The following is a 61,602-nucleotide window of genomic DNA, read 5'->3' on the forward strand; positions in this document are numbered from 1 at the left end:
AAGGCGAATGGTGTGACCCCCGATTACATCTATTTGAGCATGTTAAAGTTTTCTCTCACGGGGAAAGCGAGTGATTGGCTTGATGTTGCCTCCGAAATCTTTGGCAACTTGGAATGAGGTAACTTTGGAATTCCTTGGAAGGTTTATAATTCTTGAAAAGACGACGAAATTGAGATCCAAGATTTCAAAATTCTAACAAGATCCCAATGAGTCTCTCTATGATGCTTGGGAGAGATTTAAGAGCTATAAAAAACAATGCCCACATCATGGCATGAAAGATTGGCTCTTGCTACATGGGTTCTATAGGGGTCTCTCTAAGGCGGATCACATACTATTAGATTGAGTATCGGGTGGGCCACCCATGAACAAGCCACCATTGAAAACACTTAAAATCATTGAAGACGTAGTGCAAAACTACACCTATTGGAGTGTCGATGAGAGGAGAACCACTAAGAAAGGAGGGAGGTATGAGTTTAGTGCTATCAATATGCTTAGCTCAAAATTAGATGTCTTGTCCTCTAAATTTTATCAAATGCAATCTTCTCCCTCTCCTATCTCCCCTCTCCATAACTCAAACGCATCTAATTCTTCAAATGATAATGTGTCTATGCAATTGATGTCTTGTGATGTGTGTGGTAGTGAAGACCATATGTTTTCGCAATGTCCCTTATTAATTGAGTAAAGTTCCTTTCCCTTTCTATGGAACAAGTCAATATATGTGCATGCCAACACTAGGTATGACCCCTACTCCAACACTTACAATGAGGATTTTGGTTGGAAAATTGGCCAAAACAAAGAACAAAGTAGTGGTCGAGTCGGTCTCCATTGATAATTTTTATAAACGAATGTTGTTAATATCATGGCACGTGACTTTGAAATCTGTAAAGTAATAATAAAATATTGGATCAGTGATGTGGACTCCGTTCTCCTATTTTTAATAATAAATTCTATAACGGTAGCAAACTAACTTTAAAGTTAATGCCATCTTCTAAATTTTCTGAAATCGTGGTAGGAGGAGAGAGAAACCTTAATCGAATGAATACTTGTAGAGAGAGATAGAGAAAGAATTAACGAAGAGAGAGAATCCACAAACTTGACGGAACCAAACCTAAAGATGATCGGTGACAAAGATGGAGTTGTGTAATCCGGCACCACTCGTCACCATCTCAACCATTTGAAAACAAAAGACTTTTGATACTGGGTTGTATACAATAAGACGTGGATCTATAGCTTTGGAATGGGCGAATTCATGTAATATTATCGAATTCCAAGCTGTAAACTTGACATTTGAGGTATTGTTTCCAATACATTGATCAAGTTGTTTGTATGCAGTTGTCTGTTTGTTTTTATCTTTCAAATTGTCGAAACTAAGTGAATTAGGGGTTTTTCTGTTTATTGAAATCGTTTTATGTAATTGATGAATCTTGGTTTGAGTCGTTTGTATAATTGATTTAGCTTATTTAATTTATAAATTGTTAAGAAGTTGTAGATCAATCTGTGTTTTCTATTAACCCGAGTTTTATTTCAAATTATTTACCCTTTCCCTTTTTTAATTTCATTATCCATTTTATATATGAATGTACATTGTTGTAAACTCGATATTTATGAATTGTGTTTAACTATTGACATTCTAAGTAATTTTTAAGTAGTTCCATGTGAGATGCGTTAATTTTTTGTGAAATTGACTATGTTTGAGCTCAAGTCTCTGAGGTAGCAGTATGTGTTTTATAGATAAATGAGGCAGTTGAAGTTTAATCTTTGTATCCACTTACTTGTTTTGATTGTTTTTTTGGTTTCCTTTTTTTACCTAGTGGTGTTATATGAATAAGTGGGTGTGCTATGGACGAAGATTTTGGACTTGTTAGTGAGGGGACTATGTTCGATGAATTTGTGCCTGATACTCCACCTGAAACAGAATTCCCATCTTTAGATAGTTTGACTCCTTATGTTCAGCCCTCCCAATGTAGTGAAAATGGACTTCAATTGACATCTCATGTTAAAACACTAGAGACTGTGGAAACAATTGTGACCACAAACAAGGTGAGTGTGTACTCTACAGTTGAACCACTTAGAGTTGGTATGGTTTTTAAAAGGTGGCAAGATATAGAAAGTTATTATAAAGAGTATGTGGAACAACACTGATTTGGTGTCACTCGACAATCTGGTTCATATACCAAGGAAAAGGAGAGGAGGGTGATTAATTGGCGGTGTGAGTGCTTCCCCCCCTGATATGAGGGCAAGGAGGGAAGCTAGGAAGAAGGAAAAAAATATGGAAGTTTGTGGCACCGGTGGCGTAGTTAACTTCACATTCACACTTCTTGGAGGTCCTGTTCCCACAAACCAACTCATTTTCTCCTATCTCACCATAGCTAGAATTTATGCAAGTGTGAATCCTGTTGGTGATTGGGTTTTGAGGACATTGTACTTGATCATGTTCACAAATTGGATCTCGGCGGTGCCAAATTGGTAAAGGAATACCGAGTGAAAAAATATACTTCTTTTGTCAAGAAAAAGCTGATGGCCTATTATGAAGAAGGTGTCCTAGTAAAACAAATACATGGTTGCATGGCTACAGAGTTGGGTGGTGAGGAAAACTTGCCAATTGTTAAGGATCTTCAACATGAGGTTTACAAGGAGTGGCAATTGAAAATGGAAGGCGGTGACGTGGCAACTATGATGGCGTATTTTGATCGTATGCAAGCAGATAATCAAAACTTTTATCACGCTCATCGATTGGATGAAGAGGGCTGATTGAAGGATGTATTTTGGGTTGATGCTAGGATTCGAGTGGCATACGAGGAGTTTGGTGACGTCATATGCTTTGATGCTACCTATCTTACCAATGAGTATGAGCTCCCCTTTGCTAACTTTGTCGGGTTAAATCATCACGCCCAATCTTTACTTTTGGGATGTGCCTTTGTTTCACACGAAAATTGCGACACCTTTTTTTGGATATTTCAGCAGTGGGTTGCCTGCATGGGAAATAAACCTCTTGGCACAATCTTGACGAATCAAGCTTCCGCCATGAGGAGGCCGCTGTCAGTCGTAACGCCATCAACTCGTTACCGTTGGTGTATTTGGCATATCCTTAGGAAGATTCCAGAGAAGTTGGGTAAAGTGTGAAAAGTAAGTGTTTTCTCTTTGTTCATCTGTTTCAGCTATGAATGAATTAAAATCTGGTAAATTGGCAATCACATTTGTGTGTATGTTTCTTCTGTTTCTAATTTGCAAGTCCTGCAATGTTGGCCATTTATGCACTTATGCACTGAGGCTTTGGAAGTTTAACATTACATGTAATATGCCTGGATTTTGAACTATGTACAGATTAGGACACCTGCTCTGTATTGGTGTAGTTGGTTGTGTGAATTGGTATTGAATTTTGTGTGTTTGTTTCAAATTTGCAAGTCATGCAATTTTGACCATTCATGCTGTAATACCCCTAATATTTCAATACTCTATCTATATATTTTATTAAGAAAAGTTCGGTTTAGTTTTTACTCTCTTTCAAATTTACAAATTATTTATCTACTTTAAGTTTCGAGGACGAAACTTGTTTTAAGGAGGGTATATTGTAATACTCGAATATTTTATGATTTTATATAATATATTTTATAAAAATAAATAGTTTATTTTTATTTATTAAATAAATTTCTTAATCTCATCTTTTTAATTTAGAGTTTGGAAAGTCTTAAACCCTATTATAATTATCTCATAATAGCATTATTAACCTTAATCCTTTTTGCCGTTTGTTTCTCTATGTTGAAATAGCAGACCTTACTCTTTATTATCAAATAAGCCAAGTTATTATCTTAATAAACCTTGAGCCTTTTGATTATTCTCATGATTCTTCCACCAAACTTTATCATGTATTTCCCCTATAAGTATCCAAGCCTCACGTACTATGTCGGCGTGAATCGCAAGTCAGGAGTCCAACGTTAGTGCAATACTTTGCTATATGTTTAATTGTTTCCGGGAAGGTAATCACACGAAACTTTTGACATGTTTGGTATTTTGTATTATTATGTGTGATATGATTTATCAATGGTACTCCTTGTATATATGATTAATTATTATGATATTGTATGATTTGATTTGATTTGAATATCATATTATTTTTGTTGTATATATTGATTGTACAATTATTTCTAGGGTTTTAATGTTGTTTCTATAGGGAGTATTGTTTTATCGAGGTTTTAGAGTTATTAATGCAGAATATTATATTTGGTTGTGAGTTGATTATATTTGGGTATTAGTTTTATTGCCCTAAGAGTTGAGATATTTATGAATCGAATTGTCATGTTATTTGGGAACCGTGCCATTGTTGAGATATTATAAATTAATTTGTGAATTATTATTTGATCAATGTATGAGATCAAAAGGTTGAGAATTATTATTTTGTTCTTGGTTTGAGGCTCAGCGTTATAAACCTTAGTCCTTGGCATGTTGGTAAGGAGATGATAATCATGAGTTAAGAATGAGGTACAATCTTTATTTATATTTTTTTTTTCTATGGTCCCCTACATTGGGAATTGGCCTGTATGTGGTCTGGTTCAAGGTGTTTTCTGGTTATTGGGAGTATTCAAGTTTTTATACTTGTTGGTTTTATTTGAATTACCCATGTCCAAGGCTAGGTATAGAACAACGAGCATGGCACACTTATGGGTTATATGAGTTAATTGAGTAAAGGTTTGTATAATTATTCGAGGTTGAGTTGTTAAAGGTTATTTTCAGAGTACAATGTGTAATGTAATTCTAAACTACATTGTTTAAGTGAGATATTAATGTTGATTATCCTATTATACTCTGTATTATGATATGTGGTGATTACTCAGCTTTTGCTGACGTGTGTGTTGTTTTATTGTGCTATTTGTGTTTGCGGCCATGTCTTTTTCTTATGGTGGCCCTGCAACGATCTATTTTGGAATTTGTCCTTAATGGTGAGCAGTCAAGTTGTTTAAGCAGGTTGATCAAGTGATCGTAGCTAAAGGAGCTCAAGTGATCAATTAGTTTTCTATAACAAGTTTGTAAAGTTGTATAAATAACTCACCTAGATTTATTGAGTTATATAGTTGGGATTTTGTAAGCCTTAACACTTGACAGGTTGTTGAGTATGGCGGTGATACCTCCGATTTAGGTGTATGCTTCCGCAATTTTATTAAAGGTTGTCTAATTTTCCTTTATTTATTGTTTATTATTAGCTAGTAAATCGGGGGTGTTACACATGCACCTATGCACTTAGGTTAAACATTATATGAAATCTGCCTGTTTTGAATTTGTACAAAACAGGACACCTGCTTTGTAGTGGCGTTGTTGCCTATGGTTTCTGTTTTTTTTTTTTTTACTTGAAGTGTCATATTGTAATTGTAGATGTGTTTAATTGAACTGTCATATTTTATTTGTAGATGGTGTTCCTTTTCCTAACCTTGTTTGTAGAACAGTCCTGATTTAGGATAATAGTGCCCACTCATACAAAATGGTGCAAATTTGTGATATGATTTTGTGTTTTGATTGGTATGTGATGCTTGTGCTTGGTGATGGAATTTATGAAGATTTTAAGAGCTCTTTGAAGACTCTTATTTATGAGAGTTTTACAGTTGAAGAATTTGAGAGCCGTTAGCATGCATTCATGGCTCAATGGAAGCTTGGGGATAATGACTGGTTGTGTGACCTATTTGAATAAAGACATATGTGGGTTCCCGCATTTATGAAGGATTACTTTTGGGCCAGAATGAAAACAACCAACGTGTAGATAGTATAAATAGCTTCTTTTACGGTTTTGTAAACAAACATAAAAAAGCTACATGAATTCCCAAAGAAATATATAAGGGTGATGGTAAGGCGGGTTAAGTCTGAGTTAGAATGATGCTAATGCAAGATGTGGCAAGTATGTTTGGAGGCTTGTTAGCAGTTTTAAAGTGGAGAAATTATTCTAGAAAATCTACACCGATGCAATGTTCCAAGAACTCCAGGAGCGTGGGAGGATGGGGTATTGTGTTCCGAATGAGAGGCGCGATCTTGTAAACAACAAGACAGAATATGTCCTAGAGAAACGTTTGTAAATAATTCCTGAAGATAAGAGCGAGGATGTTATAACCGACTTCTATCGTTTAGTACGCGTGATTTTTTTTATCACTGGACGAAAGATGTCTCTTGTGAATGCCGCAAGTTTGAGACTTTTGTTGGGATATTGTGCAAGCATGTTATTCGTGTGTTCGAGTTGAACCATATTTTTGATATCCCATCCAAGTACATACTAGATAGGTGGAGGAAAGATGTTCCATGTAAACATACTCGTGTCAAAGTTACTTACCATGACCCCGAAGACATGCCTTAAGTTCAGTATCATCGCAAAATGATGAGGGGGTTCGAGGGAATTTGTGATGAGGCTGCAGCATTTGATGATATGGTCACGGTTGAATTGGTACTGACCAGTTTGAAGCAGCTTCATTTGGATGTAAAAGAGAGCCGTACTACATTCCTTAAAAAACAAGCAGAACTACCTGTTATACCCAGCTCTCAAATAGGATCAAACACATTGGCAACCAAGACACCTACTTCAACTGCCAAAAATCTGTGAAGGATCCTATCGCATGCAAAAAACCACGTGGTCGACTAAAAACCACCAGGTATAAGACTTTAGCGGAGAATGGGTATAAGACTTAGAAAACGAACTCGAACACTGTCCAGAAATCTGCCCAAACAACCAAAACTAGCACCCAAACTAGGCAGGTAAGAGTGTTATAAATATTGGTATTGATTTCTTGTTTATGGCCATGCTTTACTGTGTTTATGCATTCCACCTACTAAATGCTTTGGTATCTCGAATGTTTTTTTTTGCAGGGAAAAAGGAAAAGAGCAACACGTCCACTTTCTGCCTTGTATGAGGACTGTGTTGATCCTGACCTAATGGAGCATGTAACAGATACGGAGGACTCACACTCCTATGAGTCTTAATCCTTGTTCAGGTGCAAAGAATTTTGACATTCAATTGTCCTAATTTATGTAACAACTACTTATCCCTGTTGGTACTTTGAAGACTCTGTTTCTTTCTTTAACAGTGGTTAATTGTGTTGGTGTGTAACTGTCTTATTTATGGGGTTTCATTTTGATCAACCCTGTTACAACGATGTAGCTAAACTGGTTATTTTTGCAATTACAATACCAACACCATTTTGATCAACTGGGTTGCAATTTTAATATGAGGATTTTGTACATGAATCACCGTTAGTTTTGAAGTCATTGTCAAGATGACTACAATTTGATCACGGGCCAGGCTTACACATAAACTTTTTTTATTTTGCACTTGTTAAACCAGGATGTTCAAATCTTTGTTAGTGTTTATTTCCAGTGCTGTAAATTAAATAAACTGTCATTGGTTCCTATACAAATTAAATAAACTTTCATTGGTTTATATGCAAGTATCAACAAAATTGAATCACAAATAGATTATTTATCATATTAGAGTTACCCTTTTTTTAGATGGGAACTTTGGTAGCTTTGAAGTTGTAGTATTTTACTTTTGTTTCTTTAAATTGTACTTTTAATAATAATTAGTAAATTAGAAAATAAATTTTTCCGAACTTCTCGAATATGCTACCCATTTAAAAATCAATCTTAACTAATACTTTTTTTTTATTTATAAATATTAATTTTGATATGAACTAAGGCTATAGATTTCTTCATATTTTTTTTTTTAAAAAATGGACATATACTATTTTTTTTTTATTTTTAAAAATTGACATATGCTAAGGAAAATTTCAAATATAAAAAAAAACTTCTTAACAGTCTGACTAAAGTGCAGCAGTTGTTGAAAAAGTACATTAAACATTGGAAAAAAAGGGCGAGAAAGTTGAAAAATTTAGTAGGGAATTGCCGGTAATTTTTTACATCTTCCCGCTGTCATCTAGCCTCTGCATTGTTCTACATACCCACTACAAATACAGAAACTCCCCAAAGTACTTCATACTATAACCTTACCAAAACTTTAAACCCCTTAATTGCAAACATGGTGAAGGGAAAATTCGACATACCAGTCTCACTTGTGAGACCCTTTCAAAACAAACTTTGTTGCTCCATAACAAAGATAACACAAGCCCCATATCCCTCAATAATTGTCTAATCTAAGAATCTCAATCTAATGAAAACCAATATTCCATTCGTGTACACCAAAAAACCTATGAAGAAGGGGGTTCTAGAAGTTATAAAGGACCCTCGGTTAACGGCGGACGGGTTAGTGACGCTGAACGCAGTGAGCTCAGTGCAGGCCGCTAAGTCGATCTCAACAGGAGAAGGCATTGTGAGCGATATGGTTAAAACAACATATGGTAATACAGTAAGGCCGACTCATTTACCAGATCTGTCTGACCTTGCTTTACATCCAAAGGTGTTCAAGGTATTTGTGTAGTGGGTAATTTCAACTAGTGGAGGTGTAAAGGGTCCTGGTTATGAGAATGTGTTATCTTTCTGTATAAGGGATGTAGTGGATCCATGTTCAGAGATACCAGTTATTAAGGATTTATGTTGGTTGCCAATAGGAGAACATTCAATGGACATACAAAGTTATAGAAACGACTTTAAGTTGTTCAATGTGACAGCCCCTATAGCAATGACTGGGTTAGTTTTAACCGGCACTACCAATACGAGCCACATATTGGATGGTAGAAAGGCAACACTAAACGTCATTGTTACCAATAACACCGAGAAGAAAGATATGGAGATGGGCACCAACACAAGGTTTATGTTATGGAAATGTAGGGATTTGAGCAGAGAGAGTTTCCTCCTTTCACTGAAAGAGGTAATAGATTTACATATGCCAGGTGTGATTGTCTTAACCGAGACAAGGGTTTCGGTCAACTTGGGACGCTTACTACTACAAAGCGTAATGCCTTACCGTGTTTGCGGGATCTCGAAATCAACCAAAATGGATGGTTATGCGATAATTACTTTCACAAAAGACCCTCCCTACAAATTATGTAGCACCACAAGTCAGCCATACACCTGGGGCCTTGTTAATTAAGTGTATCAGTAGCTTCACTTAGAAAATGTATTAGCAATTTCATGCTGAATATGTGTTAAATTACATGTTCTAAAACAATCCAATGTACTAGTATTTGGAGTTCATATCATCATGTTCTGTCGTTTGTTTTCATTTCCAGATTGTTATGCTTGGCCCAATTAAAAATCAAAGCCCAATATAACATTGGAGCCCATGTTCTTTCGTGTTTTTTCATTTCTAGATTGGGTAAAATGTTATGCTTGGCCCAAAAAAAATCAAAGCCCAATACAAAATTGGAGCCCCCAATATAAAATTCAAAAGACCATTTCGTTATAGGGATACTAACTACATATATATAGTCCAAGTGATTGGTTATAGTTTACATTGGGCTTAAACTAGAACACCGGCCCAACTTTTATTAAGAAAACTCAAGTATGACTAAGTAAGCGTAAATCCACTAAATGACTGTCAAACACCCACCTCTCCAAAGTACAATTTATGCTAATACAAACCAACCATGCACAACATGAAAAACAATACTAATGATACAAACAAATGAGCCAGGTAAACTAATATGTAAACGACAAATTACCAACTGCATTTATAATTGGAAATAATATCCCATTACCGCACACATCCCATGTCTGTAACCATCATCACAACTCTATTCAATTGTGATGTGTTCTTCAATCGAAGCACCAATTCATCAGATATATTCTCCCTATAAAGCACAAAATTATGTTCAGTACACATTGAAAATATAGGTGGATCAAATGGTTGTTAGGAGCTCACTTGTGATGTAGTCATAGAAACTGATCCAGAACCCATATTATCAAACACCACAAACACATGGCTTGGGGAACAATGTTTCAAAACCAACACCCAATCAACCATTGTTGGACTGTTATATCCTACAACCTAGGAAAACAAATAAAATGTTTGTTCAACATATCAATCCAACAACCAAATACTACAGTCACAACTCGTACATAAATAGAGGCTCACAGGCAACACAATGGACAAAATACGACAACAACCATCCCGAAGAAATCCTGTCATCAACTCCATGACCGGGGATATGCTGTTACTGAGGAAAACTGCTCCTCCCCGAAATTGCAAAAAATGGGCTATAAACAACATATGGACATGATCACCATTTATTAAATATATTATAAACAACAACCACTGTCCTGAAAATTACAACATCAAACTCACTAAAGAGAATGGGTACTTAGCAAGGCACCATCAATAGTTGGAACCGAACCTTGCCACGAAAGCACTCACCTATAAAGAATTCCAAAGCAACATGAAAATGAAAACTTTTCAACAATAATCTTATCACATAATGCAATTCAATGCCACAATTGTGTTATATGTAAAATACCAATTTATCAGCAACAACATCATCTAAGTAGAGCCACCTTCTAGTAATGAATGTCAGTTAAGAGAATGACAACAATATGCAATTAATTCAAACCTTATTAACACACAAGAACTATATATACCTCCTTATTTGTTCCATTTTAAAGGCTACCAACTTAACAACAACAAAAAAAAACTTGCATCGTTACCAGTCAACTTCATTAACTTGGCATCTGATTTACATTCTCAACTATACATCCCTACTTGATCGGCTTCCCGTGGCTGGTATTGTCTTAGTGTTTGACATGCGTCTCGGTGCACAGTTCTTCCTTTTTAAAGCCATACAGACACTCATACCCTGGTTAAGAACACATATTCTAAATACTTCATATTCCATTACCCAATTCAATAGTACACAAACATTATATATGGCTACATTACCTCAGCCTGTTCTTGAGGACCATTTGTGTCCCTTGCTAGTCTTGGATGTTTTTCACCTTATGCCATATCCAAGGTCTATAATATATATATATAGAACTATAATAAGACACATTGGGTCCAAGATCATCAATGAATTTAGTTAAAAGATATAACACCATGCCTTTCTACAATGTTAGAAGCTTACCCCAAATACTCCAAAAGCATCATTTGGCAAGCGATCAGCCTTAACAATCCTTTTTATATGGTCCATAGTCCAAAATTATAGCCTTGGACACACCCCCTAGTGGACTGGTTGTCTATCAAGCCTATCCAAATACATGACCTACAGAAAAATTAGTTAAAGATAAATACAACTAAAAGGAAATCACTTAACATAAAGATGCAAGATTTGTAAATAACCATACCACAACAAAGATGAGGCATCCACCACAACCACTATCATAGCCATGACAGTAGAATCTACGTGTAAATGTAGCTACGCTATCCATAAGCTTGTTGAGCACAAGGCTGCACCAATCATACTCGACTGCTTTTCTAGCACAAGTCAATGCAAGAACAAGGTCTGAAGCCAACCTTGATGACTGTGTGGGGCATAAAAACATCTCCAATGACAGTAGTAAAAACAACTTGAACTCATCACCTTCATGCCCCTGCTACTCCCCTTCCATCCTCTCCATTAACTTCCTAGTGACAGGGATTCCACAAGACTTATACTGCCGACCAATTTTGCTTGATTTCGAAAGCCAATATTTCCCATACCTAGCCATTATCTCATCAATATTCTCCGTTATATTAATTGACAATTACTTGTAAGTAGGAACATCAGTACCCCGATTAGGAATACCTAGCACCCAATGTACTTGGTTCTTTGACATATTAAATAATTTCCTGTTTACACTTTTAAGTGTGCATTTGAATGGATCTATACGAGTTAACAACCAATAGGACAATTGCCTTGTCAAGTGCATCTCTCCTACAAACTTCAACAACCCCCCAAATCCCATTTCTACAACCCAACAAATTTCCCTATCATCAAAACTTTGACACATTCTCGCAAATGTCTTAATACAACAACTAGTGTTCGGTGGCTGCATTCAATCGTACAGAAAACAAATTCAAGTACACTTTGAAAAGACTAAACTTTAATTTTCATCATAACTCACCTTATACTGTATCTTTCTCGTTGCATTAACACCTCGCCTCTAGATTTAACAAGTCAACCAACAGTTACCGAATCATCCTAAAACACTAACATAACTACCTTATTACACTAGAAGTATAAAGATTATATTGGATATTAAACCTGTGCAAACAATCTGCATACCTCAAGCATATATGGAGATAAAGACTTTAATTCAGCTACAAAATATGGTCTGAGTTCCTAGCATAAAACAATATCCAGTACTGTAAAATTAGAGAAACAAAAACCCTCAGTAATCTAACATTAAAAATTTCAAATACCTTTGTCAAATCATGACCATGGCCTACATTCAACTTCCTCTTCATACCTATCCTTCCCTCCATAGGTTCGTCCTAGAAACACAGATAAAAGGACCACAACTTAACTACCTAAAACCAAATAATTTAATAAATGATTGATGCATTCCATAACTCACACTATAATCAAGATAAGGCATATCTGTCATTAATATTGAAGCCACTACTTATTAAATTGCAATTTAAAGATGCGTCCACGTACCAAGTATCAATTCAAAACCAACAACAATTAACGAACATTTAGTAGGATTATTACATTAATACAGTACATTCCTAGGGGGAATTATGACCCTTGCTGCATTCTGGGAAAAGGGTTGAGCCGAATATGAACCTTATTCTAATTCTGCGAAAGGGTTGAGCCGAATATGAGCCTTGATCCGACTCTGGGATAAGGTTGAGCCGGATATGAACCTCGCTTCGATTAAGGGAAAGGGTGTAGCCGAATATGCACCTTAGGGAAAGGATGTACCCGAACATAGGTTTTAGCTACAAACAATCAACGAATTTTGGGAAGTATTTCGCCGATTCTCCTATTTCCTTCGGCTTCTGTTAAGTACTGACTAGGGTTATGGTTGAAGGTGATTGATGCGAGTGTGAAGGTGGAACAAATAAATGGCAAGTTATCCTTGTTCTATCCGTCAACTACGACACAATTCAACTCTCTTAAAACGGTGTTGATATAGCGGGAACCTACTTGGTTTATTTGCATGGACCTACGTGCCCCTCATTTAACTGCCTACAAGAAAGTATTGCCCCTGATATCAACAAAACAAGTTGATATAAGTTATAACTTGTATTTACTCATAGTGGTCAAGGTCAAGCTAGTGGTAGTGGTAACTATGTATTTAATAATCAACGGAATTATAGAAATGACAATAGGTACCAACAAATGACAATAACTCCTATTCCTAGACCACCACTTCAAATTTAAGCTCACCCCCTCCTAAGTCTAATTTAGAAAGCATGATGGAGTAATTCATCAATACCCAAACTAAAGAGACAAATGACTCGGAGGAAAGATTAAAATAAAAGCAAACCCACAACAAAATGTTAAAAAACCAAATGGCCCAAATAGCTGGTACCCTGAAAGGCCAGTCTAATACCTCATTTCCTAGTCAAGGTCTAGATCCTAGAGAGAAAGGCAATTCAATTGTAAATAGAAGTGGGAAAAACTTAGGGAAAGAAAGAGTGATTCCCATGAAGAGTTGAGAGTTGAAAAAGAAAAAGAGAGATAAGAAGAGAAAAACAAAGAAAAAGAAGTTGAAAAAGAAAAAAAAGAGTGAAATCCCACTACATGTGGCAAAGCTTCCTTTTCCGGGAAGGTTTGCCGGGTCTAGACTTGATGAACAATTTGCTAAAATTTTGGAAGTTTTGAGAAGTTTATGTTAACATTCCATTCACTGATGTTATAAAACAAATGCTAACTTATGCTAAATTTTTTAAGGACATCTTGAGTAATAAAAGAGAAGTTGACTTGGTGGAAACTATTAATATGCTGAAAAATTGTAGTGCAATTATTCAAAATAAGTTTTCCACAAAGCTTAAAGATCCCGGTAGTTTTTCTATTATTCCATGTGCTATTGGTGAAATGGTGATTGATCGTGCTTTGAGTGATCTGGGTACTAGCATTAGCTTGATGCCCTCTCTATGTGCAAAAGACTTCGCATAGGAGCGTTAAAACCCACTAATATTTCCCTTTAATTAGCCGATCGTTCGGTTAAGATGCCTTTGGGAAAAATATAGGAGCCCCCTTAGGGTGGGAAAACTTTACATTCCGGTGGATTTTATTGTGCTTGAAATGGATGAGGACTTGAATGTCCCCATATTTCTAGGTAGGACTTTCTTAGCCACAACAGGGGCTATAACTGATGTAAAACATGGAAAATTGTCTTTGGTTGTTGGAAAAGAGAAAGTGGATTTAAATTGAACCAAGTTATGAAATTTCCTTCCCACATATATGATTGTATGAGGATTGATATTGTTCAAAATGTTATTCATGAATCCATACAATGGCATTTACATAATACTAATGATTCTGTTGAGTGTGAACTTGAAATCAAAGATAGGTTTTGCAATGAAGACATGGAAATAAAGGCAATTGAGTAGATTCTTGACTCCACTACTATGGAAAAGGAAATAGCAAACCTTGTGATTAGAGAAGAAGAAGTGAAAAAAGAGCTCATGAATGACAATGGTAATGAATGTCTAAGTGTAGAGCTAAAACCTCTACCACCCAATTTGAGTTATGAGTTTCTTAGTCCATCTTCTACTTTTCCGGTCATTGTTAATGCATCATTGGATGAGGCTCAAACCTCAAAATTGTTAAATGTCTTCAGGATGCATCGCAAAGCTTTGGGATATAAAATTGATGATTTAAAAGGTATAATCCCAACGCTTTGCATGCATCGAATATCATTGGAGGATCGATGATGCTAAGCCATCAATCGAAAGACAAAGAAAGCTTAATCCTCCAATGCTTGAAGTGGTCAAGTAGGAGGTTCTTAAACTATTTGCTGCTGGTATCATTTATCCTATTAATAGTATGTAGGTGGCACCGGTGCTAGTCTTTAAAAAGGGAGGATGACAGTGATTAAAAACAAAAAATGTGAGCTAATCCATACTAGAACCATAACCGGTTGAAGGATGTGTATAGACTATTGTGGGATAAACACATCGACCAAGAAGGACCACTTCCCATTGCCTTTCATTGATCAAATGTTGGAAAGGCTACCGGGTCACAAGTATGTTTGAATTCACCCAGATGATCAAGAGAAAACAACATTCACTTGTCTATATGGCACCTATGCTTATCATAGGATGCCATTTGGTTTATGCAATGCCCCCTCTACTTTCCAACGGTGTATGATGGCTATTTTTGCGGATATGATTGAAAAAGAAATGGAAGTATTCATGGATGAATTCTCGGTGGGGGGAAGTTCTTTTGATGATTGTTTAACTAATCTCACACGATGTTTGAAAAAGTGTGAAGAGGTCAACCTTGTCCTTAATTGGGAGAAGTGTCATTTTATGGTTCAAGAAGGAACTATTCTTGGCCATAAAATCTCTCAAGAGGGGATTGAGGTTGATAGGGCTAAGTGTATGTAATAAAGAAGCTCCTACCCCCTACAAATGTGAAAGGGGTGAGATTTTCTTGGGTCATGCCGATTTATATTGGCGTTTCATCAAGGACTTCTCTAAAATAGCCAAACCTCTTACTACACTTCTTCAAAAGGAGTGTGATTTTGTATTTGATGATGCTTTTTTAGATGCATTTTGTAGGTTGAAGAATGAATTGGTCTTGGCGACAATAGTGCAAGCTCCGGATTGGAGACTCCCCTCCGAGCTAATGTGTGATGCAAGTGACACGGTGGTTAGTGCCGTGTTGGAGCAAAAGAGAGATAAGAGGTTGCACGTGATCCACTATGCAAGCAATGATAGGAATGGTGTCCTTCGAACAAGTGTATTATTCCGCTAGTGGGTTCGAAAATATTAGAAAAGCTAACTATTCAGTGAGGTCAAGTGATCAGAATGCCTAATTAGAGGCCGCTTTTGATAAGTAATATTAATCTAGCCTCCTCTTGTTGGAATTTTTTATTTGCAATGCTATTAGGACCTGCTGATGCCCCAGGAGTAGTCTGTATACAAAAAAAAGGTGGAAAAAATTAAAAACAAAACCAAAGTCATTACTTACATCTGAACATGGAATAAAATTGAGTACTCACCTTGTTTAAAGCTCTTGCTTCTTTTATTCTCCTTTGTTCTACCACCCATGGAGTGTTTAGAACAGCCTTACCCTTTGTGATAGGATGGGAAGTAGGTTATGTCACTTCTGCAGCCACATTAGAGCATGTCTTGGAATAGTGACCAAACTGAGCACATTTTTGGCCTCTTTTTTGCTTCTTCTATTTACTACCCTTTTCTACCTCTGGTACACCCTAACCCCTTTCCTTATTTCTTTTTTTGGGCTTAGGCCTACCAGGCATCACTCTCATTGGTGGAGGTAGTGGCTCCCTTAGCTGAACCTTTTCCCAGTGCTTGGGACTTGACATAGGTTGTACAGGCAGATCATATGCCTGTATATATCACTCCCTTGTGTAATAGTGGTCTACATATTGTTTTGGATCACTTTTCTTATCTAGTATGCAAGAAAATCCATGCACACAAAGGAAGGCCAGTTAATTGCTAGTAATAGCATGTGCAAGTTCTGTTTTGTAGGTCAGCTGTCACTTGGTCTGCATTTAGGTTAATGTAGACACCCAAATGTGTCTCCCCAAAACCAAACCCAGTGATGAATACCTTTCATGTCATTTGATTATCAAACAAAGTAAAAGTGTGAAAGGTCTAGTGATGTGGATGTTTTTATTAAAATATCTCTCTTTCTATTTTCAAAAATGTTTCTTCTTTCACTCTATTTATGAAAATGTCCAATCTAGTTGGTTTTGGTCCATGATAAGGGTCCAATAATGGTGTAGCTGGATGAGGCTCGAAAAGACCTTTCCAATAATATATTATAAGCCCAATTTTGATGAATAATGAGGAAGCTAAGTTATGGCCAAAATACTAAACTAAACCCAAACCGGATTTTACCTACGACCCAATGATCATGTGGAGGGTCCAAGATTTAATCTCATTTCTAAAATATTTAGGATTTATTAGAATCTTCTATGAGTTTATTAAAGATCTCAATTATTCTTTTTGAAAAGATAAAATCATAGAATTTGAAATTGAATAAAACTTTCCTTTTTAAGTCCTAATTCTATTCGAATTTAAAGATGTTCAAAGACAGTAAGATATTATTTTCGTGCCTCATAATTTTTATCCAAATCTTATATGGTTGGATATATCTTGAAATTATCTTTCCAATGATATATTATAATATTAATTCCAAGCTATAACGAAAAAGATATGAAAGGAATACAAAACTCTATCCAAAACTGACACCCTTCCACTATTTCAGCCATATCTTTTTATATACATAAGATTTTAACCTGATTTTAATTGGGTTGGAAATAAGACTTCAAGAGCTTTCCAACGACATATTATATGATTTATTTGGACTTCTGGATCAAAAGATATGATAAAAACAAAATCCGCAAAAAAACTTTCCCTGCTCCAAACGACAGGTCTGTCGCTTGGCGCTAATCCCTGTCGCCTAGCGCTGCTCCTGTCGTCTGGCGCTAACTCTTGTCGTTGACGATAGGAGTCTTTTATTCCGAATAGGACTCGAACTCTTTTCTATCGTATCCCGAGCTATTTTTTCTATAAATAGGGGTCGTATCTCCCCGTTTTTCATGATTCTCAATCATCTATCATCTCTCTCTCTCTTTCTCTCTAAAAGCTAGAAGCTTTCTCTCTCTCTATTCTTTTTCTAAACCTTCCCTCTCTCAATTCCTCACTCATTAGATCTAGACACACCTAGCAAAGTTCGAAGTTGCCTTTGTCCTAGACGTGAACAGTTTGATATTTCCGAGGGTTTGGTCCCAAATACCTATTTCAATTATTTAATTTAATTGTTTTGATTATTTATTTTCCTTGAAGTTAGTAACGTGTGTATTTTTTTTATATTAGAAATAGGTACGAGGCATCGAAGTAAGTAATTTAATTGCTTTATTGCTTTATTATTATAGAAATCATGCTTAGATTATTTTGTTGATTCCTAGTATCATGTTAGGATGTTTTTATTGCTTCCTATTATCATGTTTAGGGATAACTAAAATTTCTAATATCATGTATATTATTATGATGTTTCCTATTTCTTTCCTAATATCATGTTAGTGTCATGTTAGGGCTAATTGATCTTTAATTTTAAGTGACATGCTAGGGTTTGTTATTAATCTTGTTAGTATCATGCCTAGGATCTTGCTATTAATATTATGCTTTATTATTAATATGATTATGATGATGATTGTTTTTATGTTGCTTGATGTTTATTATTTTTATTGCTTCATCTGCCTTTTATGCATGTTTAAAGGGAATTTGTACTTGTAATCATGCTTAATAAGATAACTAATAATTTTGAAAGAGGTGGAGGGAGATGAGCAGCCTGAGAAAGTCTCCTTATACCACTCGCCTTTTTGGGTTTGAATAAAAAATATTCCGTTTAATTGTCGCTCTGATGATGATGTGAAGGAGATAGTTGCAAATTGGGGGGAGGTGCTAAAGGTAGAAGATGATCTGCTTGGGTTAGACCGTTTTCGCCGTGTTGAAGTGATGATTAATGTAACTAAACCTGTGCAAAGTTTTCAACGTATCCTTGACAAAGGAGGAAAAACTGTTTGTGTGGAGTTTGCTTACGAGAGATTGCCATTTTTGTGTTTCGCTTGTGGTGTAATTGGGCACTCTGAGAAAGATTGTGATATGGTGTCGGAGGAGAGTAAGCAAACTAGAATGGGATGGGGAAGATGGTTAAGAGCATCTCCTAGGAGAGGGAAATTAAGCGATGAGGAGGAGCTTGAAACGGTGATCTCTACCCATAAACAATTGTTTGTCACAAAGGAAACCGAGGTTGTGGAGGTGGATGATACGATCAAAAGGGAGCAGCAGACTATTGTGATGGGTGGGGAAGCTATACAGCTGAGTAACCCGGTTGTTGTGCCTAGTGTGTTGAAGCAGATAGTGGAGGGGGTTATTGGGTGTGAGGGGACAGAAGGGGTTAATAAAAGGGAAAAGAGTGCAGAGGGGAATTTAAGGGGAGATAAGGAGGTGCTGCACGTGGGGAGGAATGTAAAGGGGAATAAAAAATGGAAGAAACACACTAGGGAGGGGGACTATTTTGATACTCATATGAGTAGTGCTGATCATGTTGTCTTGGGGAAAAGGGTGGGGGAGGTGGATAAGGGGAGTGTGTGGCAGGAGATTGAGAATGATGAATTGGTGAATGGTGATGATTTATCTGGATGTTGAATGGCGGAGGCTGCTCTTAACAGCCCTGCCTAGCCCAATGAGTATTTTGAGTATTAATTTTGGAGGGTTGGGAAACACCTCTGCATTTGATTACCTCCGGAGCTTAGTACGGAGGGAGGCACCATCTCTAATCTTTTCTATGGAGACAAAACTGAGTAGTGGGGAGATGGTGAAAATTTGTGCAAAATTCCCTAGGTACGAGGGAGTGGCGGTGGATAATTGTGGTAGGTCTGGGGGGGTTGCTTTATTTTGGTTGAAAGAGATTGAGGTGCATTTGCAGTTGATGTCTGTCCACCATATTGGTGTGATTGGGAGATTAACAGGGTTCTACGGGTGGCCTGAAGTGCAAAATCGTCATTTATCTTGAAAAGTTTTAGGGATGCTTGTGGCTCAAAGGGATGAGGCTTGGGTTTGCATTGGGGATTTCAATGAAATTTTTTATGATTATGAGAAAAAGGGAGGACGAGATAGAGCATTGTGGCAAATGGAGAGTTTTTGAGATGCAATTGAGGCTTGTCAATTGCGTGATGTTGAGGTGAAGGGTTACTTGTTCACATATGAAAATGGCCAAAGCGATGATGATTATGTACAGTGTCGTTTGGATAGAGCTTTAATCACTCAAAATTTGAATGATTTATTCCCGAAGGCAAAGCTTTATAATTTGGAGCGTGATTGGTCGGATCATTCGCCTTTGAGACTAGTGCTTGAGGAGGGTGTGAATGATAAGAAGAATAAGGAGAGGTTGTTTTGCTTTAAACAAGTATGGACGGAGAGTGAGAAGTGTGAAGGTGTTATCGAGGATGTGTGGCTGCTTGGAGGGGATGTAGTGGGGGGAAAATTGGCTGCCTATGCCGAGTTCCTAAAGTCTTGGAGTAATAAGGAGTTTGGGAGGGTTTTTAGAGAAATTCAAAAGAAAAGAAAGAGACTTAGCAAGCTCAACAAGGGAGGCAGGGCTGCTGCCCAGGTTGTCGATAGGCGCAAGGTAGTTAAAGAAACTTCATGTTGAAGAAGTATATTGGCGCCAAAGATCCCGAGCTCTATGGCTTGCTGCGGGTGATCGCAATTCAAGCTTTTTTCACTAGAAAGCTAGTCAAAGGCGGCAAAAAAATTCAATCACTGCTCTTTTTACAGACGATGGGCCAGGGTGCGGCATGATGGTGAAGAAGGGGTGACTGCCGTTGCGGTGGATTATTTTTGCAATTTGTTTTGGCTGCACCTGTAGTCGATTATAGTGATGCTTTGGCAGGTATTGATGTCGAGTGACGGATGACATGAATGAGCTGCTTTGCGCAGAGTACAAGGCGGATGAGGTTCTTTCGGCTCTTAAACAAATGCATCCCCTTAAGGCTCCGGGTCCGAATGGTATGTGCCCTTTATTTTGTCAAACTTATTGGCATATTGTTGGACATGCTGTTACTTCTCTTATGTTGGGTGTACTTAAAGGTGATGTTATTCCTAGAGAAATTAATAAAACCTTCATTGTGTTAATTCCAAAGAAAGAAGCTCCGGATAAAATGTTTGAATTTCAGCCTATTAGTTTGGGTAATGTGGTGTATATGCTTATTACTAAGGTGTTAACAAATTGTCTGAAATTATCTCTCTGATATTATATCTCTGAATCAAAGTGCTTTTACTCCGGGGAGATTAATTACAGACAACATTCTTGTAGATTTTGAAGTATTTCAGCACATGAAAAATTTGGTGATCTCTGGGGGATCTCTTGCTTTAAAGCTAGATATGGCCAAAGCTTATGATAGAGTTGAGTGGGATTTTTTGAGAGCAGTTATGTTAAAACTGGGGTTTGCAGAGGTGGATCGGGTGATGCATTGTATTTCCTCGGTTTCTTTCTCTGTGCTTATAAATGGGGCACCTTCAGGGGATTTTACTCCATATAGGGGTATGCGGCAAGGTAATCCTATATCACCTTATTTGTTTATTTTGTGTGCTGAGGCGTTAACTGGATTGTTGAATAAAGCTGTGGAGGATGGTTGTTTGCATGGTGTTCGTGTGCGCCGACTGCCCCGATTATTTCACATTTATTCTTTGCGGATGATAGTATAATTTTTTCAAAGGCTAATGTGAGTGAGGTGAAAAAGATCCGTGAGATCCTTCATTGTTATGAGATGGCATCAGGTCAAATGGTTAATTTGAGCAAGACGACGATGTCTTTCAGTAAGGGTGTTTCGACAGCTAAGCGGGGTGAGTTAGCTAATTTATTGGGTGTGCAAACGGTGAACATTCATGATAAATATTTGGGGCTTCCTACGGTGGTAGGGAGGTCCAAGAGGGTAACTACGAAGGGTGTTCGAGAGAAGTTGTGGAAAAGGCTACAAGGGTGGAAGAGTGGAATGCTATCTAAGGCGGGTCGGGAGGTCCTGATTAAGGTTGTTGCCCAATCTATCCCAACCTACACGATGAGTGTGTTTAAATTTCCTTCTTCCTTTTGTGATGAATTACGGTCATTGGTGTCTAATTTTTGGTGGGGGCAGAAGAAAGGTGAAAGAAAAATTCATTGGGTTGCGTGGCGGAAGTTATGTGAACCTAAAGCAACAGGAGGTTTGGGGTTTCGTGATTTCAAAAGTTTTAATCCAGATAGTTTACTTGCTCGTTTATTGAAGGCTCATTATTTTGAGGATGGAAATTATTTGAGTTCCGAGCTTGGTACTAATCCTAGTTATACTTGGCGTGGGATATGAGGAGTAAAGTGGATGGTTCAAAGAGGTATGAGGTGGAGAGTTGGAGATGGGATTAGTATTAAAATTTGGGATAGTCCGTGGATCCCAAAGTATCAAACTAGGAAAATCATTTCTCCTTGTGATGAGTCGAGAAGAGGGATGCGGGTGTGTGATATCATCAACCTCACTACGGCCTCATGGAACGTTCCTCTAATTAAGGAATTGTTCCTTCCTTTCGAATGTGATCGAGTATTAAGCATTCCGTTGAGCTTTAGGCTGCCTGAAGATGCCATCTGATGGGATTTAGAGAAGAATGGGGAGTACTCAGTCCGTTCAGCGTATATAGCAATTTTTGGAGATAGTTGGGATGAAAATGAAGCTGCTCTGTTGAGGTCCTTGTTTATTTGGAATAAAATTTGGAACGCACACACTATAATTCGAATTAAAATATTTTTTTGGGGAGCTTGCTGGGGTGCACTTCCTACTTCGAAGGAACTTGGGAAGCGCATTCCGATTTGTGATGGTATGTGCAGTTTATGTGGTGTAGAAGAGGAAATGGAGATTCATTGCCTTCGTGACTGTGTAACTGCGAGATTGATTTGGGATAAGTGCGAGTTGAACGTGGATAGTGGTGCAAAGTGCAGAAATTTTGCTGACTGGGCATCGGTGTTGCTCGAGGAGCTGCAGAGTTATTCTCATGGTCTGCTTATAACCACTTGTTGGGCAATTTGGAAGGCTAGAAACAGGTGGATATTTGATAGGGATGCGTGCAATCCAAATCAATCAATGGAGTATGTCTTGAAGTTAATGAAGGAGCTTCAAAAGGAGGAACATGGGCATGTGAGAGGTGGTGGTTCATCTCGATGTATTATGGCAGCCTCCTAGGGGTGACCTCTGCAAATTGAATGTTGATGGTGGGACTCTAGCTAATGGAGGGGCTTCTGTTGGTGTTATTGTGCGTGATTCGAAGGGTGCAGTGAAATTTGCTGTTGCGTGGAGGGTGCAGGACTGCTGGGAACCTGCTGTTGCCGAGGCTAAGGCTATTCTGATGGGACTCCAAGCTGCTGTGGAGTTCGGGCTTAGAAGCCTTATGGTGGAGAGTGATAGTCTTAGCTTGATTACCGCAATTAAATCACAGGATAGAGGGGGAAGTAGCTTACATATAGTGCTAGATGATATATATGATGTTAGTGGTTTGCTTAATTTTGTTTCTTGGTCTTTTACTCGTAGGGAGGGAAATAAAGTTGCCCATGAGCTTGCACATTGCTTGCCAAGGGACACTAGTAGTCGTATTTGGTTTTCAAATTTTCCAAGTTGTATTATTCCGATTTTGGAGTTGGATCTCCCTATGAATGAAAGCTAAGTGCCTTTCGGATTTGTTTAAAAAAATAAATCTTGTTTAGGCTAATATGATTATAATTCAAGTGATCGTCAATAATAGTTTTATTTGTGCATTAATATTCAACCAACATAGATTTAACAGGTTTAGGGTTAACCTATTGATTACATGTTAGTAAGAAAGCGCACATGAATACGAGAAGAATAAAGTAGAGGCCTATTTTTAGGACAAGTTCAATCTCTTTTAGGTTGGATTTGTACCTTCATCCCCGAACTTCCAGTCATGGTTCCAAACCTATTGGAATTAACGATCTCCTAGATCGTTAAGGGGTGTAACCTTCACCCTATGAATGGTTTACAAGTTCCTAAAACTTGTTGGCGACTCTTTTACACTAGCTTCCTTCCCTTTAGACGTCACCATGCTTAAGTGTATGATTACAGTGGGGCTCAAGTGTGGGATGCTTGAAATATTCCCTACAGTTAACCTCATAAGTATCATCCCTTGATACTTGCACTATCCAGTGCCTAGCCACCCTCTCCATTTTCTCAAACAGTTTAGTCACATAAGGCATCACTTTTCCTTCCACCTTTTTCACAGCCTCCCACTTGTCATTGTGCCTTTTCATTAAATATATCCTTAACCACTTTGGTTTATCCCTAGCTTCTCTAATACATGCATTGAAGGTTTTACACATATTGTTAAGAAGCATGTTAGATTTGCAAGAATTGGAAAAGGCATGCCTAGACCATTGTTGGGCAGAGATGTTTTCTAGATACTCATATGCATCCTCACTTAGGAACCTAATGGATTCCGTTGTAATTTCAAAATCAGCCTACAATATTCCAACAGAAATACAAATAAGAACAACTTCCAAACATGCTCATAAACATTCTAGATCAATTCTACAATAACCACAAATAAGAACAAGGACAGAACCACAGTTAGAAACAACATCCAAACCAATACATTAACAATCCACAACAATTTGCAATAAAATCATGAAATTTTAGACTGTATAACAAGGGTAGTTCATTCATACCTAAATAGTGGCTCTGGCAGCATTCCAGAACAACTCTTTGAATGTGGACCCTGTAAATTGTAGCTTGAAATTAGCCCATATACGCCTCACACAAAACCTCTTCTCAGCAAAGGGCACCATCTCCTCAAAGTCTTCAAGCAAACCTTAACACATAGGACTAAAACATAATGATCAGTCATAGAAAAGTCAGAACAAACTTCTACATACTTGCACAAAATCATCAACAAGGCTTTGCTTCTCTGACATATAAGTAAAGCCACCTCCCATAGCTAAATCATCAAGGCTTTGCTTCAAGCACCCCAAGAGCCAACACCATGTTTCTCTATTTACCTCAACAGTAGCCCAGACAAAGGGATATATACTGTTGTTCCCATCCTTCCCCATAGCCTCTAAAATCTTACCAGGGTAAGAGCCTTTCAAATGGCATCCATATACCCCTATCAGTGGCATGCATCCTTTCAAGAAACCCCTAACCAATGGGGACAGACACACATACATCCTTAAGAACAAAGGTGGCTCTGACCTGTCTAACTGATCAACCACCACATTCACTACAGTCCCTGGGTTATATTTCTTCACTGCCTTCCCATAATCCCACAATCTGGCATACTGTTCAAAAGTAGACCCATAAATCATTAATTTTGCCCTTTCTCTGGCTAGTCATGCCTTGTAGTACCCAATCTTAATTCCCAAGTCACTTAAAACTCTGTCCCTAAAGCTTTTTATATTCCAACTGGGGTTTCTTCTCCACTCTTCAACATATTTCTCATCTAGGTACTTTGCAGTCACAATTGCATTCATATTTCTCCTTACACATTTATGCTCCAACCTAAGATCTTGAATTTTCCAAGCACAACTCTTGAACATAGGCCTAGCAATCACCTTGTGTTTACACCTCCTAACTTCCTCACCGCATTTACACATAGGCAGCTTGCTCCTCTTTGAATCCCATTCACAACTATTGGGGTTTGGTAAGTCCAACTTACCGCGGAAACGACCCCAACCCAAAGAACCACTCTCAATTAATAAAACCATAAAGCATAACAAATAAACATAAAAGGATAAAATCGGAATTTACCTTTGACGCGTGCTTCGCCCTACCTAATGGGCTCTTATTTGAAAGCTTTAGCTCCGAAAATACCGAGCCTCCAACGACATCCACCCACAAAGGACGAACACCGACTTTTTAGGTCTGCTACCTTGGAGTTAGCAAGGCCCGACCAAAACCCGAGTGATTAAATGAGTTTAAAGGTTTTCACAATGGTGATGCCTTTTTCAACTCTCACTCAAGTGATTTTCCCAATACCCCAACTTGGGTATTTATAGGGAAAACAAGAGAGTGAAAAGGCTCTCCCATCAATGTGGGAGAATTTGATTTTTCCATTTTATTTTAAAGCTAAAATAAAATTAATAAACAAACTAGTAATAAATCAACAAGTGGCAAGCTCATGAGAGAGGTTAGGTGCGGACCATTTGGAGGAGGGGGGACCAAACTTGATCCCCACTCCCTCTCCAAAAACCGGCCAACACACCCTTCAAACCTCCTCTTAAATTGCGCCACATGGCACCACACTTGGGCACCAAGGCACCTAAGGTGGGCTGCCATGCGCGGCTGCCAGCAGGCCCAGCACAAGCATGCGAGCTACTTGCGCTGCTGGCCAGCAAGCCCAACACGGCTTGTGCGGGCTGCTCGTGCTCTCAGCCAGCGGCCTGCTGCTGAGAGCTGATGCTCCTTGTGTGCCTTGGCCCAGCGCTGCTAGCCTTGCGATGCTAGCATTAGTGCACTAGCACGCACCAGCCAACCTAGGCTCGGCTTGGTGCGCATTGTAGCCACCATGCTATATCGAATGCCCTTAGCACTTGGTTTTCTCGGGGCATTCCGATTCTAGGGGTATTTTGGTCTTGTTTATTTATTATTATTTTCATGTCTCGTATTTTACTATTTTTTGACTCGACTTCCGACGCTCTAAGCTCGAATTTCCGACGTCTAAATATTTAACACTCGGGCGACGAATTAATTTCTTCCGAATGAATTCGTCGAGTTAGTTTGTATATTTTCTAGGGTTTGACCCGAAGGGTTCAGTCAAGATTAAGCTGTAATATTAATTATACATTAATATTACTGATCGGAAGCGGCCTCCACCTAGGCATACAGATCACTTGGCCTTAATGAATATATTAGCTTTCTAATAATTCTGAACACGCTAACGGAATAATACACTTGTTCAAAGGACACCATTCCTTTCAATCTCCCACTTGTCCTTCCGGACAAGTGCGCATTTAGTGTACAACCTTTTTCCTATGTCTCTTCATGTCTCTTCATGAACTATAAGGTAAGATTATTTCGTTATCCTTATTATGTCCAGAAGTGTTTCTTGATTCCGAGTCCTGATGTCAATAAACAGATGATTTCTAAAATCCATCCGAGCACGACCATGCATTTTTACAGTCACACTCTACGAGAGGCCTTGTATACAACAAAGACATCTTCCCTATTTTAGTAGGGGGACATTCCCAGTCTTGTAATGTAGCTCCTCTTACTATGAGGACCTTGCAGCCTGAGTGTTGCCGTTATAATCCCCTATTACGGCAGACGTTTGACAACATCAAAGCGGACTAGTACTCAAACAAGAGAACTCACAATACGTACTCATGGTGAAGGAAATAGGTTCCGATAGCCATAATGAGAAGTATAATTATGACGATTTTCTCTTAGGTCGATCCAGTATGGTTCTAAACCAATACCTGTGCAAATGATTTATGACAATCATGTCCTCGTAGCACAAGAAACAGTGCTATAAATCAGACTACACACTAATCTCAATTGGTCATTAATCGTCCATCGTTTAAATGACCTCGATTAGGGAAAATTTTCGATTATAATATTCAATGTTCACTTAATAGGTGTTTCCTTATCAAGACTGGTCTTGATACCCTATTTTGAATACTTCAAGAATCGAATGGACTCATTATTTAATCCTAAACCACAATTAAATAGCTAACGGAGTAATAAAATATTGCATGAAATTTATATTACTCCAAAATTTGAATGATTTTTCTTAGTGTCTTACATTAAATGTTCAAGATTTAACTAAAACACTAAACAAGGAAATCAAAGGCAGTCTCCTACATTCCCGATTCCCATTGCCTCAACGTGCTTGTTGTGCTTCACTTGAGGTAAAGGTTTAGTAAGTGGATCGGCTACATTGTCATCCATTCCAACTTTGCAAATTCTGATTTCACCTTCTGATTTCCATTCTCGAATCATGTGAAACCGCCGTTTGACATGTTTGACTTTTTAATGTTCCCTTGGCTCTCTGGCCTAAGCAATAGCTCCATTGGTTTCTTTTGGGTAGCCCACAAAGTAAACCTTGTCAGATTTGGGATGAAGTTTGTCAGAAATCAATTTCTTGACATATGCTTCGCATCCCCATATCTTTAGAAAAGAAAACCTAGGAGGTTTCTTTGTCCATAATTCATATGGAGTCTTTTCTACAGCTTTTGATGGTGCACGGTTCAGTGTTAGTGCCGCAGTTAGAAGTGCGAGTGACCAGAAAGAGATAGGAAGATAACTAAGACCCATTGTTGATCGTACCATGTCTAACAAGGTCCGATTTCTCCTTTCGGATACTCCGTTCCATTGTGGAGTTCCCGGAGGTGTCAATTCTAAAAGTATACCCTTTTCTTTCAGATGTCATCGAATTCTTGGCTCAAGTATTCACCACCTCGATCCGATTGAAGGGCTTTGATTTTCTTGCCAAGCTGATTTTCAACTTCACTTTGAAATTCATTGAACTTTTCAAACGATTCAGATTTATGTGACATTAGGTAGACATAACCATATCTACTATAGTCATCTTTGAAGGTGATAAAATATCGGTGTCCATTTATTGTGGTTGAGCTCATTGGTCCACATACATCAGTGAGTATTAGACTTAATAAGTCTCCTGCCCTTTCTCCCAGCTTGGAGAATGGCTGCTTAATCATCTTGCCTAATAAACATCCCTCACAATTCTCAAACGATTCTAAATCGAAAGAGTCAAGAACACCTTCTTGTAGAAGTCTGTTGATGCGTTTGATGTTAATGTGGCCAAGACCACAATGCCACAAGTAAGTTTGGTTTGACTCCATTGTCTTAGCTCTTTTAGTAGTATTATTCACATTAAAAACTTGTTTGTCCAGATTAAGCACATAAAGACCATTTTCATAATGTGCAATACCATATAAAACATTATCGAGATAAAACGAACATTCATTGTCTTTTACTCGAAATTCAAAACCCTTGGCGTCCAACGCCGAAATTGAAATGATATTTTTGATAATGTTGGGAACATAATAAACGTTATCTATTTCCAAAACAATCCCAGTGGGCAAAGACAAATTGAGAGTTCCTATGGATACGACACTAATTTTGGCTCCATTGCCGACCCGGAGTTCAACCTCTCCCTTCTCTAGCCTTCTAGCGTTCCTTAGTCCCTGAGACTTGGAACAAAGGTGTGAGCCATATTCGGCATCTAATACCCATGATGCTAAGCTTGTGAAGTTAAAGTCTCTGACGAATATACCTGATTCAGAAGCAACTGTTCCGTTCTTCTAATCTTCCTTGAACTTAAGGCAATCTCTCTTCCAATGTCCCTTCTTCTTACAGTAGAAGCATTCAGAATCAGATTTAGAAGATGCTACCTTTTTCTCTTTGTTATCCTTGGTAGCTTTAGACTTAGGCGGAAAGGTTTTCCTCTTTCCCTTCCCCTTAAAGCCTTTCTTCTTTTTGCCTGAGAATTTGAACGACTTGCCCTTTTTAATCATGAGCATATCATGCTTCCCCTCATCCTTGAGCGTTTGCTCTGCTTGCTTCAACATACCATGAAGCTCGGTGAGGGTTTTCTCCATGCTGTGCATGTTATAGTTCATCTTGAACTGATCATAGCCTTTGTGCAGCGAGTGGAGAATAATGTCAATTGCCATCTCGGTTGAATACCCCGCATCAAGCCTTCCCATGTTCTCAAACAATCCTATCATTTTGAGTACATGTGGGCTGACTGGCTCTCCTTTCCTGAGCTTGTTCTCAAGGATCTACCTGAGGGTTTCAAACCTTTCAGTTCAGGCCTGCTCTTGAAACATATTTTTCAATTCAAAAATGATCTCAAAAGCTGTCTCCTTCTCAAAGAAAGTATTTTGAAGTTCCGGAGACATTGTGGCCAACATGATGCATTTGACATCTCGATTGGAACTTTGCCATTGATTTAGGGCAGCCTGAGTCACCTCCTCATTGGGAGCCTCGGGCATTTCCTCATCAAGGACATATTCCTTTTTCTCTTGCATGAGAACAATTCGCAGGTTCCTTTGCCAATCAATAAAATTTGGCCCACTCAACTTCTCCTTGTCGAGAATTGAGCGTAACGAGAATTGGTTGTTTGAGTTATTTGAAGACATGATTCTAGAATTGAAAGAATTTGTAATGAAAAACCATTCATAAAATTTAAATAAGATTGAATTCATGCATTTTAATCAAACTTATTTAAAACGTCTTATTCACACATTTAAAGTTGTCCCCAATTTGGTGAGAATAAGTCGATTCCAAGATCCGAATAAACAAAGAGTGGTTAAGCATGCTTTGGCTTGTCTTAAAACTCAATCTCCTAAGGTAAGCAACGCTTTGCTAATGGCTCCAAGCAACTCTTGGTTGAATAAATCGTCGCATCTAATGCTCTCTCAAAAATTTATTCACTTTGCTACGACATGTTAGGACTCCGTCACTCATATAGTTGAGTACAACCAAAACCAACTTGCATACCCGGTATGCCTTAATTCCTGGGAGAGGTAGTGATGCCTCGCTTTGGCGAAGCCCACCACTACCCTCGTTCGATCGGTAAGTGTTGTTTTGGAATGACAAGTTTTTACTCAATATTTAGGGACCTAGGGTTTCTATGTTGGTTGATTTAAGTGAACTTAATTAATCATCACAACGTTTGAATCCTAAACATGCATCTAACATATAATTCATATACAGACACACACACACACACACACACACACACACTCACACACACATAGATGCATTTGGCAACTAGCATGACCCCTTGAGAGTTGAGATCTTCAAATCTTCAAAAGGTCTTCATTTGCAACTTCATGGCTACGTCCTCCAAGAACCTTCATCTTCAAGACTTGACCATAATTAAATGCAACTACTAGTATCTACGACTAGGACTAATCTAAATATTAAGGTACAAAAATACTCAACGATACGCAGACCGTATTTAGATTTACAAAAATACATCACGGATCGCAGTCCGTATTTTCTATCCTAATCGGGCCCCACTAGTTGCCATTTCATAAAACCTGTGAGAGAATATACATTCCATTCTTTATTTGTGAATGGCCCATGCATTTTACAACGAAGAACAAGTAATAATGCATAAACACGCGTGAACTAGTAACTAATCTAGGTGGTTAATCCAATTAACACGCCTAATTAAAACTAGTCAAAGTTGTTTTAACCGGTTATGTAAATAAGCGCAATTTAAAATTTGAAGCTCCCACTAAATTCCGCATCCAACTTAATTAATCCAATTAATTAAGCCGGTAAATCCTAAAAAATTTGTCAAAATAAATTTTGCCAATGCCGCTCAAAACCGAGGCCTAGCCTCTAAAATTTATTAAAATAATTAAAACAAATTAGATTAATAAAATAATTAAAACGACAATTATGAAGCAAAAATACGTAGTCCAAAGTGTCTAAGTGCCTAGCACTAAGACATGGAGTGCTCACATTTCGCACAACCGTTAGATGCTCAATGATCGTGGGAGTGGGCTCGATGTCGCTAAGCGTTACACCGCCCACATCAACAACTTTCACACATAAAAAACGTGGCCCTTGATGGCCATGTTGAACGAATTAATTGCACTACATTGCTTCGCAAGCAACGTCTACGCATACCCCTAATTACACGACGCATGCACCAAGTCCCAAGCGATGCACCATATGCTCGTGCCCCACATACCCGCGCCACAGCAGCCCCAAGCACCACGCAACACAGCACACACGCACATGGCAGCGTGCTGCTGTCGCTTGTGCTGATGTTTGCGGCCGTGCGCACCAGCCACGCCTTGGCTGCACGCACATGGCATGGCAGCCCCTTGGCAGCCACATGCGGGATGCTATGCAGCCCGGCTAGCCAAGGGCGTTTATCCCTTGTTTTGCGTGCCAGTAGCCTCGGGATTTGATCCCAAATTTTGTGTGACTTTAGTAATTAATTCTAAATTAATTTTAGAACTAATTTAATGAGCAAAATTTAAAAATTTAAACAAGTCTAACTTAAATAAAAAATTTTAAAGTGCATGTAACCAAAATAATTCCCAAGAACCATTCTTTAATTAAATTGGTTTAACTTGGTGCAACAAAAATAATAGAGCTCTTTCCCAAAATAATGTCAAGAAAAACCTCAATTCCCAAATTACAACCACTTCTTTACATTTTCCCAATCTACCGTCCACGTAAGCATTGGGTAAAAAAACCGGGTTTTTTTTTTCCGGTCCAGGGAAAACCGCTACTTCAAGTAGCGGTTTCTAAAAACAAAACCGCTACTTCAAGTAGCGGTTTTTGTTGTGAATTGTTTTCACTTAATAAACCGCCACTTGAAGTAGCGGTTTTTATTGAGTATACCGCTAATTCAAGTAGCGGTTTTCTTCAATACATCGCTACTTGAAGTAGCGGTTTTGTAAAAAAACTGGTCAAAAAAAATTCCAACTGAACCGGTGACGTGGACGGTAAAGTGGGAATATATAAAAGAGTGGCTGCATTTAGGGAATTACGCGAATTCCTAACCTTGTTTAGGGAAAGCGCTCAAAATAATAGGGCAATTACTCACTATTAATTTAATTAATTTAAATTAACCTTGAGTTTTTGACAAAATAAGAGGGAGTTGGAGAAATGAACATAAATTCAATAAAGATTCCAACTTTAATACTCGTGAATCCTTGAAAAAATTATATCTTCGAATATGAAGATAAACAATTTTTCTATCACAAAGTTTCAAACTTTATGATTCCAATTAACTAAAAAATGGTTAAATCAACAAAGTATAACGGAAATTGTTGGAATTTAGTAATACAAAGTTTCAATCACTTAACATAATTAAAGATTGAATCTTTAATACTTGGAAGCCTCAAAGAACAACAATTTCACACTTAATGCAATTAGTTTGCAATTATGTGAAAAAATAAAACCAAGCATTCAAGCACAAATTACTACCAAGTAATCATGCCTAAAGAGGTTTAAAATTGCATATAAAATATGTATTGAACCAATTACATAACCACCATAAATATGCAATTAATTTTCAAGGTTAGAAAGACTTAAAATTTTTCGTAAAAACAAAAAAAACCCTCGAAAATAGCATTTTTGGTCGTTTTTTTGGCTAAAAACCGAGTCCTAAAAGTGTAAAACCATTTCCAGGATGCCTTTTCCACCAAAAATTCACTATTTTTGGGTCGAAATCTGGGTTCGGGGATGAAGGTAGCTAAAATACCAGGTTAAAATAGATAATACAAGCTACTAATCTAATTAGCAACTTAAACCAGAAAAATTAAGCCATAAAAATCACCTTGAAAAATATTATGATTTTAAAAATAAACGAGCGTGGCTCCGATACCGCTGTTGGGGTTTGGTAAGTCCAACTTACCGCGGAAACGACCCCGACCCAAAGAACCACTCGCAATTAATAAAACCATAAAGCATAACAAATAAACATAAAAGGATAAAATCGGAATTTATCTTTGACGCGTGCTTCGCCCGACCTAATGGGCTCTTACTTGAAAGCTTTAGCATCGAAAATACAGAGCCTCCAACGGTATCCACCCACAAAGGACGAACACCGAATTTTTAGGTCCGCTGCCTTGGAGTTAGCAAGGTCTGACCAAAACCCGAGTGATTAAATGAGTTCAAAGGTTTTCCCAATGGTGATGCCTTTTTCAACTCTCACTCAAGTGATTTTTCCAATACCCCAACTTGGGTATTTATAGCGAAAACAAGAGAGTGAAAAGGCTCTCCCATCAATGTGGGAGAATTTGATTTTTCCATTTTATTTTAAAGCTAAAATAAAATTAAAAATTAAACTAGTAATAAATCAACAAGTGGCAAGCTCATGAGAGAGGTTAGGTGAGGACCATTTGGAGGAGGGGGGACCAAACTTGATCCCCACTCCCTCTCCAAAAACCGGCCAACACACCCCTCAAACCTCCTCTTAAATTGCGCCACATGGCACCACACTTGGGCACCAAGGGACCCAAGGTGGGCTGCCATGCGCGGCTGCCAGCAGGCCTAGCACAAGCGTGCGGGCTGCTAGCGCTGCTGGCCAGCAAGCCCAGCACGTCTTGTGCGGGCTGCTTATGCTATCAGCCAGCGAGCCACGCATCATGGATGCGGGCTGCTGCTGAGAGCTGATGCTCCTTGCGTGCCTTGGCCCAGCGCCACTAGCCTTGTGATGCTAGCATTGGTGCGCTAGCACGCACCAGCCAGCATAGGCTCGGCTTGGTGCGCATGCTAGCCACCATGCTATATCAAATGCCCCTAGCACTTGGTTTGCTCGGGGAATTCCGATGCTAGGGGTATTTTGGTCTTGTTGATTTATTATTATTTTCATGTCTCGTCTTTTACTATTTTTGACTCGACTTTCGACGCTCGGTTTCGACGCTCTAAGCTCGAATTTCCGACGTCTAAATATTTAACACTCGGGCGACGAATTAATTTCTTTCGGATTAATTCGTCTAGTCAGTTCGTATATTTTCTAGGGTTTGACCCGAAGGGTTCAGTCAAGATTAAGTTGTAATATTAATTATACATTAATATTACTGATCGGAAGCGGCCTCCGCCTAGGCATTTCGATCACTTGACCTTACGGAATATATTAGCTTTCTAATAATTCTGAACCCGCTAACGGAATAATACACTTGTTTGAAGGACACCATTCCATTCAACAACCACATCTCCTCTTATAGAGAGTGGTTAATTTCTCTTTGTTGTTATACATGAAATAAAACTCATATCTATTTTAAATGGCATGAGTTCTTATGGCTTTCCTAAGCACCAAAATGTTGTTGAACTTCTGATTCTTCACAAACAAAATTGGTTTCTTAAAATCTGTCTCCTCTTTGAACCATGGACTGTCATCTTCCTCTTCATCAGACCCATGTAAACTCCTCAACTCATCATCATCCCTGTCTTTTTCCTTAAGTTCAAACTCAGCCTGCCCAAGATCTTTAACTAGTTGATCCAACTTCTCCTTACTCCCCTGAGCTGAAACACCAGCATGCTGCACTATTGCCAAACTACTTTCCATTTCTCCTAGAATCTTTGTAGTACCCTTATCCAACCCCTCATCTTCAAAATCACCCTTTTCCTCTTCTCTTGGATTATAGTCTATATCTATATCACTTAAAGATCCAGAATCAGACTCCTCATCATCAATGAATAGCTGCTTTTGACACTTACCCTTCACTTTCTACTCGAATTTCACTCTATTGTTTCTCAACCCAACCTCTTGAATTAGTTTCCATTTCCCTTTAACTATTGGCTCACTAACTATTGTAGTTGTTTTTATTGGGTTGGATAATTGCCACCTAGGGCTCCTCCTTACTACTGAAGTACAAGCCTTTTTTGGAGTGTGTTTAGCCAGGCTTCTTGCTTAAAGTGAGGGTTTGGATACTTTTTTAGTAACTGTAGATTGGGGTGGGATCAGTATTTGGTTTTAAGTTGGGTTTTTTGTCTGAATTGGATAAGTTTGGTCACGGTATTGTTCAGATGCAGTACTGAACAACTCTAGGTGCCCATCTTTATGTTTAACCTCAAGAAACCCCTTTACAGCCTCCTCATCCTCTATTTTCCTTTTCCTAGTCATCCATATATGTCCCTTCTCTTTATACCATATGACATATATGTAAGGGACTTCCCACCCCATGTCCATAAACCCTTCGGCACATAAAAATCTCAAGTACCCCAATGTTATAAAGGATAGAGGCACACCCAACCTCCAATACACAAAACCAGCCTCATAAACTTGATACTCAGTCCCCCTTTCTTTTCTTAAACATAAAACCCCCAAACAGCCTTAGGTTTATGTCCATAGTGTTATCAAGTTGATCCATTTGTGTAATTTACAAATAAGGCAATAAATCCATACTAAGAACAATACCCAATACTAAACAAAGCACGTGACAATCTAAACCAAATCAAAACACTTAAGCATAAAATACAGTAAGTCCAACAACACAAATACCCTACCATATGCTTCTATAACCATGAATTATAAATCAATTTCAATAAAATGGATAATATAATCCAAACACAGTAATCTAGGGTTTAGTTCATTATTTTCCCAAAATGTCCAAAATTTTCAGCAAAATTGCACAAATAACCATTACTGGACCACTACAAATAGTAGATGGAATCATACCTGGATGTTGTTGGAAGAATCTCCTACTTCTGTAAATGGAGATGACGATTCCTAGCTCCACCCTTTCCCAGTTGCTGATGTGTTGTTCCAGTCAAAATAAACAGTGTTATAGTCAATTAGAGAAGGTACAATGAAAAAAAAATAAAAAAATAAAAAGAAAATTAATGCCTTCAAATTGACAGGGGAGAGAGAAAGAAAATGTGGTTTAGATTCAACAATGGAGTTAATGCATGTGGTTGGGAGCTTTGATTATGAAGGAACAGGGAAGAGAGAGAGAGATGGGGTAAAAAGGAAGGAACTTAATTAGAATCGAAGAGAGAGAAAGGGTAAAGGAGGGGAAGTTATAATATGTGGGACCCATTAATGGAAAAGTTGACAGAATGTAGATAGAGAACTGAAAGCTACAGTCCTAAGTGTTTGGAGGTACCAATTTATAAATAAAATTGAATGGGTGCAAAAATTCAATTAGCCCCATATTTGAGGTACCAAAATTAAAATTTTCCCTTATTTTATTTGAAATTATCTAAACTTGTTTATTTTTTTATAAGTTCATATCTGAGTTTTTTTTTACAGCATTTTTTATTTTTGAAACAATTGAATGGCATTGTTTAAAATGTTTAAAAAATATTAAATATGCAAATGAATAATAAAATTAGAAAAATAAAGCCAAATAAAAGTCTTTTAACAGCTCTAGTTCGGGTCATCACTTTCTTGAGTCCTAGCAAGTCAAGTCATGATCGGTTTCAGGTAAATTATTCGGGCCAGATTATCATCGAGTCATTGCCATATACTCATGCTCGCATTAAATCATTATCATGTTCAATTCAATCATTATTCAAAATTATTATTATTTTTTTACCTGAAATTATAACTTTTTTTAAACAATATTATATAAAACAAACAAGTCTAAGGTCCAATAGTATTTGCAAACCGTAATTTCCTACATCTAGAATGCACATGAACCTACAAAGTAGTAGCATTCGTAAAGTATAATTGCTTAATTGAAATATAGAAAGAACATGCACCTATAAAGTAGTGGTATTCGTAATTACTAAATATAAATAAAGAATGTACATGCCTTTGTCAATCATTATAGGATGAACTCTAACTAACTATAAATAAATAATTATCATTTTATCAAGCTAATTATTTCCTTTGACTAAATAACAATATACATTGTAACATACTAGGGAACTATAGTCTATAATTTAGGAAGATAATTATCTCATTTGACTATACAACAAATATATACCACTACCTTCGTTAACTATTATTCACAACAAAGAGGTATTATTTGTGAGATATAAAATATTCCTTTGTTGCAAATAATAGTTAACGGAGGTAGTATATTTAACTCTTAAATTTGGGGATGATGCTTCTTTCTTTTGCTGGCTTGGACCAACTTGGTCTCCTTAGAAAAAATGCTTTGATCAATATTAATAAGGTGGTCTAAATTGAATTTAAGGTGATTTGAAATCGTGTTAGGAAAAAATTGGGTTGTATTTAGGTCAGGTCAATAACAAGTCGTGTTGATTTCGAGTCGAGTTAGTAATAGATCGGGTTGAACTTTCGGTCGGGTTAGTACTAGGTTGGGTAAAATTCGATTCGGGTCAATAACAAGTCGGGTTGAATTTGGGTCGGGTCAATAACAAGTCGGGTCAATAACAGGTCGGGTTTAATTTCGAGTCGAGTTAGTAACGGGCCGGGTTAGTAACAAATCGGGTTAAAATCGGGTTTTAATAAGTTAAAACGGGTTTAGGTCAATTTCGATTTAGGTCGGGTTTGGTTCTGGCTAATAATGTACGTGTTATATACGAGTCGGGTCATCTTCAGGTCGGTTCATGTTCGGGTTTGGGTCTCATATACTCGGGTCAACTCGGGTCTTGGGTTGGTTTCAGGTCGGGTTCGGGTCACCATTTTTTCGGGTTCGTACGGGTCGGTTAATAATCGGGTTCGGGTCGGGTTAACTTTTGACACCACTATTGAGGACATCAAGAAATCCATTGTGTCACTGTCTTCCATGATGTAATTCCTTACTACCAAGGTCACCACCATGGAGCAAAATAATGTCACTGTGGCTGCGATGGAAAAAATCAAGGAGCAAGTGAGTAAGATTTCTGAGGACATTACCTCTGTGGAGCAACCTGCCACTTCTTTCTCTGTCCAGGACAAACTCCCAAAGAAATTTTCCACCGCTGACATTCCAAAGTTTAAGCCTACTGACAACCCAATGTTCCACTTGAAGGCCTTCTCTACAACCATTGCTCTCAAGGGATTGGACGTAACACTCTTCCCTACGGTGTCCCTCTCTAATTAGAGCATGCTTGTCAGCAATTATTTTATTCACTCAATGCCAAGCACATTTCAACTTGGGAAGATGTCACCAAAATTTTCATAAATCGTTACAAGTGTTACATTAAAACTAGAACTTCTGAACGTGAACTCTCCATTATCAAACAAAAAGAGAGTGAAGGCTTTACCACTTATCTGACCAGGTAGAGGGAAATAACTTCAGTCTGGGTAGATCCTCCCAAAGAAAAAGAGATGATTCACCTCTTCATCCAAAATCTGATTCACAAATACAGGCAACATCTCAAATTTCTACCATTGAACACTTTTGAAGCTGTATATGATGTCGGCATCAATATCGAGGATGAGATAATAAAGACTGCTGGTAGTAACAATAATAACACTTGGAAAAACAAGAAGAATAACCTTCCTTCTTCTTCGTCTTCTCAGCTAGAAAATTTTACTAACAATATCAACCAAGTGGATCTCAATGAAGTTTTAGCTCTTGACGCTCCCATTCAAAAGAAAGGGAGAACTTACACTCCTTTGGGAATGACATACGACCCTGTCTTTGATCGCCTTTACGGCCAAGGCTTGATTACACCAATTGAGCCAATTTCAGAGCCAACACCTGAACAAAGGAGCGCCAAGTAGGACCATAACGCTCATTGTAAAAACCATCAAGGAAGGGGTCACTCTACCGAGCAATACTGGAATTTAAAAGATGCTATTTAAGGTCTAGTGGATGCCAACAAAAATCTTGTTCTCTAGGCGGCAAGAAGTGATAAGCAGCAATGAATAAAAGGCGCACGGCGAGCCCTTCGTGCTGGATTTCATGATATTTTGTTATTATTTATCTCCCTTTTCCCCATTTAAGTCTAGCATAGATTTTCCATTCTAAATCTTGTATGTTTTGTTGTTTCATTCACCTTTATTCCAATAATAAAATGAGAAGTCTTTCCCTTTTCCATCTCAATCTTGATAATTCGCAAAAAAAAAAAAAATGTAGAACTTGTAGGGAATATTTCAAGCATCCCACACTTGAGCACCACTGTGATCATACACTTAAGCATGGTGGTGTCCAAAGGAAGGAAGCTATAGTAAAAGAGTCACCAACAAGTTTTAGGAACTTGTAAATCGTTCACAGGGTGAAGGTTACGCCCCTTCACGATCCATGAGATCGCTAACAGTGGTCTGGAACCATGACTTGATATTCGGGGATGAAGGTACAAATCCAACCTAAAAGAGATTGAACCTGCTCTAAAAATAGGCCTCTGCTTTATTCTTCTCGTATTCATGTGCGCTTTCTGACTAACATACAATCCAGATCAACCCTAAACCCGTTTAATCTATGTTGATTGAATTTTAATGCACAAGCAAGACTATTATTGGCGATCACTTGAATTATAATCATATTAGCCTAAACAAGATTATTAATTATCTTATTAATCGTGACTACAAGTACAAATTCCCTTTAAACATGCATAAGAGGCATGATCAAGCAATAACAATAATAATAAGCAACATAATCATAACAACAATCATAATCATAATGATATCAATCTCAATAAAGCATAATAATATTAGCAAGATCCTAGGCATGATACTAACAAGATTAAAAACAAATCCTAGCATGTCACTTAACATTAAAGATCAAACCTTTAACCCTAACATGATACCCCAAACATGATACTAGGAAGCATCATAGAAACATACATGATATTAGAAGTTTTACTTATTACCCCAAACATGATACTAGGAAGCAATAAAAACATCCTAACATGATACTAGGTATTAAAATAATCAAAGCATGATTTCTATATTACAATAATAATAATTAAATTACTTACTTGGATGCCTCGGTTCTAATAACAAAATACACATGTTAGTAACTTCAAGGAAAATAATAAATAAAACAATTAAATTAAATAATTGAAATAGAGATTGGGACCAAACCCTAAGAAATTATCAACCTTTCACGTTTAGGGCGAAGACAACTTCGAACTTGGCTAGGTGTGTCTAGAACTAATGTATGTGGAATTTTGCATGAGGGAAGGCTTAGAAAAAGAATAGAGAGATAATAACTTTCTAGCTTTTAGAGAGAGAATTAGATATTGATGATTGTGAATGAATAAAAACGGGGAGATACGACCTCTATTTATAGAAAAATAGTCCAGAAACTGATCGAAAAGAAATCAAGTCCCATTCGGATTAAAATACCTCCTGTCGCGAACGACAGGAGTAAGCGCTAGATGACAAGCACCAGCACCAGGCGACAGCTATTAGCGCCAGGCGACAGACTTGTCGTCTTGCGCTGAGTTAGAAATAAAACGAGCTTTGCATGCAGAATCCTCTTCTTAATATGATTAAGCAGAAAATTCGTGTTTATCAAATTAAAATCAGGTTTATCATAAAACACTTATTTTATTCCAAATAAAACTCTTTAAAATATAATTATCAATCCTAATCCCATTAAAATTTAAAAGAACCTTCTAGATTATTCCAGAAGATTAAAATCAATCCTAATAACTTTACAAATAATAATTAATAGGCCCTCCTCTAGATCATTGGGCCACATATAAAATTCATTTCGAGCCCAATTTAGTTTTTAGGCCATAACTTCCTCGTTATTCACCGGAATTGGGCTTATAATATATCGTTGGAAACTCTCTTTGAGCCCAATCCAACTACACTATTATTGGACCCTTATCATAGACCAAACTAATTAGACTGGCTATTTTCATAAATAGAGTATAAAAAGAAATATTTTTAAAAACAAAAAGAGAGATATTTTCATAAAAACAACCACATCACTAGACTTTTCAAACTTTCACTTCGTTCGATAATCAAATGACATGAAAGGTATTCATCACTAAGTTTGGTTTTGGGGAGACACATTTGGGTGTCTACAGGTGCCCCCACTTTGACTAAGTTTTGTGAAATGCAAGTTTTGAATACAAAAGTCAAAGCAGCGATATGGACGGAGAATGATTCAGAACACTCTGCGATCCTCAATCATTCTTGTAACGTCGATACCTGCAAATTAGTGTTAGTTTAACAGATAAAAGAGTTAAGAAACGCGTATCTTCCACCATTGAGCACACGTCTCTAACGTAACCAATTTATGTTGCATTATTATTATGACGACCTCCACAATGCCTCGTGAACGGTACGCCATCGTCGAAGACCGTTGCTTGTAACCATCTTTAATTACTTATGACAATCCTCCACATCCTAGGGAACATCATCGAAGGTGACTATGCCTCGCCATCTTCAAGGGTTGTGGCAGTGCCTCGCCACGAGTGTGCCTCACTGCTATAGACAATCTTCTCTCTGCTTCGAGACATCGTCGAAGATCGCTTCCTGTAGCTATCTTCAAAGTTGTAGATGTACCTTTCCACGAATGTGCCTCGCCGCTATAGAAAATCTCCTCTCTACTTTGGGAAATCGTCGAAGACCGCTGCTTGTAGCTATCTTCAATTTCATAGTGATAATCTTCCGAGGAAAATTATCGAAGACCACCACTTGTTGATCCTTAGTATTTTGCTTGAATATTTGCTGTGCAGATGCTTCGCTGCAATTATTGTTGTGCCAGTACCTCAGCGTATTGTGTGAATGAGCCGATACCTTGGCGCTTGTGCTTCTTTGTGAACCATTACTTTGGTGCTTGCGATGAGCCAATACTTAGGCGCTTTAAGCTAAGTGAGACGATCAATTTAGCGTGCCAATTGTTCTGTGTTGACTTGTCGATGTTGGGATGCGAGATTTGTATAAATTAAAGTGGTCGCACCATATAAGGGTTGCCTATGGATCCTTTTCCTAAGGAATTAGGCCAAACATAGCTCTCTTAAGTATCCTACTCAAGTAATTATGGGTATTACTTATTAAGTATCCATATCAGTTAGTTTTGCAGCGCCTCCTGATAGGATAGTTTTGACAATATATGGTCTAGACCAATTAGGCCTAAATTTTCCTCTTGGATCCAAAACATTTTGCCTTAATGTTTTTTATACCAAGACTCCTACTTTGATGTTTCTTGTCTTGACTTTCTTGTTGAAGTGTCTAGCCATACGAGTGTGATAGCATTGAGTATGATGTAGAGCCTCTAGTCGCTTTTCATCAAGTTGAATTAGCTCTTCATATCTTGCTCTATTCCATTCAACTTCATCGAGTTTACTTTCCAACGCAACGCGTAGGGAAGGTATTTCTAGCTCTACAGGTTGTACGACATCCATTGCATAGACTAAGGAAATTGGCGTATTTCATGTTAACGAGCGAATTGACGTGCGATAACCCTGAAGAGCAAAGTGGAGTTTGTCAGGCCAATCCTTGTAACTTTGTATCACTTCTCAATGATAGTCATTAAATTTTTATTAGCTGCCTCAACTGCACCATTTGCTTGAGATAGTCATTGAATGCCATACTTTTGTAGTAATTCTTCGCATTCTGCTTGAAATTGAGTTCCTTTGTCATTTATCATTTCATTTGAGACTCCATATCGACAAATAATGTTTCTTTCGATGAAGAGTGGTACATATTTTGTAGTGAGTTTTGCGTATGATGCTGCTTCCACCCATTTACTGAAGTAATCAATTCCTACTAAGATGTATTCATGGCTTCTTTTTCCGGGAGGAGTAATTTTTCCATTGATATCTATTCCCCATGTTAAGAATGGCCATGGAGATGTGTAGGTGTAGAGGAGAGATGGAGGAACATGTTTTAAGTTAGCGTATATATGGCATTTAGGGCATCTTTTGACATATTGATGACAGTCCCTATTCATGGTAGTCCAATAATACCCTTCGCGTATTATCTTTTGGACTAGCATTTTGCCATTTACATGTGTTCCACATACTCCTTCATGGACTATTCTCATTGCCCTTTTAGCTTCCTTTTTTCCTACACATAGAAGAGCTTGTCGTTTATGAGCACATATTGGGAAGCCAAAAATCTTAAAGCTCGTTTTGCTCTTTTGTCAGCATGGAGTGGATATTCTCCTTTGGTGACATATTTGAGGATGTACGTATACCAAGGTTCTTCTTCTTCTTCTTCTTCTTCTTCTTCTTCTTCTTCTTCTTCTTCTTCTTCTTCTTCTTCTTCTTCTTCTTCTTATTGGACCACTTTATCATCCTCTATAGCTTGAATATAAGCCGGTTTATGCCTTTTTTCTATTGTTAAAGGCATTTGCTTGATTTATGTAGAAATTCTAACCATTGAGGCTAGTCTTGAAAAGGCATCAGTAAATTGATCTTCCTATCTAGGTAAATATGTGTATTCTACCTTTTCCAATTTGTTTGTGAGAGTTTCCAAGTATGTTTGGTAAGGGGCCAAGCTTTCACTTCTCACTTTCCATCTTTTGGAAATTTAGTTGATGATCAAAGAAGAATCTTCGAATATTCAAAGTTTCTTTACTCCCAATGCCAATGATGTTTCAAGGCCTACCACGCACGCTTCATATTTTACAGCGTTGTTGGTAACGTCGAAATCTAACTGTATTGAATTGAAATACGTTCTTCTTTAGGCGATACTAATAATACCCCTACGCTACATCCCTTTTGGTTGAGGCTCCGTCGAAGTATAGAGTACAAGTATCATCTTCTGTGACCATCAAATCTTCGTAAAGAAAACTCGTCGTCCCATAATACTGGCACATTCTTCTTGAGCTTCTTAAAAATTGGTTCACATATTGTTGTTAACTTGGATATGAACCTACTTATATATTGCAACTGGCCAATGAATCCCCGAATTTTCTTTTTGGTTTCGGGCGGCGGCATTGACATGATTGCCTTGATCTTGGTTAGGTTTATCTCTATTACTCTAGAGATAATGACGTATCCCAAGAGTTTTCCTGAGGTGACTCTAAAAGCACACTTAGATGGGTTCAACCTCATATTGTATTTCCTTAACCTTTTGAAGAACTTTCTTAAGGCTACTAAATGCCCTGGGAGATCTTTTGATTTTACAATCATGGCATCCACATAGCCTTCAACTTCCTTGTGCATTTTGTCATGGAGTAAGGCAGTCGTTGCTCGTTGGTAAGTGGCACCCGCGTTTTTCAACTCGGATGGCATCACCGTGTAATAGTTTGTGCCACAAGGTGTTATGAATGTTGTCTTCTCCATGTCTTCTTCTGCCATGAAAATCTGGTTATACCCTGCGTATCCGTCCATAAACGAGAGAAGTGTGTGATTCGCTGTATTATCCACTAGAATGTCGATGTGTGATAAAGGGAAGTCGTCCTTTGGACTTGCCTTATTTAGATCTCGTTAGTCGACACACATTATTAACCTTCCATCCTTCTTTGGAACTGGGACCACGTTTGCGACCCAATCAAGGTATTTGGATACCCTGATAAAACCTGTAGTTATCTGTTTTTGTACCTCTTCTTTTATTTAAGAGTTACGTCAGGTTGCATTCAACGTAACTTTTGTTTTACAGGTTTCATTCCCAGAATTAGTGGTATTGTGTGTTGAGATATCTCTCTATTTATTCCTGGCATATCTTCATATGACTAAGCGAATATGTTGATAAATTGTTATAGCATATTAATTAATTGGTTCTTTCATCTTTATTAAGTGTTAGTCCGATTTCAAATTCTCTTTTAATGGTTGGATCTTTTGAGATATCAACCGTTTCAGTATCATCAATTACCGGTGTTTTATTTTCAAGTGTTTCCATTGCTTTAATTATTTCTTTGTCATTTTCATTGTTAGTTAAGCAATGCTTGTCATCTTGGTTTAAAGAGTGATACGAGGAGTAAGCAAATGAAGACATATTATTAAACTCAGAAACCATTACATCAAACAAGGATATGTCCGCTGGGACTTGATTGCTAAATATTATGGGAGAAGGTGCTAAAACAATAGAATTGGGGGAAGGTGCTACAGCTAGAGACTTAGAAAACTCAATAGGGGAAGACTCTGACTCGGACTCTGACTCAGACGACTCTTTGAACATTGGTCCTTGTCATTTTGTTATAGAGATCTTTCTTCCACTTGGAGTAGTCACCTTCATGGTCTTTCGCCATCCTTGATAATCCCTCTGCTGGAGTGATGAGCTTAAAAGGGTCAAAGTTATCATTTTGGAGTACCGTTTGAATGAACAAGGAGTTATCCTCTATATATGTTAGCTCATTCTTCTCGTGCCCAAAGAGAAGTCTCATGACATTATACTCAAAGAATGGGGGTGCTTTATCCTTTTGGATAGGAGTTGGGATATAATCTAGAAAGTTGTAATCCAAGAAGATTTCAAATCCAGATTGTCTTATCCCATTCTTGACAAAGGGTTCAGGATATTCATGGCATGGATAATTCTCTCCCTCTCTTATGAATTGTTTATTTAGGGTGAGAGGACAATAATCCATTGGGATTGCTTTCTTTTGGGTACGAGTGTTCCTACGTGCATTTGCTTTTTCCTGGGCTCGCTTAAGGTCTTATAGAGTTGGTTCGAAACTAAGTCCAAAAGTTTCCAATTTAGGGAGGCCAGGTATCCCATTTGCTTTGCTATCTCTTTCTTCTTTCCAAAAGTCATTCCAGGAAAGTGTCCCTGTTTTCTAAGGATAACATTTACTTTCATGTTGGAGTGGAGGTCCTATTAAAGAGGGGTTCTTTCATCCTCCTCGATTAATGAGACCTCTTCGTTAAAGCCCCACAAATCTTAATCATTTTCATCGTGCTCCACATTTATGATTGAATTTTCGATGGCCTTAATTCTCATTGGAGAAGAATCAATTGTAATAGGGATTCCTCCAACTATAGCCTTTACTTGTTGAAGAAGGGATGAAGGGAGGGCCTTGAGGTCATGAAGCCAAGGGCGTCCCAACAATATGTTGAAAGATGCTTTAATGTCTAGTTGACTACCACTTGAAAAGTAGTAGCATGTTCTATGACTCCTGCCGTTACATTCATGGTGATGGTTCCAAGAGCTTGGCGGCAAGTGTTGTCATAGGCTCTTATTCCCTGTGTAGATGGAGACAAGTCTTCATTCCTTATTCCTAACATTCTCGCAGTTTGAAGTGGACAAACATTAATTGTTGATCCATTATCTACAAGAGTCATTGGGACATTCATCCTTTGCTGATTATTTTGAGATTTAAGGCTTTGTTGTGTTTGTCACCTTCTGGAGGTAGATCCTTGTCATAAAAGGTGATCAAATTGATGGGACTAGAAAGATCACTCGTTAAAAAGTTAGCCAACCCCTAAAGAGTAATTTTAGAATCTATTCCTATCTTAGCTAGAGCATCCATTACTGCTACCCTATGTTGATGGGATGTAGCTAGTAGTTTCCATACATTCATCTCGACTTTAGTCTTTTTGAGTTGTTTGACAACATCGTTGTCTTCTATGATAGGTATGGGAATTTGTTGAGTAGTAGGAATAGGTTTTTTGTACGGTAATGGGAGGTTGCATTCTCCCAGATCTTGTGACAACGTCTATGGGTGAATCTTCTTCATCCCAAATATCGTCCACTGGATATATTGTGGAGAGTGGGGTTTCCTCCATATCCTTGAGGCAGACGACCTCATCATCACTTTTCCAAACTCCATTGATGGTAGCATCTTTCTCTTGTGAAATTTGGACCAACTTTTTATTATCAATCAGTCTTTGAATTAAATCCTTGAATTTAAAACAATGTTCTATAGTGTGGCTCCCTGATTGATGATATAGGCAGTAGAATCCATCTGCCCATTTCAACGATTCAAATGGTCTAGGTTCGAGAGGTTTGATCTTTCCACTCTCGAAGAGCATTTTAAACATGTGTTCATAAGAAGTCCCAATTGGAGTATAGGTTATATTGCTCCTTTTGGTTGTTTCAACTACTTAGAGAGAAAATGGCTTCCTCTTAGTAGTCTCTATAGGTGTTTCCTCTTTATTGACATGTTTACTTTGTTCTAACTTTGTGCGTTCAAGAACTTCTCTACACATGTGTATTGTTTTCCTCATTATATTTATGAAGATCAAAACGTCTTCTTTAGTGGCAAGTTGTTGATCTAGGGCCCAATCACTCATGGCATCGAAAAAGATTTTCTCTTTTTCTTCGATAACAAGAATATCTTCAACTGGTTTGATTAGAGATGATGGGTCAACATGGTTTTCCTCATCACAAATAGCCAAGGAGTCAGAAAGTGGTGCACTGTTGATACTTAGCTTCTTGCTTGCAGGAGGCACTGGGAGTTTATTTTTATCCATTAAGTCTTATATAGCTTCCAACAATTCTCATTAAGATGGCCCCTACATTGATGGTATTTGCAGTGTGCTTTGGGATTCCAATTAGTCGTTCCCCTTCCGACTGGTGGATCTCCAAATGGCCTAATAGGAGTTATAAGACCTTTTGCATGAAGACGGCCAAATGTGGTGTCATAACTCATACTAATAGGATTAAAATTTCTCCTAAATGGCTTCTTTTTTCCTTGATTATTCATGGCGAGGACTTCATTCAGATTAAAGGTGCTAACATTATTTTAGTGGGTGGTTTTGGAAGAAGAAGGATTGTCGCTCTTCTTTCCTTTCTAGCCACTGTTGGAGTTATTGTTAGCAGCCTTTTGCTTTGCAAGGTCATCTTCAATATTGATTCCAATGTCATAAACGACCTTGAAGGTATTCAAGTTGCTTTGGTACCCGAGATGTTTGGAATACTTTTCCTGGAGATCTTTATGAATAACTTCACATACTTTTTTTCAGTAGGCACCTCAATCATGTTAGCGGAAGTTTCCCTCCACTTATACAAGAAAGAAGTAAAACCTTCATTCTCTTTTTGTTTAAGTATCTCAAGCTCCCTATGATCAATTTCAACTTGAATATTACATTTGTATCTATCAATGAAAGTGTTTACAATAGAATCCCAAGTAGAGTTTTCTCTTTGTCAAGGGAAAAGAACCATTGTTGACATAATGTTTTAAGAGATAAAGAAAACAATGAATGAAAGACTTTCCCATCGATCCCCTTAATATTCATTATAGTCTCGAAAGGTCTTAGGTGGAAATAAGGATTGTGAGTTACCTTGAACCTAGGGATGTCATTGGCATTGAACATTTGCGGAAGAAGCTCCTTGTCCACTGGGACCCCTTGTGAGCTAATACCTTGGAACCTATAGTCATTGGAGAGTTTGCTCAAGCTTTCTTGCATGAGCTCCATTTGTTGTTGCTTCAAAGGGTCATTAATTTGAAGATCCATAGCCCTTATCAATTCAGTCATGTTAGCCACATCCTTCCTAAGTTCGTTGACTTCTTCTTGAGTTGTCATTATCTCCTTAGCTTTTCTTTTCCGACTTATAGGTTTTTCAAAAAGTAGTACTCGAATAAAGGTGTTGTCCTTGATTAATCTCCCTTTTTTATTGACCAAGCGCTGTAAATTAAACCATTTTATTTGTTTTAATGACTTGACTCAAATTAACTTTGGCTTTATTGTTTTTAAAAAAAAAACAAAAAAGAAAAAATAGGGTGCATAATTTTGAGAATCAAATAAAGGTTCAAACAAGTATGGTTTAATTGGAGGATTAATATCCGACTTACCCCCCCTAAAAAAATGGTGGAAAACACGCCCGTTCAAGACTCTCGATCTAGACATGGTCAAAGTGTGACATACATATTGAGTGTGTGCTTTAATAGTGTGTGCGAGTGACATGCTTTAACTCTTGTGTGAGACCATGGGACTATGCTCTTAGAATCAATTAAAAACATGACTACTGTCATTAATAAACCGGTTAAACCGATTAAGAAAACTGATTAATTAGACTCGTCGTGAAGACTCGAGCAGAAAACTGAAATGTCGCCAAAGAAACAACACTGTCGTCGAATGCTAAAGACCAACGCCAGACGACAGCATTGTCGCCTAGCCCTAAACACCAGCGAGTGGCGCTATAGTCCAAACCCTTACGCCATTGCTGTAACATCGGTCTGGGATAGTTTCCAATATCTTACTCTAGAGGGAAAGCCTAATAAAGTCGTACTAAGTCAAGTTCGATCAATTTATTTAGACTTTAATCATTTATATTAATTAATTAATTAATAAAGAAAAATCCTTTAGTCATTATTTAATTTATTTAGACTTATCACAAGTCAAACAAACGGTTAGTGAAAACACATATAGGTTATGCACAAGCAAAGAATGCAGAAGTAGTCAAGTAAGCATAATATGATGCAATGAGTTTGTAACCTAACTATGGCTCTAGTTCTCTAAAATTCAAGGATATAGGTTAGTCAAAGAGGGTCCATGGTTATGAGTCCAGATGCACTGCGTGGAAGTCTTACCTTTGGAAGGGTTGGCGCGAGTGGATGGGACCCCGCGAGTTAAACTCGCTTCTACGGTTTGGTGAATTCAACAAACTCGGATGTACCCTTCGTTGCCAAGAGCGTTTGATTAGGTAGATAGAGCGTGAATCCCCAAAGGGTTATGGCCATATGTAGAACGCATATGGGTTCTAGAAAAAAAGGGAAAAACTCAACCAGGAAGTAAAACTGAGCATATAGTAGGGCTGAGAAAAACTACACGAAAAACCGAAAACCCAAAAAACCGTTCCGTAATCGTTTCAAAAATTAGGGTACGCGATCCGATAATCATAATGGTTTGGGTACCCGTTCCGATAATTTGTTATCGGGTATGGTTATTGGGTATCATTTTAAAATTAACGGACACCCGATTCGATCTGATAAGCATTTTTTTGCTTTTTTTTTTCCTACTTAAATCTATTTTATTAAAATAAATTATCTTAATTTACTTCATAATTACTTTATAATATCAATAATTAGTAATATTATTAATAATTTGGTCAAAATCACATGATAGTGTTGTTAATTAGTGGTAAATTATATCATAATAACTACATAATTAAGTTTAATTATCATTATTGGATATCTTATTGGGTACCTGATAACCGATCCGAAATTCCGGGTACCCAACCTTGTCGGTTGGGTTATGGATATCAATTTAGGGATTTTTGTTATCGGGTATCCGAACCGTTAGTACTATTGGTACGGGTACCTATCCCATGCTCACCCCTAGCAAACAGTACTAGAACCAGTCGAAACAAGAAGGTAGATTTCTGGCTCGGTATTGGAAGAACTCGGTGAAAGACTACAGTGCTTGTTGCTAGACTATGGCTCTTTTGCCAGACAATAATTAATGTTGCCAGGTGACAGAGCCATCGCATGGCGATGGCGCTGTTTTCTCAACGCTAGTTCCTACATGCCTCAGCAGCTTTCTATTCTTGAATTTTCCAGTTTTTCGCAGCGTTATTTCGATTTTAGTTGTGAAAGATATTTCCCTAATTTCCTACGTGTAAGAATCCTATGTTTTTGATGCATTACAGATGGTCTTTCCAATGCGGACCTTTTTTATGCTTATGACAATAATGTTATTCAAAATTACGCACATGAAATACTTAGAACTTTTCGAGTCTTATCCACTCATTCTAATTTTTTGTCAAAATAAATTTTAGGAATTAAAATAGAAATCCTCCCCAGTAAAGTCGCCAAAAAACTGTAGGGAATATTTCAAGCATCCTACACTTGAGCCCCACTGTCATCATACACTTAGGTTATGTTTGGATAACAAAAAATAGAAGGAAAGGAAGGGAAGGGAAGGGAAAGGGAGGGAGATAAACTTCCTTGTTTGGATAATATGTTGGGGGAGGGAAGGGGAGGGGGAGGGAGGGATCCATTTTCCCTCCTCCTTTAATAAAGACCATCCCTTCAAAATTGGAGAGATTTGGAGGGAAAATGGAGCTCATCATTTCCTCCACTTTCCCTTCCTTACCCTTCCTCCTATTTCCCTCCCTTCCATTTCCTATCTAATTTGTTATCCAAACATAAGATTAAGCATGGAGGCGTCCAAAGGGAAGGAAGCTAGAGTAAAAGAGTTGCCAACAAGTTTTAGGAACTTGTAAACCGTTAACAGGGTGAAGGTTACACCCATTCACGATCCATGAGATAGCAAACACCATAGTGGTTTGGAACCATGACTGGATATTCGGGGATGAAGGTACAAATCCAACCTAAAAGAGATTGAACTTGCCCTAAAAATAGGCCTCTACTTTATTCTTCACGTATTCATTTGTGCTTTCTGACTAACATACAATCAATAGGTTAACCCAAACCTGTTTAATCTATGTTGATTGAATTTTAATGCACAAGCAAGACTATTATTGGCGATCACTTGAATTATAATCATATTAGCCTAAACAAGATTATTAACTATCTTATTAAGCGTGATTACAAGTACTAATTCCCTTTAAACATGCATAAGAGGCGTGATCAAGCAATAACAATAATAATAAGCAACATAATCATAACAATAATCACAATCATAATAATATCAATCTCAATAAAGCATAATAATATTAGCAAGATCCTAGGCATGATACTAATAAGATTAAAAACAAATCCTAGCATGTCACTTAACATTAAAGATCAAACCTTTAACCCTAACATGATAGAATAAAAGAATAGAAAGCATCATAGAAACATACATGATATTAGAAATTTTAGTTATTACCCCAAACATGATACTAGGAATCAATAAAAACATCCTAACATGATACTAGGAATTAAAATAATCAAAGCATGATTTCTATATTACAAGAATAATAATTAAATTACTTACTTGGATTCCTCGGTTCTAATAACAAAATACATGCGTTAGTAACTTCAAGGAAAATAATAAATAAAACAATTAAATCAAATAATTGAAATAGAGATTTGGGACCAAACCCTAAGAAATTGTCAACCTTTCACGTATAGGGCGAAGGCAACTTCGAACTTGGCTAGGTGTGTCTAGAACTAATGTATGTGGAATTTTGTATGAGGGAAGGCGTAGAAAAAAGAATAGAGAGATAATAAGCTTCTAGCTTTTAGAGAGAGAATTAGATATTGATGATTGTGAATGAATAAAAACGGGGAGATACGACCCCTATTTATAAAAAAAATAGTCCGGAATTTGAAAAAAAAAATCAAGTCACATTCGGAATAAAATGCCTCCTGTCGCGAACTACAGAAGTTAGCGCTAGACGACAGGCACCAGCGCCAGGCGACAGCTGTTAGCTCTAGGCGACAGCTATCAGCCCCAGGCGACATACTTTTTATCTTGCGCTGAGTTAGAAATAAAAAGCAGTTTGCACGCGGAATCCTTTTCTTAATATGATTAAGCAGCAAATTCCGCGTTTATCAAATTAAAATCAGGTTTGTCATAAAACACTTATTCTATTCCAAATAGAACTCTTTAAAATATAATTATCAATCCCAATCCCATTAGAATTTAAAAGAACCTTCTAGATTATTCTAGAATATTAAAATCAATCCCAATAACTTTAGGAATAATAATTAATAGGCCCTAAATCATTCGACCACATATAAAATTCATTTCAGGCCCAATTTAGTTTTTAGGCCATAACTTCCTCATTATTCATCAGAATTGGGCTTATAATATATCGTTGGAAAGCTCTCTTCGAACCCAATCCAACTAAACTATTATTAGACCCTTATTAAGGATCAAAATAACTTGGACTGGATATTTTCATAAATAGAGTATAAAAAGAAATATTTTTAAAAATAGAAAGAGAGATATTTTAATAAAAACAACCACATCAATAGACTTTTCACACTTTCATTTCGTTCGATATTCAAATGACGTGAAAGGTATTCATCACTGGTTTTGGTTTTGGGGAGACACATTTGGGTGTCTACAGAACTAAACACAAGGTGCCTCGCCAATGACTTGAGGCTCCTTTGCTACCCATTATTCCTATTAACCATTCAAACATACGTTCCATTTCTTCATCAACCACTTTGAGCCTCGTCTAACAAATGGCCTTATTTATTCAACCCACATTCACCTAACCTTGGGATGGGAAGATGTGTAATTGTGTAATATTCAAAAGCAAGTAAAAAAATAAAAAAAAGAGTAGCAAAGCAATAATAAAACAATGTCTAAGGGAAAGTGTTTCAATGTCTTTGATATGAACACATAATGAATTGCATCTCTCAACGAGTGCTTGGTACCGTGTCTGAGAAATGTGAATGCTAAGTGAGTGACGGACCGCATAATCCGAGATTGCCCACATTGGTTCAAAAGAATGTGATGGGTGTCATAAATGGCACCCAATTAATGAGCATTTAGGTTGTTTTATTCCTATTTTCATGGCTTTCATGCTTAATAAATTCTTATTTTTATGCTTTTGGTCTTAGTCTTACCTTTCCTCTCTTATTTTGTAGCTTTTGTGCATTTCTATGGTTTTTCTAGTCTTTTCTCCTTTATTTGCTCTATTTTCGTGGTTGTAGGTATTGTACGAGGTTCGGGTCTTGATATTGGTATTTACTAAGGTGGAGGAAGCCTTAGGAGCAAGCTCATGGCAATTGGAAAGCTCAAGATGAAAGGAAGTGGATTCTCCAAGTTCTAGCTCTTGCGCCCTCAAGCCGTGCTCTCATAAATATGGGGTGTTGAACCCACAATCAAGTGCTTTTGGGACTGCCTCTCTTTGTGTTCATGATCATCATAATCATGCGACCTTAGCAAACGTACAAAGCCGCGAGAAGATCCTAAGAAACCTAGAAGATCGCGGGTGCGCTGCTTTGTTGCGTGGACGCGCACTGTTGCTGTGCGGGCGCTCCTCTGCGGGTTCCGGCTTTGATATTCTTCGTTTGAGCCTCTTATAAATACCCTTTTGAATCCAATTTTCTTAAGCAGGTTTTATTTTAGATTTTGATCATATTCTTAGCTTAGTTGAGAGCTTCACTCTCTAGTTTTAGGGTTAGTTTATGAGTAGATTTTAGAGAGAGAAAGTGAGGAATTTCAATGGTGATTGAGAGATTGAAAATACTATTGTGACAATTGTGTTGGAGATATTCTCTATTATCAATGAGCATTCTTAACTCTATCTCATTTTATTGCTTTGTTAGATTTCATATTTGTTTGGTTTGATTGTTGATTAGTGTAATTGTTCTTCGTAGATTGTTGATTCTTGATTTCTTTAGTTGTTTGTTGATTAGATGATGATGTTAGTGTAGTTGTTTGCTAGGAATTGGGTGAAACTTGTACGATTGATTGATTGTGCTTAATTTGGGGATTGTGTTGATTAATTGTTGAGATTAAAGTGATTAATGGAAGTTTGCATGTGTGTAATTTGATTAGGCCTTGAGAATTATGCTAGATTGCATTGTAGTTTCTAATGATACGGACAATTGATTTAGGAATTGCAATTGTCAATTGAGCTTGATTAGTGATGCTCCTAGTTAGAGTCTCTCGTAGTTGGCGCTAGTTTGACCTCTAGGAGATAGCTTGTTGACTCTTTTGATTGAGCTTGCCATTAGTCTTCACAACCATTGATTTGCATATTGTTTCCGAGTTGCTACAATTGTCATGATTGCTTTTTTATCCCGTTCCTAGTGCTTTATTTGTTTGGTTACTTTGTTTGTTAGTTGTTAGTGTTCTCTCTTTATCTTTGTCTTCGACCTAGCTTAGGCGCATAATTAAAAGCACTTGAACATTACCGTTCCTTTGTGTTCGATCCTTGACTTACCTCTATACTTGTATATAGGTTTGTTAAGTGTTTATAAATTTAGTTTGATCGAGGGAGGATTAGTTTCAACGACCTAGTTCCACCCCTTGTCAAAATGGCTCCGTTGCTGGGGAACGATGTCTATGTTTGAGTGTTTTTGATTGCTTGAGTCTAGGTCTTTGTATATACTTTTCTTTTATTTAATTTTTGTTTCCTTTGTAAAAAAATAGCATGTCTATCATTTCCTCAATATGACAATAAGCCTTTTGGTGAATATTTCAATAGACTTGAGGGATTTCTTGACTATCATTATTGCAGTCTTTTGGGAGGCTTGTGAGATTTGTTATTTTGGTTTGAATGAGCAAACTAGGGATATAGTTGAAGGAATGCATAATGGTAGATTTAGAGCATTTTCAATTGATGATGCTTGGGAATTTTATGTTTGGTTTGCTTGGGAAGTATATAATAGGGGTAATCGTACTTCTAATTTTTATGTGCAATGTGTTAATTCTTCTAATGCTAGCATGATTTCCCATGAAGTGTCACATGATCCTATAGTTGAACCTAGAACAAATGCTTCCAACTCTATTTCCTCTTTTGTTCATGATAATGAATTGCATGCTCAAGTTAACAAATCTCGTTTGTTTGAATGTGCCCCTACCTCTCAATGTGAAATCTATGCTCGTGATCTTAATGTTGATTCTTCCTATCTTGGTTGTACTTCTTCTTCTTTTGTCGAGCCTCAATCTCATACATCTTTTGAATCTCTTAATGCTAATTGGGAAGCTCTAATGGAGAAGAGAATAAGGGTTGGTGAAGAGATAGAACGCCAAATATCATCCTTGACACTTGCTATTAAAAACTCCAAATCTAATGTGTGTGTTGAGAATGATAATGAGGATATTCACGAGCAACCAAGAGTGTTTGAGAGTCCTATTAGTGAGCATATGAGTGAAGGAAAGGGAGTCGAGAGTGATGATTATTTTGATGATATTTTGAATCTTGACATCTCTTCCTTTGTTGATTGTGATGAGTCTCAAGTGTATGTATGTGACTCTTCTACCCATGAGTATTTGGACTTGTTTGAGGTTATGTACAATGTGTTTATTGAGTATCAAAGGAATACCCATAGCCTTTTAAGTAAGTTCATTGAGAATGCTTCATGGGAGAGAGATGATTTTGAAATGAATTTACATCCATTCATGCATGGTTATGAGACTTTGGGCTTTAAGGAAGTTGAGGGAGTTGTTGTTCATGAATGTAGTGGAGGAGATTATGTTGTTCCTCTTAAAAGTTGGATGTTTGAGGGAAATGATGATCATGAGTGTTCTTCTTTTGAAGGTTCTATGATTGATTTTTATGCCCTCATTGGCAATGTGAGACCTTGTGGTGAGGGAGTAGCTACCCCTTTTCCCTTTTCTCATACCCCTCTTTCAAGAAGATTCAACCATAACCCTTACACTACTATTTCTCTCCCTTCTTTTGTCAATAAGCCTATTGGGGACCCCCTTGTCTATGAGGATTTTAATGTCCCTCATTTATCTATTATTGAGGAAAAGGGTGATGTTGACACCTAAAAATATTGTGAGGAGAGTTTGCCATCTTTTTCTTCTTCTTTTTCTTTTTCTTATTATTTTGTTGAGTTTTCTTTTGATTCTTCTTCCTTCTCTTGGCATCTCTCTCCTCATAGGTGTGCACTAAGCTTTTTACATGCCTTATTTTTGTCATGTGCACACTTAATTTCTTATGAAATGTGTAGTAGTGCATTTGACAAGCTCTAGCGATCGTTGCAATATTATTTACTAGAACGGTCAAGCTTGGACCTTAAGCAAGCCTTTCTCGGGAAGTAACCCGAGTTTTATTGCTTTCATTTAATTTTTTTTTTTTAGACTATATTTTCTCATGGAAATGTTTGTGTGTCTTTTGCTAGGTACATGACTTGATATACTTTGGTGCTTCGATTTGGATCAAGAATCAAGAAAGTTTGACTCCTATGTTTGCTAGCATATGGAAGGAAAGGTTTAATTCTAGAGGAAATTAGCTTTGAAAGGTTTAATTGGGTCATTTGCAGGTATTTACACCCACCTAATATCTGGTAATATCCTTCATTGCTCTTTCTCAAGTGGATGATGACTTTTTGGATATATGTTGGTTTGTTGGATTGATCTCCTTGTTTTCCCCTCCCATGGTTTCTATGATTTATGTTTGAGCATGTTGTCTCATTCAAGCTTGGGGAGGGTATTCTATCATGTTTGGTGGGATATTGATTCATATATTCTATGCACCTTTGTACATGCTTTTCCATGTTCTTTATATTGAAAAATACAAAAAAGATTTTTGTTTCTATCAAGGAAAATTTGCAGTGTGTTTTGTTTTGTTCTTGCTTTGGACATAATAACATTTGGACTTGTATGATTGAATGTTTTTCTTGTTAAATGGTAACGGTGTGCACGGTTTGAGAGTACGCTTGGTTGATTCTAGGATAAAGCATGCTAAGGTAGTTGGTTAGAACTAGTGGGACCATGAAACCGGATTCTACTTGTTTGTGGCATGTTGGTAGTTTCTCCCAATAGTTGAATTGACACCAATAGTGAGTTTTTGCTACATCCATGTGAGGTTCATTATTTTTCAAGCCTTCAACATATATTTGCATGAGAGGCATGGATCCTTGACTATTATGGACCTAATCTTGAATATTGACTCATAATTCTCAAACTCGAGACCGAACCAACTAGGAAGGACAAAGGCAACTTTTCGGGGTGGTAATTTTTCTTTTCTAGGTTAATCTTATTTATTTTTAGTTCTTTTGGGTTTACATTTGCCTTCTTTCTAACCATTTGATCCTTTCCCCTTCTTTTCAAGCCACATCTTTAGAACTTTGAGCCTTTTTTTTTATTCCATTTTTGGTTTTTGTGAACCAAATGGCCATGTTTTTGGAGTTTGTGGTATATAAGTATGGATATTGGTTCCTTTTGTAAGAAATCTTGTGTTTTGTGTATATTTGTGTGAATAATGGCAAATGAATAAATGAAAAAAAGCCGTCCAAAGTAAAAAAAAAAAGGCAAGGACAATGCAAATGCAAAGTTTGTAAAAGCCGTCCTAAGTTAAAAAGGCATGGACAATTACTTTTAAAGAAATGAAAAAAAAAAATAATGTTGAAAATGAAAATAATAAAAAAAAATCAAAAAATATTTAGATGTGAATCTTATCCTCTTCAAGCATTGAGGACAATGCTTCCTTTTAGCTTGGGGGAGAAGCGTTTACGCTTTTTGTATATATGCTATTGGATATAGCTTTGAATAATCTTGGGGGTGTTAGTTTGTTTTTGTTTGGTGACTTCTCGGTTTTGGTGTCGAGGTTTGGCCAATCTTTGCTTTATCACCTAGGTGTACCACCAAATTTTAAAATTTTAAGCCTACCCTCACCCTTTTTTCCCTTACGTTACAACCATTGGGAAAGACCTTTTCGACCTAGAGGTTGAGTCGTATATCGAGGGAGGGCATTATGAGTTAAAGCCTAAGGAGAGGGGATGCATTGTCAATACGTCGAGTAGCCCAAAATTATCTCTTTTTCCAGTTCCTTCGTGGAACTTTTGAGATGCTCACTAGGGGAAGATATAAAACTAGTAGGGAGAACGCGGTAAGACAATTTGGGATGAAAAAAGATTGTGTTTCTCTAGTTAGCATATTTATGTTTCAATCAACCTCGGGTATCTTGAAACGTGCACTCCCTTACTTGTTTAGAAAGATTTGCATTCATTTATGCTTGTACATTTGGAAAAGTCCTTTCATGAACATTTGTTTGCTTTTCTTGTATTTTGGTTTCTTTTTCATGCTTTGCCTTTTTGTATTATTATGAGAGTTATAGGTTAATCTCTTAGGAAACCTTTATGAGAGCATCACTCGTCCTCTAGGGCAATCTAGGGGTTTAAATGGCTTGTCTTTAGTTGCTAAAATTGACCGTGATTCCTACGAAAGTGAGTTAGTGTATATTCTTGTCTATTCTCTTCTTTTTGTTTGTTTGAATAAGCTCATCATTTCTCCCTTGGTTTTGTTTTGCTCGAGGACGAGTAAAATGTAAGATTGGGGGTATTTGATGGGAGTCATAAATGGCACCCATTTGATGAGCATTTAGGTTGTTTTCTTCCTCTTTTCATGACTTTCATGCTTAAGAAATGCTTATTTTTATGCTACAATTGTCATGATTGATTTGCATATTGTTTCCGAGTTGCTACAATTGTCATGATTGCTTGTTGATCTCGTTCCTAGTGCTTTATTTGTTTGGTTTCTTTGTTTGTTAGTTGTTAGTGTTCTCTCTTTATCTTTGTCTTCGACCTAGCTTAGGCGCATAATTAAGAGCGCTTGAACATTACCGTTCCTTTGTGTTCGATCCTTGACTTACCTCTATACTTGTATCATCATTCCCGAGGCAGGGAAAAATATCACAGTAGTCTTCATCCGGTGGATTTCTTCAGGCGTAGAAAACTACCAAACATATTTGTCACCAATAACTGGTGTATTTTATCCCTTCACTCTTTTATATGTGGAGCTAACATTTTTCTGCAGGTAGGTATCGGCGTATAAAGAGTGATTTTAGGATCTTAAAACGTTTTAAATCATTCTCCATTCTATCGATTACTTTGACTATCGTTTTCAAAACTGACGTTTCTACAAACTTAGTCAAAGTGGAGGCTTCTGTAGAAACCTAAAAATGTCTCCCTAAAACCAAACTCGATGATAAACAACCTTTCACTGTGATTATTGGTCGAGTTAAGTATTTAATCTTTGGAGTGCTAAATCCATATTCAATCCAAATACATTTCAAAAACCAACCCAATTCTTTGCCTATTTTCCCCAAACCATAACTTATATTCCACTTTTCGTGTCCACATCACAAAATCGAGATAAACCGATTTTGTGGCCCTATAATTTTTGATCCAATTATTATTTTGTTACATAGGCCTTTCAATAATATTTATAACGATATATTATAAGCCCAATTCATATTTAAAAAACAAAGAAGATTTGAGCAAAACACTAAACTCGGCCCAAAAGCAACACCCTTTCACTAAAATGGCCATATCTTAAAATCTGCAAAATATTTGTACCTGATTCTAATTAGGTTAGAAAGTAGACCTGAAAAGCTTTCCGGCCAAATACTATGTGCTTTATTTTGAGTTATGAATAAAAATTTATCATAGTTTTAAAAACGCGTAAAAACAGGAATTTACCGCGTCAAAGCAAAACGCCGCGGCGCGGCATACACTGATGTGTCACGGTGCTTTGTAACATGTCACGGTATTTTTTACCGTCTTGCGGTACACATACCGTGACACGGTATTTTCTCACATTTTCTCCGCGCTTAGAACATCACGCGATTAGTGTATCTGAACAGTTTTAAGGAAAAGTTAGATACCATGTCACGACATATACACCGTGTCACAACATTCAGCACCGTGTTGCGGTATTTCTCGCCATAATACGGTGTATAATTAGGGTTTCTCTAATGCCTTATTTCTAGGGTTCTGTGCATCCCCGTGGTCATTTCCTCTATAGATACCCTGCTGATTTCTTCAGTTCGGGGCACCAAAAATCATTCTCTCTTCCTCTCTTATACACTAAAAATCATTCTCTTTCTTGCTACACCAAAAAATCATTCTCTTCTTCCTATTTAGCCTAAATACTAGCCTCCCTATTCCCTCACAATAATTCCCTAAGCACTCTAAGGAGTCCATACAACACCTGAGGTTCCATCCTTAAACCAAGGCGTGAAAGGTAGAATTAGCTGAGGGTTTGGACCAAATCTAATCTACTTTTTATTTGATTCAATTTCAATTTGATTTATTATTAATTGAAGTTACTAACAGTTTATTTATGATGTAATAATTCAAGAAAACGTGAAAAGTAAGTAATTAATCACTTAATTACTCTTATTTTTATTCTTGTTGCTAGTATCATGGTTAGGTCTATTATGATTTGATTCGACTAACAATTTATTGTTAAACTGCTTACAATGTTGATGATAATATAATTTTATTATATTTTTTATGTTCACTATATTGCATGTTTAACGGGAATATGTAACTGAAAATCACGACTAATAAGATAATTTGGACAACCGGTTTAGATTTCTTTTTAATCTTGGTGTTTAATCAAGTGATACAAAATATTTTAGAATTATATGTTGCATTAATATTCAACCAATTTTTCCTAATAATAGTTTGGAGCAAATTGAATCTTTGTTTGCATGCCTTTTAGATCATAGGAATATTTTTCACTATAAGAATCGAGTAGAGGCCAATACAGGCGAATGTGACTCCATGACTTACTTTGTACCATCATCCCCAATCCTCCTTTCGTGGTTCCGAATCATATGGAGTTGGTAATCTCATGGATTATGAATGGGGTGTAACCTTCACGGGTCAATTGTTGTTGCCTATCGTTGTCCCTTATCATGGTTTCCTTAAATGATTCGTGAACGGTTTACAAGTTTTTTAAAAACTTGTTGGCAGCTCCTTAATTTCCTTGTCCCTAATCGTGTCCCTAATCATATTATGTCGATTCCCACATCCTATGAGTGCCAAGCATATTCACAACATGCTTAGCGTACGCGCACTTCAAACGACGCCTACACGGGGTAAATCAAGTAGAGGGGTGTGGTGCGACCCAACCCCTCAAATAGTAATGAAAATCCTGAAGTGGAACTGCCAAGGGTTTGGAAACCCTTGGACAGTTTAGGCTCTCCGTGATTGGTGTTGGAGATAAAAGCCAAACATTATTTTTTAAATGGAAATTATGATTAATGAGGAAAAGTTGACTAGAATCAGTAATAGATGTGGTTTTACGGATGGAATTTGTGTTAGTAGTAGAGGTAATTCTAGAGGTATGGGGTTTTGGTGGAGAGATGTGAACGCTAGGGTGAGCACCTATTCGACTCACCACTTTATTGTGGATGTTTGTGATCATGTGAATAATCCTAATTGGAGAGCAGTAGGGGTGTATAGATGGCCGGAACAAAAGAATAAACATCTCACGTGGGTGATGCTACGAATAATTAAATCAAGTAGTAGTCTCCCATGTGTGATGTTTGGTGACTTCAATGAGGTTGTAAGTTTGTAGGAATAA

At 37.4% G+C, this 61,602-nt stretch overlaps 1 protein-coding gene and 1 long non-coding RNA gene across 2 annotated transcripts; both read left to right on the forward strand.

The window, feature by feature from the left end:
• The first annotated feature begins 986 nt into the window (after positions 1 to 986).
• LOC110688683 lies at positions 987 to 7,171 on the forward strand. The gene is made up of 4 exons (XR_002504622.1): positions 987 to 1,292; positions 1,812 to 3,126; positions 4,946 to 6,729; positions 6,841 to 7,171. It is a non-coding gene; the product is annotated as an uncharacterized LOC110688683 (long non-coding RNA).
• A 15,257-nt stretch (positions 7,172 to 22,428) lies between these two features.
• LOC110688762 lies at positions 22,429 to 23,236 on the forward strand. Its single transcript, XM_021865524.1, has 2 exons — positions 22,429 to 22,738; positions 22,800 to 23,236. The coding sequence occupies exons 1-2, from the start codon at positions 22,429 to 22,431 to the stop codon at positions 23,234 to 23,236; spliced, it is 747 nt and encodes a 248-aa protein (XP_021721216.1).
• Positions 23,237 to 61,602: the final 38,366 nt, after the last annotated feature.

This window comes from Chenopodium quinoa, unplaced genomic scaffold (assembly GCF_001683475.1).
Source record: "Chenopodium quinoa cultivar QQ74 unplaced genomic scaffold, ASM168347v1, whole genome shotgun sequence".
Lineage (NCBI taxonomy): Eukaryota > Viridiplantae > Streptophyta > Magnoliopsida > Caryophyllales > Amaranthaceae > Chenopodium > Chenopodium quinoa.

Excerpts from the sequence above, each read along its gene's own strand:
- LOC110688762 (XM_021865524.1), top strand. The coding sequence starts at position 22,429 with ATGGAGATTCATTGCCTTCGTGACTGTGTAACTGCGAGATTGATTTGG. Across the intron at positions 22,739-22,799 it reads AGGTGGTGGTTCATCTCGAT|CTAATGGAGGGGCTTCTGTT; the intron begins GTATTATGGCAG and ends GTGGGACTCTAG.